The 72,089-nt window shown below is 40.1% G+C and overlaps 3 protein-coding genes and 5 pseudogenes across 5 annotated transcripts; 5 read left to right on the top strand and 3 right to left on the bottom strand.

Annotated features, from left to right (window-relative positions):
• The first annotated feature begins 7,145 nt into the window (after positions 1–7,145).
• On the top strand, positions 7,146–12,496 carry LOC121803150 (E3 ubiquitin-protein ligase ORTHRUS 2-like). Its single transcript, XM_042202849.1, has 9 exons — positions 7,146–7,690; positions 9,195–9,730; positions 9,939–10,064; positions 10,250–10,349; positions 10,430–10,491; positions 10,582–10,684; positions 10,836–10,971; positions 11,135–11,349; positions 11,670–12,496. Exons 1-9 carry the CDS (start codon positions 7,247–7,249, stop codon positions 12,219–12,221), a joined length of 2,274 nt encoding a protein of 757 aa, XP_042058783.1. The 5' UTR covers positions 7,146–7,246; the 3' UTR covers positions 12,222–12,496.
• Positions 12,497–23,149: 10,653 nt separating this feature from the next.
• LOC121802721 lies at positions 23,150–25,439 on the top strand (annotated as a pseudogene).
• A 1,408-nt stretch (positions 25,440–26,847) lies between these two features.
• On the top strand, positions 26,848–29,862 carry LOC121805304 (annotated as a pseudogene).
• Positions 29,863–30,855: 993 nt separating this feature from the next.
• Positions 30,856–42,063, top strand: LOC121801917 (peptidyl-prolyl cis-trans isomerase FKBP19, chloroplastic-like). Of its 3 annotated transcripts, XM_042201384.1 has the most exons (10): positions 30,856–31,013; positions 31,127–31,252; positions 31,915–32,000; positions 32,095–32,145; positions 32,353–32,433; positions 32,523–32,567; positions 33,489–33,544; positions 33,677–33,752; positions 33,834–33,849; positions 39,332–39,710. In XM_042201384.1, exons 1-10 carry the CDS (start codon positions 30,869–30,871, stop codon positions 39,415–39,417), a joined length of 768 nt encoding a protein of 255 aa, XP_042057318.1. In that variant the 5' UTR covers positions 30,856–30,868; the 3' UTR covers positions 39,418–39,710. The 3 variants fall into 3 exon arrangements, with proteins under 3 accessions (XP_042057318.1, XP_042057320.1, XP_042057319.1); XM_042201386.1 differs by lacking the exons at positions 33,834–33,849; positions 39,332–39,710 and adding an exon at positions 41,976–42,063; XM_042201385.1 differs by lacking the exon at positions 39,332–39,710 and having other exon boundaries at positions 33,834–33,973.
• Positions 42,064–42,066: 3 nt separating this feature from the next.
• On the top strand, positions 42,067–43,793 carry LOC121801919 (annotated as a pseudogene).
• A 200-nt stretch (positions 43,794–43,993) lies between these two features.
• Positions 43,994–45,760, bottom strand: LOC121801918 (annotated as a pseudogene).
• A 1,809-nt stretch (positions 45,761–47,569) lies between these two features.
• LOC121804315 lies at positions 47,570–53,504 on the bottom strand (annotated as a pseudogene).
• A 2,833-nt stretch (positions 53,505–56,337) lies between these two features.
• On the bottom strand, positions 56,338–59,008 carry LOC121803006 (cytochrome b-c1 complex subunit Rieske-4, mitochondrial-like). Its single transcript, XM_042202706.1, has 2 exons — positions 58,722–59,008; positions 56,338–57,268 (listed from the first exon to the last, which is right to left on the bottom strand). The coding sequence occupies exons 1-2, from the start codon at positions 58,885–58,887 to the stop codon at positions 56,625–56,627; spliced, it is 810 nt and encodes a 269-aa protein (XP_042058640.1). The 5' UTR covers positions 58,888–59,008; the 3' UTR covers positions 56,338–56,624.
• Between the last annotated feature and the right edge of the window lie 13,081 nt (positions 59,009–72,089).

The raw sequence follows: 72,089 nt of genomic DNA, 5'->3' as shown, positions 1-72,089 counted from the left end.
GGACAAATAGAGTACATCCTCGGAATCCTCTGTGCTCAGTTTAGGAGATGTATATGTATATGTTCTTAATCATCCATCACTCGCATTTGTCATAAACTAAAATGAAAACATCTGTCAGCATCGCAGATCATAAAAACGCATAACAAATGCTTTGAGATCGATTGGTGACCTCAAATCTGCCAAATCGGAAAGATTTAGCAAAATGCTGAAATTAAAAGAAAAAGTAAACAAGGCTTTTCAGTGCTCTCATTATGAGATGCATGGTCATGCTAGATTTAAGTATAATTGCCAGTATATCATGCTTTTTCTATGCAACACTGACAAATAGAACTGAGGCACAATTTTCTAGTTACGATAGAAAATTCAGGCTGATGAATTCCAAGTGTAAGATAAATCTTGGCTTGGATTGCTTTTATAGGAAAAATCAGCAAGAGATTACTAACCTTTCTTCCAGCATTCTTTCTTAGCCTTCTGTCCAGCGGATACAACAATCTCCAAAGACACCAGTATTCATGACACATGCATGTTTTGGATGAAAGAATGAAAATGCAACCACTTTATTTAAAAAAAAGATACATAATTATTTTTTTTAAAATACATAGTTAAAAAAAACCTCAAGTTTCGACAAATGCGGCCCCCGTCTCATTCCTCGTCGTCCCTGTCACCAGTCATGTCGTCCCTGTCGCCACTCCCGGGCAGGGGTGTCATCCCCAAATCGCGCCTCATAGTGTCGATGGCATCCTTCAACATCATCTTGTATAAGGGATCAGTCGCTGCATGCCACTTGTCCATGGTGTCGAGCATGCTCTGCGTTAGCTGCATGCGAGCAAGAGGGTTGAGCTCGGGAGTGACCAGGAAAGGAGCTTCCGATTGGACCTCGTGGGACCCGCTGGCGCTTCCCCTAGCCGTCCGCATCGCAGTCTTTTGCCCAACCGGGCGACGGCGGCGGGACGACGATTGAGGGGTCGGGAACTCTGCCTCGGCGTCGGGGAGTTCGTGGGAACCGGCACTGCTGCTGTACTCGCCGGAGGCGTTGATTTTCGTCTGCTTCGGCCAGCCCGCTTCAACACCCTCACTAAACTTGGCAGAAGTCTGCACCACATGATAGACCTCCCAATATTTAAATTCCCCAAAACCCAATTCACCGTCGGGGAACTGCTGGTAAGACAGAAGCTTCATATCATCGGCGAACATGCCGTTGGTTGCAGTGCGGAGGTTGTTTTGGTAGATGCTGGCATATCGGCTGAGCTGCCTCCTCAGCCGCTCCCACTGTTTCCGGCATTGTTCTCCATCGTGAAGCTTCCCACCTAGCGGTTTGAATTCGATGTAGCTTTGGCTAATGCGCCACCACATTCTGTCGATATGCTGGTTAGCCCTGACGTAGGGGTTCTCGACTACACTGATCCAGGCCTTCGCCAGCGCGACGCACTCCCCTATGCTCCAGATGGTCCTCTTTCTCCCGCCGACTTCCTCCCCCCCTCGTTCCCCGCACGCGAGGACGAGGTAGTGCCCTTGCCCTTCCCTCTCCCTTGCTTCCTCGTCATCCCTGCCACCGGTGGCATCTCAATGGGAGACTCCCTGACCGGAGATAGTCTCAACTCCTCAAAAGAGAAAGTCTCTATGCAGGTGAACTGAGTCTCCAGAAGAGTACTCTGGGGGAAATCACTAGACACTAAATCCATGTAGGGGCGATAGACATTGTCCCCAGGTGATTAGGAGACCCCTGCCTGCTCCGCCCCCCGGCAGCGGCAGGCATGCCTTGCATCATCCCACTCATCCCTGCACACCAAGGGGGTACATATTGTAGTACCCAAGCATCATCCCCGCCATTTGGGGTTGGGGCATCATCGGTGCCATTCTGAGCATCATCCCGGACATAGGTGCACTTTCGCCGGCCTTTCCCCCAACTCTAACAGGAAAAGTCGGCGTTTGTGACTCGCTCGTGGCGGGGGAATCACTGTCGTGGTGCTCCATTTATTTTCAAAAGAAATGAAAGCAGAGATAGAGAAACTCGTTAAAACAAGTAGTGCGAATGAAATGAAGTTCAACGAGCCGTATATATAGAGTTTTTAAAAAAAAAAACAAAAAAAAAAATAAAATCAGGACGTCCGTCATGGCACCGCAATGGCGGACGTCGTCAGAAAGCCGCAGAACTCTGGTGTCCGCAATCGACGTCCGCCGGGACGCCCGCCGCTGCGAATGCTCTAAGCATAAAACCTTAGAAAAGAGTTGAAAACATATATCTCAATTACCAAATTGAGAATGCTAGCTAAACCTTTTAAGAACAACTTCTTCCTGCAAATGTAAAATTTAGAAAAGATCTGCAGTTCTCATAGCCACCAACCATTTCATGTTGGATCAGAACCATTCGCCAAGAGCTTTAACTTCAGACTCATAGTGTATTATAAGTAGTTAGAAATTAGTAAAAAATATCAATTGATCACATCATATATTATATATAACTCGATCTCTAAAAATTTATCACTTATTTTCATTTCCGTTTGTCCTTAAAAATTTATCACCTAATACTATTTTTTACAGTGAAACTCATATTCCATTAACTTATTCTCACTCATATTTTATTATAAAATTATACTCCATAAAAATAAGATTCATATGTCACTAATTTTTTCAACCTAATTTCTACTACATTTTTTAAAATTCGTGTCATTTTTTAAAACCCGTATCGGACCAAGTAGTGACAAATTATAAGGCCATCCGCAATGGCGCCTAGCGCACCGCCTAGCCGAGCGCCGGCGCTAGGCGGTCCATTGCAACCGCCCAGCGGATTTCGGAATTAAAAACCGCCGAGCGCTCGGCGGTTTCGCGGCGCTAGGGGGTGCGCTGGACGATCCGCTCGGCGCTATTGCAGCGCCCGGATCGCCTAGCGCACCGCCGAGCAGATTTTTTTATTTTTATTTTTATTTATCGAAACACTATATATACGCGGTTTGCACGTCATTTTCATTCGCACAACTTGTTTTAACGAGTACTCTCTCTATCTTAATTTCTGTACAAGATCAACACCGAGAAATGGAGAACACCAACGAATGTACTCCAGTGACGAGCGGGTCTCAAACTCCCCCGGTACCTGTGGGAGGTGGATGGGGTCCGATGCCAGGGTACTACAACATGTACCCGTGGGCCGTGGCAGGGGATGATGCTCGGGATGGCAGCCGGGGGGAATATGCTCGGGATGGCAGCTGGGGGGAGTATGCCGGCGTGGCAGGGGGTACCGGGGATGCAACCCGGTATGCAGATGATGCCGGGGTGGGCGCCCGGGATACAGATGATAACGCGGGGGTGCCCAGGATGCAGATGATGCCGCGGGGGTGGGACGGCGATGCAGCCCCCGACATGGGGGTACCGGCGACGCAGGGGACGCTGGGGGAGGGGGACGTCTATCGCCCCAGTTTTGATTTTTTGACTGCTTCTTCGCACACATCGACCCCAACGGATGCGCAGTTCACGCAATTTGATGTTTTTTCTTAGAGGAGTTGGGGTTTGATATTCTCGGAGTTTTGGATACTCCCGTTCAAACGGGGGGAGCAGTGCAGGGTCGTGGCGCCCCAAAGAAGAAGGGTAAAGGGAAGAAGGCCGGGGAGTCATCGCAGCCGGGTGAGGACGACGGCTCGGTACGGAGAAGGTGGACGGATGCGGAGAACGTCGCGCTGTCCAAGGCGTGGGTGAGTGTTTGCAACGATTCTCTCGTTTCTAACAACCAGAGGATCGTCAACTTGTGGGGCAAGATAGCAGTAGTCTACCAGAGATTTTGCCCGGAGGGGAGGCGACACAACTGGGAGGATTGTCGGAAGGGGTGGGACCGAATCACGGTTGTCGTCTCCCGATTTTCTGGTTTGTAGGCCAACGCCCTCCGCATGCAGAGCAGTGCCCAAACGAAGGAAGACTGCAGGAGGATAGCGGAGAAAGCCTTCCCCTAGCCCGGGTTGTATAAGGACTTCACCTACTGGAACTGCTATCTTGTGCTGAACTACTCCGAGAAGTTCCGAGTAGGTGTCGACGCAGGCTGACCGAAGAAGCAACGACTGAACTATACCGGTGATTTCAGCGGCAGCAACGATGGTTCCCACGACCTCCCCCGAGACGGCCCAGGAGGTCCCGACCCCTCGTTCGTTCGCTTGCCGAACTCGCCCGGTTGGGCACAAGCGGGCTCAAGGGAGGTGAGGGGGGTAGCCGGGGGTTCACAGGAGGTCCAGTCGGCATCCTCCCTTGACCAATCCACAGCGGATCTCAAATTCTTCGCGCGTCAACAAACGCGCAATCAGATGGTCAAGACGATGGCCGAATGGCGGGCGGCGGTGGACCCCGTGGAGAAGAGTTTACTTCAAACATTGCTCCCGAGCATGCAGGAGGATTTGGAGGCGGCACGGAGGGAGACCGACGGGTGTAGAGGCGGTGGCGACGGTGGCGACGGAGGCAGAGGCGATGGTGGCGTCGGAGGCGGAGGCGATGGTGGCGACAGCGACGGAAGAGACGACGACAGAGACGAGGAGTGAATTATTGTACTTTTTTTTAATTATTGTAGTTTTTTCAAATTATTGTACTTTTTAAAAATTATCGTACTTATTAAAATTTTAATAGTATTATTAATGTTTCCCGTATATGTCTCGTAAATTAAATTTCGTATATTGTGTGATTGTTAATTATTTCATTTTTATATAATTGTTATTAGTGATGTGGCTAGTGATGTGGCTAGGCTATGTCTGGGCTATTTGCTTGTTTTGATGATGTGACAGGTGGATTTTTAGTGTTGATGATGTGGCAGGAGGAGTTTGTGGCTAGGCTACGACTGGGCTATTGCTGAGCTATTCCTATTGTGGATGGCCTAGGGGACAAAGGGAGAGAGTATATATTATATATACTAGTTAGGGATGTCAACCGGGTCGGCCCAGCGGGTTAATCGAGTGCGAACTAATTGAGTTGTATTTTTCGGGATATAAAAGTTCAACCCTAACCTTAAAAGTTCGGGTTTCGGGCTAGCCTAACGGGTTATCGAGTTGCTACAGATAAAATTAACTTGCGATCAATCTAATATATAATGATAAAAAATAGTTATATTTATAAAATATAAAACATTTAATTATGATAAATTTGATATATTTGCTTAAACTCATGATCAAATACTAATATTTGAGATTTGTGCAAAAATATAAACATATTTTGAGAAATTTTAAAGCATATTTGAGAAATTTTTTTTAGTGATTTGAAGTTTCTAATCTATTTATTTATTATTATATTAATAAAATTTTAATATATAATTTTTATATTTAATATAAAATTGAAAGATAATTTTTAGTTATCTACATTATAAAAATATTCAATGAAATGTCGTATTAGGAGTCAAACAAATAAAACAATGTAGTAATTTTATTGGATTTTCGGGCCAGCCTTATATGGCGGGCTACTTGGATCAGCCTACATGTTATTGGCTGTATTGACATCTGTGGGATGTATGACACTTATATCATATAAGAAACAGCAATTAATGAAATTTTCCATCGACACTAATGAGAACATGTATTATGAGTTAGTAGTATTTTTTATTAATTACAAAAAATTATTGAATCGCCATTACTACATACCATTATATATTGATTCAAACTTCCTCTTCAGTTTATATATCCTACACCTACATGACATTTTGTGAATTTTGCTGTATCGAAAATAATCATACCGAATTTTGCGGTATACCGCAATGAGGTATACCGAAAAATTCGGTAAGGTATAGGTATGATATTTTCTCATACCGCAATTTGCGGTACGGTATGCGGTGTGACATTTTGAGTGTGGTATACCGTACCGTGCCACCCCTAGGAAGAATGACAGCGACACTTGACTAGACGACCCATATATATCAACATGTCTATTAAAGAGTGGATAAACATATACTTCAATATGCGCACTAACTAATGGACAAACGACAACCAAATGCAATACAAACGAGAATATATCAACCACAAGTGGTGTGACAATCGAGATCTCACGATATGGCGATGACACTTGACTAGATGCCTCACGTAAAAATTGTTTAACAGTTATTGATTGTGAAATTAAGCGCCATAAAGAGCATTGTCTTGACATAGACATGATCTCAGAACGTCATACATTTTACTTGATCATATGACGCGTGTAACAATATTTTTTAAGAGCTATTGATTGCGAAATAGAGCGCCATAAATAACGTCGGTCTCGACGTAAATATGGTATCATATTGTCTTGAGTTATAATCTATCAAATAATTCAACACGTGTATCATTATATCAACACATCTATTAAATAATGGATAATCATACACGTGTATTAACTAATGAATAAAAGCTGGTTAATCGCAAGACGAATGAGAATATGCCAACCCTAAGCAAAGTGTAATACATGGGATCTCAGGGGAATAACACCGACCTTCAACTAGATGACACATACATCAACACCTCTATTAAATAACAAATAATCATAGTGTAATTCAACACATATAATAATTAACGAATAAAAGACAACTGCACAGAGATAAAAGGGAATACGTCAACCTCAAGCAACACGACAAAATGGGATCTCATGACAACGATATTTGACTAGACAACACGTAAAACCCGATATCAAAATATCATAAGTCATACTCGATCACGACGCGTGTCTAGTATCATAACAGAATCGATCAAAACAAATCATGAACTAACAAGAGTAAATGCCACTCGCATATTAATTGCGAATCCGAGCTCCGTACAGAGCATTTGTCATGTTAACGCAAAACACTATACTTGCATAACTCTCACAAGTTTTACTCGATCACACAACTTGTGTACATGACTAATGGGAACTAACAACTATAAATGCCACTCCAATAGAAGATAGAAATAATTAGGTCAAAATTAAATTTTAATTTCGTACAAAGATTTATAAAAATCTTAGTCATTTTTGCTTTTTTAGGGTAGAATTCACTATTCAATGGATGTAGATGTAGTTGAAGCAAAGAGGGAAACTGACAGAAATCGAAAAAATTCAAAAACTTTCCTTAAAAATTAATCCCGATTTCAAGTCCGCGCCAAACCCCGAAATTCCTCTTCTATATTTGAGGCAAAGCGCAGAATCCAAAAATCAAACCCACTCTCTCTCTCTCTCTCTCTCTCTCTCTCTCTCTCTCTCTCTCTCTCTCTCTCTACTTTGCTTTTCTCATTCACATCTGTATTCATTAATCAATCGTCATCACCAACAGCAACCCTCAAACCAAATGGCGCAAGTTAGCGAGCTCCCCTGCGACGGCGAGGGCGTGTGCATGGTCTGCAAGCAGAAGCCGGCGGAGGCGGAGGTCCTCGCGTGCAAGACGTGCGTCACGCCGTGGCACGTCGCGTGCCTCACCTCCGCGCGGCCGCAAACCCTAGCGGACACGGCGCACTGGGAGTGCCCCGACTGCTCCGATCTCTCCTGCGCCGCGCCGGCCGTCTCCGGGGGCGGGCTGGTGGAGAAGATCCGCGCGATCGAGGCCGATGCGTCGCTCACGGACCTGGAGAAGGCGAGGAGGCGGCAGGAGCTGCTCGGGGGGGCGAAGGAGGGCGAGGAGGCGGAGGGGAAGGGGAAGGAGACGGACGGGGACGGCGCTGGCAGTGTTTTGGGGATTTTGGGGGACCAGTTCAACTGCTCCATTTGCATGCAGCTTCTAGATCGACCTGTTTCGGTACGGTTGTGCTCATTTCTTCGTCTCTTCAGTTTATGCGTTTTTGGAATTTTGGTTTATGTGGCCGATTTTTGTAGGGATTTGACTTTTTTGATGGCTGAAAATGATTAATAATTTGAATGGGGTCTGTTTTTGGTAGTTTAACTGGACCGGCTACGTTTTTGCTTGTGTGTGAATTGGTGTTTTGTTTTTTCTCTTTCTTTTTCTGTGTGCTTATGCTTATTCAAATGAGTTTTTTGTTGCTAGCTGTGTTGAATTTTCGTTGTAGGTTTTGATCTATTGTTTTGCGTGGACTGTTCTTAAGATTTCCGAGTTTTATTTGAATCGGAGGCAAAATCTTACAAACTATACTTAGTATAGATTGGTTTCTGGAATTTTGATTTATGTGGCTGATTTTGGGTTTTGTTGAGGGATTTGAGTTTTTCGATGGCTGAAAATGATTAATAATTGAATGGGGTCCGTTTTTGATAGTTTCAATTGGACTGCTTTGTTTTTGCTTGTATGTGGATTGGTGTGTTGGTTTTTCTCTCTTTTTTTTTTATGCTTATGCTTATTCAAATGGTTTTTTTTTGTTGCTAGCTGTGGTGAAAATTCGCTGTTGTTTTTTATTTATTGTTTTGCATGGACTGTTCTTAAGATTTCTGATTTTTGATGAAGCATGTATTGCTTTTGATCTGCTTGAATATATTGAATGTGTGAAAATTCTCGTTTTGGGTGATATTTGAAGAAAGGTTCACTGAATGAGAACCTTTTTTGTATTGTACGAAAGGGTAACACGCCAATGCTAACAACATGTTAAACACGCCAATCCTATTGCTGTGTGTTTAGAGAGACGGTGAAGGCTTACACGTTGTTAGAATTGGCTTGTTCAACTTTTAAATGAAGCACTGGTGTGTTTCCCTTTCATAGGATACAACAAAAGGTTCCATTTAGAGGACATTTAATCACCCGAATTTTGCTGATGAATGTGTGACTTTGTGTGTATGTTTTTGTTGCATATTCAATGCGGTTGGTGTGCTGTAAATGGCTTCGTTTGTGTTCATATGGATTAGAAGAACATTTAGGGATTGGATACAAATGCTCTTTGATGAATTCCTATGTTTCAATTCAACTTATGTACTTGGGCCTGTGGAATTGGAGTCTTCAATTCCAATTCCAATGTTTGGTATCACAAAATATTTGGATTTGGATTTGAAGTACAATTTCAATTACTCCCAATTTCACAATTTAAATTCCATATTAAAAGTAGATAATTGGAATTCCAAATAATCATAAAATTGGACAAATTCACACACTTCACACAGAAATACAAACACACTGCACACACACTGCAAGCACTATATATCAATTACTTACATCAGTTTTACCCAACAAAAGGATTTGGAATTGAATCCTTGAAATTCGATCTGTAGAATTCTAATTCCAGTTCCGTGTACTGAACGGACCCTTTAGTTATAAAACAAAGCTTCTAAACTCATCCTTGTTCTCTTGATTCTGTTTTCAGACACCATGCGGTCACAACTTCTGCTTGAAATGCTTTCAAAAATGGACTGGGCAACAACGCATGAAGACTTGTGCTATTTGTCGGAAGATGATTCCTGTCAAGATGGCAAAGGAGCCTCGAATCAACTCTGCCATTGTTATGGCAATCAGAATGGCTAAAGCTTCCCAGTCTAACATCTCTGTAGGCCCTGCAAAGATATCCCATTTTATCCACAACCAGGATCGCCCCGACAAAGCATTTACCACAGAGCGAGCGAAAAAAACCGGAAAGGCTAATGCATGCAGTGGGAAGATTTTTGTCACAATCCCTTCAGATTTTCTTGGTCCAATTACACCAGAGTATGACCCGACAAGGGGCTTAGGTGTTATGGTTGGAGAAACATGGGAAGATAGGATGGAATGCAGGCAGTGGGGCGCTCACTTCCCCCATGTTGCAGGTATTGGGGGCCAGTCTAATCATGGGGCCCAGTCGGTTGCACTCTCGGGTGGCTATGAAGATGATGAGGATCATGGAGAATGGTTTCTCTACACGGGGAGGTATTAAATGCTGCCTCTGTTTGGCTCTATTACTTAAGATTAAGATGATATTATTCTCTTGCCTTTCTTGTTAGCAATGAAATCTGTCTGAAATTATTGTGAAACTGGGTGTACGTAGTCTGCCAATTCTTAATTACTTTATAAGGGTCTATTAATAACTTTCCTTGTGAAAGTGCCCATTAATTCTCTATTTTATTGCTGGGTACAGTGGTGGACGTGATCTTACTGGGAATAAACGGACGAATAAGAAGCAGTCGTTTGACCAGAGCTTTAAAAGCTCCAACGAAGCTTTAAGAGTCAGTTGCCGTGAGGGCTATCCCGTACGAGTTGTGAGGTAAGCTAAAATTTCTCATGTAATGCTTAAGTTCGTTGTTAGTATTATTTGTAACCCTGTGCAAAATAGTTCAATCTCTTTTGTTGTGCATTCTTTGTGCTGTTTATTACTTGAATTAGATGACAGTACTATACTTCATTTTATTCTTTTGGCTTCTAATACATCTTGCTCTTATTTTGTTGCAGGTCCCATAAAGAAAAGCGGTCTTCTTATGCACCAGAGGGGGGTGTACGCTATGATGGGGTTTACAGGATTGAGAAGTGCTGGCGCAAGGCTGGCCAACAAGTAAAAATTTGTCAAATAAAGACATTCACCTGTGATTTTTATTTATATCCTCTTATGACATTCTTTTTGAATTATTACAGGGATTTGTGGTCTGCCGATATCTGTTTGTTCGTTGTGATAATGATCCAGCACCGTGGACCATGTGAGTTATCGTATATTTGCCTTGTGTGCCCATTCTACTATCTGTATTTTGTGATGTACTCTTAAACTCTCTATATACTTTTGGCTGTAGTGACACCCACGGAGATCGTCCAAGACCCTTACCTTCAATTCCTGAGTTGAAGCAAGCTAAGGATATTACTGAAAGGAAAAAGAGTCCTGCCTGGGATTTTGATGTAAGCAACTTAGACTGACTAGGTCATTTCATTAATCTTGTGTTTTATTGGTGATTGTTTCTCGAGGTTTGCATGGGTCTAGGACTTTACGTCTAACATTCTTAGGATAAAATTACCTAGAGACTCATCCGTCTAAAATTTTCTGAAATAGGAGCAAAAGGGTGTCTGGACTTGGACAAGACCTCAACCGCCCAGTCAAAAAACACTTGTTGACGGTGATAAAGTAAAGATCACCAAGAGAAAAAACCGAAGTGGGACTGGGTCTGTTAAGGAAAAGCTTTTGAAAGGTAATTTTCCCTTTCCTATTCAAACACTGCTGTGATTATTTGTCTTTTCTGAAAATTGTGGACATTCTTATAAAGCATCATTTTTTGTTTCAATTCTTGATTTGTTTTGTATTTTAATGCTTTTGATTGCTTGTTTGACCTTGACATGGTTAATGTAATGCAGAATTTAGTTGCCTCATCTGTCGGAAAGTGATGGTTCAGCCACTCACCACTCCCTGTGCTCATAACTTCTGTAAGGTGTGCTTAGAGGGTGCCTTTGCTGGCCAATCTCACGTCAAAGAGAGAAAAAATGGAGGGAGGACACTTCGTGCACAAAAAAATGTCATGAAATGCCCATCTTGCCCACAAGATATTTCCGAGTTCCTCCAAAATCCTCAGGTACATGCATTATACTCCCTCCGTCCCGCACTATTTGCACTTATTTCCTTGTTAGGCGTCCCAAGTTACTTGCACTCTTTCCATTTTTAGTAAAAAATTTCACCTATAGCCGTCATTTTTGACTTTCCTATACACTCATTCCTTAATCTCCGAGCCGAAAAGGAAATGAGCGAGTAGCCCGGGACGGAGGGAGTATTTGTTATATTTCTGTTTGGATTTTCATCTGGCCGAATATAGCTCGCGAGGCTTATTCTTGGATGCTAGATGTAACATAAAATGGTTGTGCTAATGATTCAGCTTGACTATTATTATGTGCACAGGTCAACAGGGAGTTGATGAACGTTGTTGAAACGCTACAGAACCAGTTGGAGGAGGAGAACTCGAAGGCTAAGGAGACCGAGGATGCCCAAAGCTTGAGTTCAAGTGAGAATGCTGATGGAGAGGGCTCGGAAGTGGAAATGCGAGAAGATGCTGACAGCATCGATGAAGATGCTATTAGTGTTTCTAAGCGAAGGAAGCTTAGCAATGATGGTGCTGAAGCGGGAGAAGCAGATGGGGCGAAAGATGATGAGGCGGGAAAACCAGGTATGCTTGCTGATGGAGAAGAGAGCACAGAAGTGAATGTGCAAGAAAGTGCAGACAGCATGGACGAAACACCAGACTTTGTTGCTGAAAACAAAGAGAACTGCGATGTGAATGCTGAAAGCATGAAAGGGGACAAGGCTGAGAAGCCTTCAAATGACTCAATAGCTGTTCCTGCTTCTCCGCAAAAGAAACCTGATGCAGGAGTCCCAGAACCCTGTGAGCCAGCAAAGCGTGGGCGTGGTAGGCCTAAGAAAGCCTCCATGCAGAACAATTCCGGAGCGAATTAGTCTAGGAGCAGGCAAGGAGCATAGAGAGGTTTCAGATGATGCTGGTACCTCTGCCGTCTCTTCTCCTTATATTTTGCCATAGGCGCCCCAATGTGGGAAACTCTGGGCCTATTTTTGATATACTATTATTTACTAGAGGTGTGGTATAAACAACATTTTTTGTGATTTCATGGGTAGAGTTTTTCTCTTGGTATAATTTCAAGAGAGGTTTTGTAACTGTGGATGTGATGGTGTTTACCATCTATATTCCATGTTAAGCTTTTAACCCTTTCAAATGTGGAAAGTTTAATGCCTGAGCAGCTAGAAGCGCGCTGTGCTCGTGCTCGTGCTGTGCAAGCGTTGTGTTCTTAGGCCGTGCTTGGTAGTGATGAGGAATACAAAAAGGAATGAAATTGTGTCTGAACATGAATTAGACACAATTTCATTCCTTTTTGTATTCACGGTGGTCACTGTGTCACATGAATTAAACAAGAAGTCTAACACGGAGCAAATTAAAACTGTGTCACACTTCACGGTGGTCACTTGTCACCAATATACATTATCAGTTACGACTTTAAATTTTAGTTTTAATTGCATCAAAACGCAACATTGTTACTTACACATGCAGAATCGGTGAAAGTATTTTGTTTGTTAAATTTATCAACTATTTAGAAATTTATTGGTTAGAGAAGAAAAATCCAAACTAAAGGGACACATCGATGAGATAAAATTGGAATGATAAAAATTTCAACATATTAAGAAAGATTTATTGAAACATATCCATCTTAAGCCTTTAGCGTTTACCATCTCTAATCCATCTTAAGCCTTCACCCTTTTTAAATTAATTGAAACTAATCATGTACTTATCTAAAATTCTTATTGATCAGTTCTTTTTGAGGCTTTGCTTGTGTAAAGTTTTGTGTATGCACTGCCACGAACGTTGTGCGTGTGCGCTGTGCTTGTCTGTGCATGTGTTGTGCTCGTTTGTGTGCGCGCTATGCTTGTGCTCGTTTGTGCACGTGCTGTGCTCGTTTGTGTAGGCGTTGTGCTTGTCTGTGCGTGTGCTGTGCTTTATAGAGGAAAATGGTGCAAAAGCCCTAAGTTTTGAGTTCTTGTAAAATTAAACTAACTACTACTACTTCAAGTTTTTATTCCCAACTATAAATGTGATGAAAAAACATAAATTTGTACTCCATCCATCCTTAATGACATGAGTTTTAATGTTCAATTGGTAAAGAGAGTGTGAGGGAAAAAATAGTTGAAGTAGTATTAGTGGATTCAGGGTTCACATTATTAATGGTGTGTGATTGGTTAAAAACTTTCTATACTTAAACTTGGTCTAATTTTGGGGGCGACCAAAAATGGTAAAACTAATTTTTTTTACGTCAGAGGGAGAATTATGTAGCTAATTTCCAATAAAATTAAAATTTGCACAAACTGGATCCAAGTGGCATGTCGAATGGTCTTAAATGATGTCATTTTGATGTTAAGATGACATGTCAAAATATCTAATAGACACCAAAACGACATTGTACATCATAACATATCTAAAATATTCAAATTAAATATAAAAAATACACTGATTTAATCATTAAAACAACATCATTAATGTGTTCGCTTGCTAATTTAACACTAATTTTAAGTCATCCAAATCATTTAAATTACACATCACATATGATTTAGTTTTGGCTAGAATATTTGAATCGTGAAAAATTTGCTACACAATAGTAAAAGTTCATATATTCGAATCAACACGCACTTTGCATTTTCCGGCTTATATCAATAAAATAAAATAAAATAAAATAAAATAAAATAAAATAAAATTGGGAGTTAGTTATATTCCCGCCATTAATGATTTCCCATGTATAAATATCATCACCTCGCACTCGTCTCTAAGCTCACACATCTCACTTTACCAGAAATCAAATTTCAGTTCATTCCTATCAACACCAGAACTCACTCCCCAAATCAATCTCTCTCAATTCAATCCGATCAGAAATGGAAGCAACAATCAGTCAGAGAAGGCTGACAAGAAGCCCCAATCAAGATCCATCTCTTCCCCCAAAATCAATCACCAATCTGTTCGACGCCCCCAATTTACCCCCTCAAAACCCTAACCACGGAGCAGGAATTCAATTCCCATACCGGTCGCCGCGTTTTATCTTCTCGAAGGAGCTGACATGGACGGATTTCGGGGTAAATCGGGTGCTCATCACCGGAAGGGGCAGACAGAGGCTGATGGGGTCGTTGACGCCAGGAGAGCAGCGCAGGGTGGAAACGGATTATCTCAGGGTTATGGCGACGGTGGATGCAGATCAAGGTGATGACGCTGAGTATGAATTGCGATTGAAGAGGTACAACTCCGGTCATATGTTTCTCCGGAACCAATGGCGAAATCTGGTGGACAGAAACGGATTGATCCCAGGGGATTCAGTGATGGGATACGGCTACCGCAACGACAATGGTCAGTTTCGTTTGGTTATCCAGGTTGTCAGACGGAATTAAATCTTCATTTTCTCTGTAATTATTCATTACTTTGCCATTAATCAGAACTTTCTTTGGATCAATCTTCTTTTCCCTCGCCATTTTGAATGTTAATTTCACAAGAATTTTAATTTACTGGAATAGATTTTGGGTTCTATTTTTGATAATTTTTTAGTAACAGATTTATTCTGCCATCTTCGTACTTTATATTTTTTATAATTCTTCCCTTTTCTTGATTAATTGTGTTTTCCCCGATTTTTTAATATTTTTTTTCACAAGAATTTGGAATATTAATGAAAAAATATTTGATAGTAGTATAAGTTTTGAATGAATTGAAACAGAAATTGGATTTTATACGTATTTTTCTATTTATAAAAAAATTACAGTATGTTTCAAGAATTTTACTTTTGTTTCTCGAGTAATGGATTTATTCTGGCATCTTCACACTTTATATTTTTTATAATTCTTCTTTTTTCTTGATTAATTGCGTTTTCTGAATTTTCTACGGAGTACTAATATTTTTCCACAAGAATTTGGAATACTATTGAAAAAAATATTTGATAGTAGTGTAAGTTTTGATTGGAATAGAAATTGGATTTTTATACAACTTATTCTATTTTATTCAAGAATTTTACTTTTTTTGTTCCTTGAATCATAAATTTGTTTTGGCATCTTCATCATGTTTAATGTTAAAATCTTAGTTGTAGCTAATCTATAGTTTGAATTCACTGAATTATTCCCCTATATATATATATAAATTCCCCTCGCGCTCTTCTCTTCTCTACTCTTCACTCAAATCTCACTTAACCAGAAATTTGATTTCAATTCATTCCTATCAACACCAGAATTCACTCCCCAAATCAATCTCACTTCACTCCGATCAAATTGTAATGCTATCAGATACGCGACTCAATCTTGTTATCACAACGAGATCGATTCCGGAACGAGAAGAACGAATACTTGATATGAAAATGAATAAGCAAAAAAACAATTCTTGGAGAGTCAATGGAAATCTTGTGTTTTATTTGTGTGGAAGATTACAAAACTCTTGGATGAAAAAATTCTCTTTTCATTTTCCACAGCTCGGCTCTATTTAACTAACACTTATCTAACAACTAGTTCAACCTAACGGCTTTCATTTAAAGCTAACTAACTAGTCGCATCCGACGACGTGCATCAGTTAATAACAACTGTCAACTCCGAACTCGTTTAAGTTCGGCCAACACCGAGCACCAACACCGAGCACTGAGCACCGAGCTCAACACCGAACATTGAGCTCGGTTAATCCCTGAGCACGACTACAAACTCGACCAATCACCGAGCATGATTGCAGTTCGTCAGATCACTGAACAGCATATCGGTCCCTAATCGCCGAACAGTATATTGGTAACCGAACTGAACTGATTGTGCAGTTTTGCCCCAATCCTCATAACAAATCTCCACCTTGGGACATAACTGGACAATCCATAGATTTCATCCATCTTCCACAATCACTCCAGCTGAATCAGATTCACCAAATCCATGCAATACTTCAACTTAAGTCCGGGCAACACCTTTGTTAGCATATCAGCTGCATTGTGCTCAGTAGCTACCTTTTCAATCTTCACTGAGCCCATTTCAACTTCATCCCTCACAAAATGAAGCTTAACATCCACATGCTTGCTCCTCTCATGGAATGTCTGATGTTTTGACAAACATATGGCACTATTTGAATCACATAATACAGTCACAGCTCCTTGATCAACTCCAAAATCCGAGCAGATTCCTTTCAGCCACATGCTCTCCTTTACGGCCTCAGCCATGGAAATATATTCTGCCTCAGTTGTTGAGAGTGCCACCACAGATTGCAAACTCGACTTCCAACTTACAGCAGCTCCATACATGCAGAAAACATAGCCGGATTGGGACTTCCTTGTGTCAATGTTAGTAGCAAAATCAGAATCACAATATCCCAATAGAGGCTGTGCATCAAAATTCTTACTTCCATCAAACAGTATGCCATAATCCTGAGTACCATTCAGATACCTTAGTATCCATTTTAAAGCATGCCAATGCTCCATACCTGGATCTGCCATGTATCTGCTCACAACACTTATGGCTTGGCTGATGTCTGGCCTTGTACACACCATGGTGTACATGATGCTTCCCACTATGTTTGCATATGGGATTTTATCCATCTCTCTTCTCTGACTATCATCTTTAGGGCACTGATTTACACTGAGCTTAAACTGCTGGCTCAGGGGCACACTCACTGGTTTGCTTTTATCCATCTGAAATTTCTTGATCACATTCCTGATGTAATCTTTCTGAGTTAGCCATATCCTTTTCTTGTCTCTATCCCTTATGATCTCCATTCCAAGGATCTTCTTTGCATCTCCAAGATCCTTCATATCAAATTCAGATTTCAGATCACCTTTCACTAACTCCACCTCTTCCTTATGCTCTGCAGAGATCAGCATATCATCTACATACAATAGTAGATATGCCACAGCAACTCCACCTCTTCTCTTGATGAAGACACAATGATCATACAAAGACTTCTCAAAACCGATCTTATGCATGAACTCATTGAACCTGAGATACCACTGTCTTGAACTTTGTTTTAGACCATACAAGCTTCTTTTCAGCAAACACACCTTTCCTTCATTTCCTGGTTGGACAAAACCAGGAGGCTGCTCCATGTAAATTTTCTCTTCGAGCTCTCCATGAAGAAAGGCTGTTTTGACATCGAGTTGCTGCAATTCCCAATTTCTCTGAGCAACAATGGCAAGTAGAATCCTGATGGAGCTATGCTTTACCACAGGGGAGAATATTTCATTATAATCTACTCCCTCCTTTTGTGTAAAGCCTTTGGCCACCAACCTGGCTTTAAATCTGATTTGATTGTTGTTGAAGGCCTCAATTTTCTTCTTAAAAATCCATTTACAACCAACTGTTTTCTGATCAGTTGGCCTCAACACCAAAATCCATGTGTGATTTTTGTACAAGCTATCAATCTCCTCCTGCATGGCTAATAGCCACTGATCCTTCTCCGGACTCCTTATTGCTTCCTTGTAATTTGAAGGCTCATGATAGTCCATCTCCTCAGCTATGGCCAGTGCATAGTGCATCATATCAAAATCCTGAAATCTGGAAGGGAGCTTGATCCTTCTTCTGGTTCTGTCTCTTGCAACCAGTCTCTGTGGAGTCTTGATGTTACTTTCATGTTCAGAGGATCCACCAACACTGGTTTCTTGTGAATTTCTCACAGTATCTGGTGGACTTCTTACAGCATCAGATGAGGATTCCCTCTGACCCTCCACCTCAAACTCAACAGTCTGAACTTGCTTCATGAAGAAAGGCATTTCAGATTCCCTGAAAATAACATCCCTACTGATGACAACCTTCTTATTCCCTTCCTCACAGCACCATAATCTGTAACCTTTAACTCCAACCTGATAGCCTATCATCACACATCTGAGAGCCCTTGGTTCCAGCTTTCCTTGTTTGATGTGAGCATATGCTCTACACCCAAATGGTCTTAATTTTGAATAGTCTCCATAAGATCCATACCATCTACTATCCGGAGTCTGATTTTCAATGGCAGCAGAGGGGCATTTGTTGATTAAAACAACAGCTGTGGAGGCTGCTTCTGCCCAAAATGGTTTTGACATTCCAGATGCTATCAACATGCATCTTACCCTTTCAAGAATGGTTCTATTTATTCTCTCGGCGACCCCCATTTTGTTGTGGGTTGTGAGGCACCGTTCTATGCCTTTTAATTCCTTTTCTCTTGCAAAACTCATCAAACTCATGGGACAAAAATTCCAGCCCATTGTCAGTTCTTAGGCATCTCAAAGGCTTCCCCTTTTCTAGCTCAACTGCAGTACACCACTCCTGAAATTTCTTGAAGGTCTCTAACTTTTCTTTCATGATCATTATCCAAACCTTTCTTGAAAAATCATCAACAAATGATAAGAAATACCTGCCTCCTCCAATGCTATTTACTGGTGCAGGGCCCCATATGTCACTGTGAACATATTGGAGAGGTTGTGTTGAGTTATGTTTGCCCACTCCATATGGCAGCTTCTTGTTTTTGCCAAGAATGCATTCTTCACACGATCCAATGGCTCTTTGTATCTCTGAATCAGCCATCTGAATAATGCCTTGCTTTACCAGCTGCATCAGCCCAGTGTCCCCCACATGGCCCAGCCTAGCATGCCAATTGATGGTCTTTTGTGTGTTGTTAGCTGTTCCAGCAACTGCCTCAGCTTTCAGATAATAGAGCACATTGTTTCTGACAGCCTTCATGATCATTTGGCCATCCTTTTTGACAAGCATCTCTCCACCAAAGAGAGTCAATTCGTAGCCATTCTTCTCAAGAAGACCCAAGGATATAAGATTCCTTTTAATGGATGGGATGTATCTCACATCAGTGAGAGTTCTGAAAATTCCATTGTCCATCCTCAAACATATGCTCCCAACACCCCTTACATCACACACATGGTCATCTCCCAGCAACACCGAGCCTTCAGATTCCTTTAAATCTTGGAACCAGTCGAGATTGGAGGACATATGGAAACTGCAGCCTGAGTCCATGATCCATAGCCTTGATAATGGGCTATCCTCCACCACATTGAGAGCTCTTGCCTCTTCAATTTCCTCAGTGATAGCTGCTGTACCATCTCCTTTGTGATTTTCAGATTGCTTTTTCTTCCAAGCAAAACAATTTTGCTTGATGTGTCCTGGTTTCTTACACCAGAAGCAGCTTCTAGATTCCTTTTGATCTCCTTCCTTAGATGATCTTGGCTTCCACTTGTCAGATGGGGGTTTCTTGAATTGAATTGTTTCTTTGAAGTTGCCTTCACATTGAGGCTTTCAGCAGCTTGATCGATTGGCTTGCTGACACATTTCTGCATTGCCTTCAGCTTTAATGCAGAAAATACCTCCTCCAAAGTCACTTTCGAATCCCTTCCAAGAAGTATTGAGTCTTTGAATTGCTCAAAACTCTGAGGCAGAGCATTCAATAACATCAAAGCTTTATCCTCATCTTTCATGGGATCATCCACACCCTCAAGATCATCTATATACTTTCGAAAATCTTCCAGCTGATCCGCCAGATTCTTGGAGTCAGAAAATCTAAAGTTGAACAATCTTTGCTTGAGATGCAACCTATTGGAGATTGACTTCTCCATATATATTTTCTCCAATTTCTCCCACACTTCTGCGGCATCATCCTCTTTCTGAACCTCCCTCAAGACTCTATCGCTGAGGCACAAGACAATCGAGCTATACGCCTTGTATTCCAGTTCTTGACATTTCGCCGCATCCATCCCTTGAATCTCTTTCTTGTCCGTCTTGGATTTCACATAATCCCAGACGCCTTGCTGCATCAGAACAGCTCTCATCTTCAATCTCCACAGGCCGAAATCATTTTCGCCGGTGAATTTCTCAACGTCGAACTTTGCGGTAGACATGTTGAATTCGTCGTCCTTCTTCGATTCCCACAGACGGCGCCAATTTGTAATGCTATCAGATACGCGACTCAATCTTGTTATCACAACGAGATCGATTCCGGAACGAGAAGAACGAATACTTGATATGAAAATGAATAAGCAAAAAAACAATTCTTGGAGAGTCAATGGAAATCTTGTGTTTTATTTGTGTGGAAGATTACAAAACTCTTGGATGAAAAAATTCTCTTTTCTTTTTCCACAGCTCGGCTCTATTTAACTAACACTTATCTAACAACTAGTTCAACCTAAGGGCTTTCATTTAAAGCTAACTAACTAGTCGCATCCGACGACGTGCATCAGTTAATAACAACTGTCAACTCCGAACTCGTTTAAGTTCGGCCAACACCGAGCACCAACACCGAGCACTGAGCACCGAGCTCAACACCGAACATTGAGCTCGGTTAATCCCTGAGCACGACTACAAACTCGACCAATCACCGAGCATGATTGCAGTTCGTCAGATCACTGAACAGCATATCGGTCCCTAATCGCCGAACAGTATATTGGTAACCGAACTGAACTGATTGTGCAGTTTTGCCCCAATCCTCATAACACAAATCAAAACCAGAAATGGAAGCAACAAGAAGCCCCCAATTTCTTCCCCCCCAAATCAATCATCACTCAATTCGACGCCCCCAATTCCCCCCCTCAAAACCCTATCCACCAACTCGGATTCCCAATTCCAGCTCCACCACTGCGACTTCTGTTCTGGAAGAGCCTGACGCGGACGGATGCGACGAACCATCTGTACATCAACGACAGGTTCAGGCCGGGGGCTGATGGCGGGCGCTGACGGCGGCAGAGCGACGCAGAGTGGAGACGGATTTTCTCGAGGTTCCGGCGACGATGGATGAACGGATCGGCGATAACGCCACGTATAAATTGCGACTGAAGAGGACACCACTCCGGGGTGAGATGTTGCTCCAGAGAGAGTGGAAAGATCTGGCGATGAGAAACGGATTGGTCGACGGGGATGGAGTGGCGGGGTACGGCTACCGCAACCACCTTGGTCAGTTTTGTTTGATTTTCAGCGTTGTTAAAGGAGAATGATTCATCTTCTCTGTAATTATTCATTACTTTTGCCAGTAATCAAATCATTCTTTGGATAAATCTTCCTCAATTTGAATGTTAATTCAGCAAGATTTTGGAAATAATTTGGGTTCTATTTTTGATCATTTTTTCGTAGTAGATTTATTCTGCCATCTTCGTATTTTATATTTTTGATAATTCTTCCTTTTCTTGATTAATTGTGTTTTCCGGATTTTTTATTTTTTTTCACAAGAATTTGGAATATTAATGAAAAAATATTTGATCGTAGTATAAGTTTTGAATGAATTGAAACAGAAATTGGATTTTATACGAAATTTTCTATTTTATAAAAAAATTACAGTATGTTTCAAGAATTTTACTATTGTTTCTTGAGTAATGGATTTTGTTAGAAATGATAGAGAAACACAATCGAAGAATGCAGAGCTTGAGACGAAGGGAATTATTATTGCTAACTCAAGAAATCAGAGTATCAAAGATGATTACAATCGCTCAATGATTCTCTAGCTAAGTAGAAGAAAACCGAAAGCAAAAACAAAGCTCAACAACTAACTACTTCCAGCTACAACTAACTAAAGCATTCAATTCGAATACAACGGCTAGTTGAATCGGATGGCTGAGATTCAATCTCAGGTGACGCGCGCAATCTGACGGCTCCTGAAGCTTTGGAGCTGCAAGACTGTTACTTTCTTTTCTTCCTTCATTCTTTCGACTTCTCAGCAATTACACCACAACTACAAATCTCCACCTTGGATACCAAATGCTGAGCCTTCATTCCTTTTTACACATCCCAACCAACTTCATACACAATTCAAACTTCTCCCTCGGTAAAGTTTTTGTGAGCATGTCGGCTGGGTTTTCTAAAGTATCCACTTTGAACACTTTCACCCTCCCTTTCTCTATCTCTTCCCGGATGAAGTGTAAATGCACATCTATGTGCTTGCTCCTCTCATGGAACACATTGTTCTTAGCCAAGCTGATGGCACTTTGATTATCACAACCAATAGACACAGCATGTTGAACAACACCAAAATCTGCAGCTATACCCTTCAACCAAAATGTCTCTTTAACTGCAGCTGTCAAGGCCATATATTCGGCCTCTGTTGTGGATAGAGCAACCACACTTTGCAAGCTCGATTTCCAGCTCACTGCACCTCCATACAATGTGAAAATATAGCCAGATTGAGACTTCCTATTATCAATGTTACCCGCATAGTCACTGTCACAATATCCCACCAAAGCATCCCCCTTCACCTCACCACTTCCCCTGAACAGAATTCCAATGTTTCCAGCTCCATTTAGATATTTCAAAATCCATTTCAGAGCTAGCCAATGCTCCTTACCGTGATCACTCATGTATCTGCTTGTGACACTAATGGCTTGAGCCACATCTGGCCTTGAGCTAATCATGGCATACATTATACTCCCCACAATATTGGCATAGGGAATCTTCTCCATTTCAACTCTTTCCTGCTCATTCTTTGGTTTCTGTTCCACACTTAATCTGATATGCTGGGCCAGAGGGGTTGATGTGTTGAAGTGAAAGTGTAGTGTTTTAGACACGACGACAGATACAGCAGCAACAGGGCGTCTGGTCAGGCTTACACGCACACACTCTCTCTCTCTCTCTCTCTCTGCTTAACTAGCAAATGCAGCTATCAATCGCCATTGAAGCACAGCAAGCAACAATCCGAATCAGATTACAAAAATGGACAGTATTTGCATAAAAACTCGGAGTATTTTTTTCCTCCTTGGTGCTGTCTAAATGGCAAGAAAAGCAAAGATACCGAAGAAGGTAATTCTTCACCTACATTCTAGCACTTCTCACTGCATAAAATGCCTGCTCCCTTGATAACACTATATTAATCTCTTTTTCACCTGAAGATGTGAGCTGACCCAGATATGGATTTTCCACGTGGGGTTTGCTGCTTCTCGCCCTGTTCACGGCCACTGCCGGCGTCGAGGGGATTGACCGCCGCGAACTCGTACGGAGAGAATTTCAGGTAATGCTGAGCTTGTATAAGTTTGGTGATGCGCGATCATTTTCAAAAGCCAAATGCTAATGTTTGTTGTGTGATGTGGTGATTTTTGTGAGTTAATCGGAAGAAATGTATTGTTTCTATATACAATGAGGTAATTTGGGGGGAAATTAGGGTTTGGGTAAATCACAAAATGCTACTGTTTGCTGCGTAAGGAAATATATGTAATTCTCTATACAATCAGTAATTTTGGGGGGGGGGATTTAGGGTTTCGGGAAATATCAAAGGCTTTAAAACTATGTATGCTATTTTATCATTTTAATTCATTTTCTAGTATTATTCAATTGATATAATCAAGTGTTCACTCCCCAATCCATAAAATTACTTTTACAATGTGGATGAAATGTTACTGTTTGTTGTGAGATTGTGTGTGAGTTGATCCAAAAAAGTAACTTCTCTATACAATCAGGTAATTCGGGGGGGGGGGGGGGGGAAAATTAAGTTTCTGGAAAATATCGAAGGAAATTATCTTTAAACTTATAATTCATGTTTGGTGATCTTGTCATTATGTGTGTGTATATATGTAGGAAGTGCTGGTGATGTTCTTGATGATAATCCTGTGGGAAAATTGAAAGTTTATGTATACAAGCAAATACAACAAGAAGATCCTGCAGAAAGATCCGCGTTGTCTTGCACACATGTTTGCTGCTGAGATATATATGCACCAGTTTCTTTTAACCAGCGCTGTTCGAACTCTGAATCCCGATGAAGCAGATTGGTACTACACGCCTGTTTACGCGACTTGTGACCTCGCGCCTGATGGATTGCCTCTGCCTTACAAAGCTCCAAGAATGACGAGGAGCGCGGTACAGTACATCTCCGCTAGATGGCCTTACTGGAATAGAACGGAAGGAGCTGACCATTTCTTTCTCGTTCCCCATGATTTTGGCGCCTGCTTTCATTATCAAGTAAGCTCTTCATTTCTAGTATTGGACTCTTGACTGAGAACCAGCTAAAAATTTCATTTTGCATTAGTTGATTATATCCAATAAATGTTTTACATTTTTTCGGAAAGGCTATTTAGTGAGTGAACACATAAAAGTAGACAGTACATGTGCAGTCTTTACAACATTACAATTTTGAATCTTCGATAGATCCTTGCTTACTGAAGGCACTACATGATGATATTCCAATGGTTTGTCTAATTGTAGGAAGAGAGGTCTATAAAAAGAGGGATCCTTCCGTTGTTTCAACGTTCTACCTTGGTTCAAACTTTTGGACAGAGAAACCATGTCTGCTTAAATGATGGTTCAATAACAATACCTCCATATGCGCCTCCAGAGAAAATTATGTCCCACTTGATTCCCCCAGACACACCAAGATCCATCTTCGTCTACTTCCGTGGTCTGTTCTATGATGTAGATAACGACCCTGAAGGTGGTTACTACGCGAGGTATGCTTCAACATAGTGTTTGAGTATCTTCAACACACTGTTTCAGAATCCGCAATGGCATTCATTGTAACACATTAAAAGCTGATGTCATATGTTCTTGATCTACGAACAGAGGTGCCCGGGCCTCCATATGTGAGAACTTCAAGAACAACCCACTGTTCGACATCTCCACGGATCACCCAACCACATACTATGAAGACATGCAGTGTGGCATATTCTGTTTATGCCCTCTGGGTTGGGCTGGAGCCCCAGACTTGTGGAAGCTGTGATCTTTGGTTGCATTCCGGTGATCATAGCAGACAACATTGTGCTGCCGTTTGCAGATGCTATTCCATGGGAGGAAATAGGTGTATTCGTGGCAGAGTAGGACGTTCCCTACTTAGACACAATCCTCACATCCATCCCGGCTGATGTGATTCTAAGGAAGCAGAGGCTACTCACCAATCCTTCTATGAAGCGGGCGATGTTGTTCCCCAGCCAGCACAATCAGGAGATGCTTTCCATCAAATTTTTAACGGGCTGGCTCGTAAACTGCCTCATGACAAGAGAATATACTTGAAACCCGGGGAGAAGGTTTTGAACTGGACTGCAGGAGCTGTTGGCGACCTCAAGCCTTGGTGAAGACGCGATCGACTATAGTTTCTTGCTCGCCCAGAAAGTAATGGTGAAACTTGAATATTGTAGAAGCTGTCAAGTTCCTATTTTTTGTTTCTGGTGCAAGATTGCTGTAGAAATTGCTAATTTTTGTGTATGAGTTGAGGTATGAAAAGCTTGAAGAGGATGATGGTAGTGATTCGATGCTGATATTGCCACTTTAGAGAATATGGTAAGATTCTTGAATGAAGCCCGCCTTTCCACTTTTCATGCACTATCTTTGCATGAAGCCGTGTTTCAAGATTACGGTAAAAATAAATATCTCCCGTCCACAAAAATATTCACATTTTTCATTTTGGGCTGTCTATCATAATGAATTAGTCTCATTTCTATAGTTTTATTCTTTCTCTAACCTATTTGTTCACTTTTTCTCTCATACTTTATCGATTCCGCATTAAATTAAAATCCTTGTCGTCAACAAATAAGAATTATTTTTGGATGAAGAGAATATTTCTTTATATTATTTCAAAAGTAAACTCAATTTTTTTAATTGAAAAGAAAACGGTACTTTGTTTACTATATTTTGCCCTAGACAAGTATATACTACTACTAGACATAATAATTATTGAGGCTAGATTTATACATCCAGTTTCCAATCTGATTATATTATAGATTATCAATAAGTTTACTAATGTCATATGATCTGGAAAATTTATATTGCAGTGTGTGTACAAACATGATTCACGCAATAAAGTTTCCTTCATGAGTCACTCAAGTATATTTAGGCATGGGATATATTGTCCTGGTCAATCTTCATATCTAAAACATTTAATTCAAACACCATGTCACATGATCACATGACATCTATTCAATTTTTTATATAACCTGCATTAAAAAATAGCTCTTTGCTGAATTTACACTACAGCCGCCAATATTGGATAGCGACGTGATCTCATCAATATTCCTGAAATTCTAACACATGCTCTGCTAAAATCTTCGAAGTCAATCTCAATCCCTACACACCAATAACGACTAGTATTTTTACAACATCATCTCATCTTTATCTTATTTTCTAATTCATACTCGACATGTCTTTAACACGCATATGTGACGACACAAAAAATCTAATACTACTAATAAACATTGTCTTGAATTATATTTCACTACTTCAATTATTCGAGACATATGTCATTATATGTCTCATTTCATCCTTATAGTGTACTCGCATCCCCTAACATGTTTTATTCAAATTTTATTATAAAATCAATATATAAACATTTTATTAATTATTCCACTCACATTCCTTTAGTATTTTTAAAAATTCTAATCAATCCAAGATGGGGCAATTATGGTCGATAATATTGAAAGGCAGATATGATGCAACGACTATTGCTTGCTGTAATTAAAAAACGGACGAAAAACAAAAGTAAAGCCGACCCCTAAATAACTAAGATAGAGTCGATGCCACGTAAGGTCGACGTTTGCTCCAAAGACTGAATTTAACAATTGAATTAGATAGCAAAGTCCTATAAACGACCTACCACCACTCTCACCAAACAATCATGGTGACCTACCAAATTTGCCCTTCACTTACTGGCTTTTACATAGCTTGTAAAGACAGGTCAGCACAAAATTGATCCCTTTTAATTAATTTAAGCCCTAATCCCCAAAATTAGACGACTCTTCTCTTCCACCTTCATTTCCAATCTGCCATGGCTTCCATTTCCAAGCTCTCCGCCTCAGCTGCTTTTGCCAGTTCTGCAACTAGCTTCACCAGATCATCGCAGCAGCAGCAGAATCAGCCTATGTGCTTTGCTTATCCTCGTAAAAGGATCGCCATTTTCGAGAAATCCATTTCATCATCCAAGCTCAGTGTTCGTGCTGGCCAAAGAATCGCCGGTTCATTGATGTTAGCATTCTATTCATCTTCAGATTTTCCCCTCCCCCTCTCGTGTTGGTGTTGAGTGGGAATTTTTTCTTTTTTCTTTTTTTTTTGTTTTGTCTTCGTAATGATCTGCCTTTTTTGATATTTGTTTCGATGAGATGAAAGAACTGAGCTGATTCCCGTTGTTGATTTTGTGGATTTCGTATTATATAAGTGATATTTCGGTAAATTTATCTAACATGATGCCTTGGAGGGATTAATTCGTTTATAGCTCTTTAATTCGTTTTTAGAAATTTAGGGATGATGGGACTCGAAGCTACGACTCGATTGATCTATAATTTATGACTTTGGTTGATTTTTTTAATTGGGTAGTGTGAGATGCTCTAAAGTTGATGGAAATGGGAGTAGTGTGAAGAGAACCACGCTCCATGATCTTTACGAGAAGGAAGGGCAGAGCCCGTGGTACGATAATCTATGCCGTCCGGTTACTGATCTTATCCCGTTGATCGAGAGTGGAGTTTGAGGTGTAACCAGCAATCCAGCGGTAAGGGATATGAATTTGTTAAATTCTCTTATGATATGATCTATACATATGTGTATACTATGTTATGTTACTATTACAAACAATCCCTTTTTCCTTTTGTCTTCTATTAATCATCTAGTGCGGCTAATTGCAGATATTTCAGAAAGCAATTTCGACATCAAGTGCATACAATGATCAGTTCAAGTAAGATATTATTGGATTTGGTTACAAATATTGATCTTGTGAATATTGAATATTGATCAAGTGCATAACAAATATTGATCTTGTGAATATTGAATATTGATCAAGTGCATAACAAATATTGATCTTGTGAATGTTCTAGAGTTTCTTCGAATGTCTTGATTCTATTGTTGTAGCTGATCCTCGAATAATCTTATTTCTTCTCTACTTGATATTAATGGCCAAGATACGAATTGAGGAAATTGAGTTTATCTGAGTTTTATATGATCAAGTTTAAGATCAGATTCTATTTTAGGTTGCTGAAGGGAGTATCTGAATTAAATGATTATTTAGGTAGTGACATTACCTGTGACAGTTGGTTATGGTGTATCCTTGTTATGCTCTGCCCCTTCACCTAATCCTGTAATTTTTATTTTAATTCAAAAAATATTCGTTCTTTGTTGTTTGGCCCTTTAAAGTTTTCATCTTGATTCCCTGGCAATTTTAGTTAATATTCCATTATAACTACAGGCAACTAGTACAATCTGGAGTAGACATTAAAATGTCTTACTGGGAGCTTGTCGTAAAAGATATCCAAGATGCATGCAAGCTTTTTGAGTCGATCTATGATGATTCAGATGGTGGAGATGGATATGTCTCTGTTGAAGTTTCACCCCTACTTGCCGATGATACTGAAACTACAATACAGGCTGCAAAACTGCTTCATAAGAAGGTTAACCGTCGGAATGTCTACATAAAGATTCCTGCTACAGCTCCATGCATTCCTTCAATTAAGGAAGTTATTGCAAATGGAATAAGCGTTAATGTTACGGTGAGTTAATTATTATTACACACTTTCAAGGGACTAATGATACTGAATTGGTAATATTTTGGGCGTAATTGTGCAGTCATGTATTCGATTTCACTTAATTACGTAATACACCTTATTAACAATGACATGTATTTTGCTAGTAATATGTGATCAACTCAATATCTTGCCATGTCTAGCAAGATATTTCAGGAATCTTTTCAAAGTAAACTTCCAATTTCATATTTGAACTGTCGATACTGATAATGATCTTTTGGATATGTGCAGCTTATTTTCTCTCTTGCTAGATATGAAGCAGTTATTGATGCTTACCTCGATGGCCTTGAAGCGAGTGGGCTCAACGACCTCTCTCGAGTCACAAGTGTCGCTTCTTTCTTTGTTAGTCGAGTGGACTCCCTTGTTGACAAGTTGCTTGAGAAGATTGGGACACCGGAAGCACTTGATCTCCGGGGGAAGGTAGTTCAGATATATAGACGAGAAATTCAGGCTAGAATTAGTCTTGATCGTAATCTTATTTTCCTCAACAGGCTGCAAATGCTCAGGCAGCTCTGGCTTTCCAGCTGTACCAGAAGAAATTCTCAGGGCCTAGATGGGAGGCGCTGGTGAAGAAAGGAGCCAAGAAGCAAAGACTTCTATGGGCCTCAACGAGCGTGAAGAATCCAGCTTATCCAGACACTCTATATGTGGCTCCTCTTGTCGGACCCGATACAGTAAGCCATCTTATCCTCTATTTAGTGGTCCCGGGCAATTGCTTTATCTTCTTCTTGACCTTGACTTTTTCCCTTTGTATCTCTAGGTTTCGACCATGCCTGATCAAGCGCTCCTAGCATTCATCGATCATGGGACTGTTGCAAGGACTATAGACGCAAATGTGTCTGAAGCGGAAGGCATTTACAACGCTCTTGAGAAGCTGGGAATAGACTGGGGTTATGTCGGGTCACAACTGGAGCTGGAAGGAGTCGACTCGTTCAAGAAGAGCTTCAATAGCTTGCTCGACAGCATGCAAGAGAAGGCAAATTCGATGAAGCTAGTCAACATGTAAGCTCGTTTGATTGCTTGAATAAAGAGAGCCATTGGGTGAGAGTATATGTAAAGACAATAAGCATATTTTGGTGTATTGTGTCATAAAGCAGAGTATTGTGTCATAAAGCAGACAAGCTATGTTAATTCTGAAATCTTGATTGGTTGCAAAATCTGATTAACTTAGTAAGTAGTAGTAGTTCAATAATTTATACTACTATTATGTACTCCCTTCGTCTCGAGGCGTTTCATTTTCAACACTCGTTTGAAAAAATGATAATAAATAATTAAAATAGAGAAAATGTAGAATAAGAGAAAGAATAATATAGTGGAGACTCTTAACTATATTATTCTCTTTTTTACTTTACTTTCTCTTCACTTTAACTATTTATTATAATTTTTTCAAAACGAGTGCTCAAAATGAAATGTCTCTACTACAGAAGGACGGAAGGAGTAAGTTTTAAAGCTTATAAACAATATCATAATTTAACAAAAGTTAAAGAATTTCCAAACAAATATCGCTAAAGAATTTCCAAACAAATAAAATTAGCATTCATATTTCCTAGTAGTATATAGAATTGTAGACATAGGTTTTGAATTAAGTTGTGAGATTATTTTAGTTGAAGGTGGTTGATTATGACTTATTATCATAATTGTGATTAAGTTGTGAGATTTAATCTCATGAAACCAACATAAGTATATGCTATTTAATTATGAAATACTATAATCTTTCAAATTAAACTTGCTCTATGGTAATAAAAATACCCTATTCGAATATTCAATTTGAAAATTTAAAATTTGTTATGAATTGGCTTATGTTTTAAAATTTTTTGATTTTCGAATTGGTCCTACTCAATAAAAACATACCATGAAACATATGGTTTCGGATTATGTTATTTATGAATTGTAAAGAAACATGATTTTTGGAAAGAAGTTAGTAGAGTATATTTTTATACTGAAATGACTCAATTAGATATCGGATTAGTAAAATAAAAATGTTCAAACGAACAAAATGACAAAATAAGACATGATTGGAGACATAATAAATAATAGGTGGGCATGAGCCAACTATTTCAAAAGAAAGGGCAAAATAGGCATTTGAGTAATTAATCGGTGATTATAAAATATGAGGCCGTTATCTTCCCGCGAAGCATTCCCAACTCCACTAGAAATTTCTCTATGAAAATGGTGACCTCGATTTCAGCCGTCGGAGCTCTCCCTCGGCTTTTTCCGGCTAAATATTCCGCCGCAACTCCGCGGCCACAGCCACTCTCGAGCCTGCGCATTATTTGTCGGAGTCTCTCTGACTCCTCATGCTCTTTCGGTTAGTCCAAGCACCATTCATTTTTTCTTCTAATATGAGCATCAGTTTATCCTCATATATTTTATTCCAATTTGTGACAATTTGTCCTTTGTTTTGTGTGCAAATCCTTGAAGACGAGAGTGGAAGCTCGGATCTGATTGATCGGAGGCAGCTTATGATGTCTTCGATTGGATTATTGGCTGCGTCGGCTTTCGGTTCTCACAGTGATGAAGCTTCCATCGCATCTGAATTCGCTGACAGTAAAATTCGTTGCTTCATCTCCGTTTAGAATTCACTATGTTCTACTTTTTGCCCTAATTTCCCCCCAATACCAGTCATCTGTTTTTATTTATTTGTTTATTTATGTATTTTCGTAGTGGTTTTGTGATGAAGTTCAATGAGGAAGTAACTTATGCGATGAAATTTCGAGAAACCAATACACATTAGATTAGTTGGATGAGCTATATTTCTATATAAAGAGGTGGAATGTTATTAATCAGAGGGAATAATGTCTATTGTCAAGTGAAATAAATATGATCATTTGCAAATATAAATTCAATGTGTAGAGATCTAAGAAGAAACAGACTAATTGTCTCTGTTGCATACCTTATTCATCGATCATAGTGTACAATGACTGTAGCTTTATTTGATGATTTCTATTGGAGTTTTGGAAAAATTTAGTACTCCTACCCTCTTTTCAGAATGTATATGCATGACAGCATGAGGACATTGGAGTAGAGCTTTTATAGCTTTAGACTTGATGAAAATTAATGTAGATGATAAGATGGCATTAGCTAGTGAATCACCATATCTCAAGTGCTTTAGCGCATGAGTTTTTCAGTTCTTTGAATAATTATCTTATTATTATTTGCAGCCTAGTAGCTTTGAAGACTAATTGTAGGCTCACTGTTTGAGCATACAGTGCCAGCGTTGCGTGGAAAGGATTATGGCAAGACAAAGATGAGGTATCCTGACTACGAAGAAACAAACTCGGGTCTCCAGTATAAGGTCACTTTTCTGGAATCGTGCAACTGTTTAGAGTTTGTTTATATTCATTTGTTACATTTCCTAATTTTTACTCCAAACATGTATAATTTTGCAGGACTTGAGAAAAGGTACTGGGCCCACTCCAAAGATAGGAGAAATCGTCGTGGTAAGCCCATCATTTTCTGTCTGTTTTTCACAGTAACTATTTCAAGGAACTATCATGAAAAATGTTTGATATGTAGAAGTATATACTCAACCCTCTAAATGTTTTTTACTTCAAAAAAATTAACTTGTTATAAGATCTCTGTATTTCAATTCACCTACATAACAGAACAAAAAAAAATGAAATGAAGCTCACAGTTAATGCATGTAGGTTGATTGGGATGGTTTCACCATTGGATACTATGGCCGGATATTTGAAGCTCGCAACAAGACAAAGGGTGGCTCGTTCGTTGTATTTCCCTCATGCTACCTTATATTATTGCTTGTTGGATTCTTTGCCCTTCTTTTCTTCTTGTGCTTTATTCTTTTTTTCTCATGCAGGGCGATGACAAAGAGTTCTACAAGTTCAGATTAGGATCACAAGAGGTAGGATATATCTCTTCTAAGTGTTGTCCTGCATTATTAAAAATCATTTCCACAGGTTGATATTTACATTTATACTCCAAGCTAAAAAGTTACCGAGACATATTTGTCTCATGTAAAAAGTTATAGAGCTGCCAATGAAGTGAGAGTATAATATCCGGTCTTGCTGACTAATGGGACATCTTCTACAATCCCATATCCTTGATTAGTGAAGCTCATATATGATTTAATGCATCAATCTGAAAGCAAAAACGAAAACTAGCTTACCATACTCTTAGAGCCTCATGTATGATTTAATGCATCAATCTGAGAGCGGAAACGAAAACTAGCTAACCATACTCTTAGAGCTCGATTAGTAGACTATTTATATCAGCTACATAGAATAATGACCATGATATGTGTCATGGTTTGTGCTAGTTATGTATCTAGTTGATGTATTTAGTAGCTTAGTTAAAATAACACTTTACCTTTAACTCATGTTTGTTGCAAATAAGAAAGAATACCAAGTTAAATTGTGTGGACTAGAATACCCACAACAATATGTCTACGCAAATTGAGAGTGAGAAAGATAGGAGGGCAGCTTAGTGTTTTCATGTCCAACTTCGGAAGCTGTTAGTGCAACCCACCAAACTGGTAAGTTAATTTTTTAGGCTGAAGCATAGGTTTCATCGCATGCTTCCCCAGAAATAACACATATCGTTCACTAAGTCTAACATGTTCACCAAATGCATGGTTAAGACCAAGTAAGAGTTATTAACTTGCTATAGCATAGTTATCAAACGCCAACTTTAGTTGGTGTAGCTATTTTACAAGTACAAGGTTGTCATTTTCCCCGTTTATTGCCTTTTGGTGTATCATTCACTATGTAAAGAAGTGGGTGTGCCTCCCCCATGCTTATGCCGGTCTGTGAATATATATCTTCAGGTCATCCCGGCGTTTGAGGAAGCTGTATCAGGCATGGCTCTAGGGGGCATACGAAGGTGATGAACCTCTCTCCAATCCGCTGCCTTCCAATATCGTAGTAACAGTAGTCGGTATCAATAGCAGCACAAGATGCGGTTAAGCTGAGTTTTCTGCTCTTGTATCTCACAGTATTTGGAAAATTGTTACAGGATCGTTGTCCCCCCTGAACTAGGATACCCTGAGAATGACTTCAACAAGAAAGGTCAGAGGCCAACGACATTCTCGGTACTACTCTTTATTCGTAACATACAGGTGCTTCATTGCATCTCTTGTTGAATGCTTTAATTTTACTACTCCTGATCGAAGGGTCAAAGGGCGCTGGATTTTGATAGAGTAAAGGCTGGTGCCAGTAAGGAGCACGAGGAGTGCTCGACAAAATGCCCCAAAGGATAACTCACAATGTGTTTGACAAAATAATCAAATGAAACAATAATTAATTCTGGAAACAACTCTCGGCTTTATTGAATAACATGAATGGAAAGGAAATGAGTAACAAGACTAATCCTCACAAAGGAGGCCTGCGATCAATCGCCCTCTAAACTGATCTTCCTCGATGCCCCAACCATTAAGAGGACTCTCTAATTTATAGGTGATTAGCTTAACAAGAAGTTACTATAATAAAGGAAACTAAATAACAAAAGTGGACTAATGACCGCCGAGATTTTCAAGCTGCTATAACAACTTCATTCCACCAAATCCTCCATTTCGGTTGGCCCAGCTTCTCCCTCCATATCCTCCTTTTCGGTTGGCCAAACAACCTCTCGATTTCCCCGCGTGTACACCCTCCATTCCCTGTCCGTAACAACTGCCCCGTCCGCCAAAACAGCCTTGTCCTCAAGGCGGAAATAGGGGAATTGGCCGCACACGTCAGCTACATTCATCCACGTGGCTTCGTCCTCCGGCAGCCCCGCCCACTTAATTAGGACTTGTTCTTCTGCCAGTCCATCCCCTGAGGTGGAACGTCGATCAAGGACCCTTTCCGGCAAGAATGGTGGGTCAGCATCCATGAGGCCTTCCGGAAGAGTCTGCTCCGGAACCGCATCGCCAATGGCTCTCTTCAAGAGGGAAACATGAAACACCGGGTGTATGCGGGAGTCGGTGGGAAGTTTTAAACGGTAGGCTGCTTTTCCAATCCGCGCCTCCACCTGGAAAGGACCAAAATAACGGGGAGCTAACTTCCGATTAGTGGACGTGAACAGCGTTGACTGTCTGTAGGGCCTGAATTTCAAGTAAACCCAGTCACCAACATTATATTCGACATCCCTCCTATGTTTGTTAGCGGCGACGGCCATGCGCTGCTGGGCACGAAGTAAATGGTGCCTCAAGTGGGCTAGTGCGTCGTCCCTTGAACGCAAAGTGTCAACAACGGCCTGTGAACGGATCTCGCCGGGTAAGTAGTTGTGGAGAGTCGGCGGTGGTCGGCCATAGACGACCTCGAAAGGAGTTGTGCCTAATGCGGAGTGCATACTTGTATTATAACAAAATTCTGCCCAAGCAAGCCAACGGTTCCAGTTCTTCGGTCGGTCCGATGAGAAGCAACGCAGGTATGTTTGCAGACAACGATTTAGCACCTCAGTCTGGCCGTCCGTTTCGGGATGATATGCCGAGCTCATCTTTAGTTTAGTTCCCGTTGCACGAAACAACTCCCGCCAGAAGGAGCTAAGGAAAACCGGGTCTCGATCCGAGACTATGGACCTCGGGATACCGTGGAGGCGGACCACCTCTTTGGTGAACAGGGCGGCGACCTGTTTTGCAGAAAATGGGTGGCGGAGAGCGATAAAATGGCCGTATTTGGACAAACGGTCCACCACCACGAAAATGCAGTCCATTCCGCCGGCCTTGGGGAGTCCGGAGAGAAAATCCATACTGACGTCTTCCCAAATCCGCTCTGGAACCGGGAGGGGTACAAGAAGTCCGGCCGGCGATTTCGTGTCAGATTTATGGCGTTGGCACGTTGAGCAAGCTGCCACAAAATTCATGACGTGTTTCATCATCCCAGGCCAATATACGTTGGAAGCTAGGCGTCTGTAGGTGCGATATGCTCCGGCATGACCGCCGCTCGGCGTTAGGTGGAATTCTGCCAGCAGCTTAGGGATCCACGACGACTGGGATGGTACCACAATGCGGCCTTTATAAAATAGAACTCCATGGATCAGTTCGTAGTGCGGTGCCGCCGGCCGTCCTGCTTTCAGCTCGGTCTTGATCTTGGACAGCAGTGGGTCAGCCGATAGCGTGGACTGGACATCAGACCAGGCCGGCCAAGTCGGTCGTGATAGCGCTGAGAGCTCGAGACAATCCTCATCCCTCCGAGATAATGCGTCTGCGGCGCGATTATGTTTCCCCTCCTTGTATAAAATAGAGAACTCGTACCCGAGCAGTTTGGCCGCCCAATTCTGTTGTGCTGGCGTGGATAACGGGTGTGCTAATAATTGCTTCAAGCTTCGTTGGTCGGTGTGGACCACAAAACGGCGTCCCAACAAGTATGGTCGCCAGTGATGAATGGCTAGGACCAGAGCCATTAATTCTTTTTCGTAGGCAGACTTGGCAAGCCAACGGTTAGATAAAGTCTTGCTAAAGTAAGCTACCGGCTGTCGATCTTGCATGAGGACCGCCCCTAGGCCACGGCCGGATGCATCGCACTCGATGACAAATTCTTTGGAGAAATCAGGCATACGGAGTAGGGGCGCAGAGGTCAAGGCCGCCTTCAAGTCAGAGAACGCCTTGTCTGCCTCAGCTGGCCACGCCCATGTCCTCTTCTGGGAGCTTACCACGGCCTTCTTCAATAAAGAAGTCAGGGGTGCTGCAATTTTACCATAATCCCGGATAAAACGTCGGTAGTAGCCGGTAAGGCCGAGGAATCCACGTACCCCCTTCAGTGAAGTTGGGGTTGGCCACCGTAGGACAGCCGAGATTTTAGATGGATCCATTCGAACACCATCGAAGGATACTATATGGCCAAGGTACTCCACGCTGTCGCGGCCCATTAAACACTTCTTTGGGTTGACCACCAGCGAGTGCTCCTGCAGGAGTTGAAAAACCCGGCGAAGATGATCCAAGTGGTCCGACCAAGAAGTGCTATAGACGAGTATATCGTCGAAGAAAACCAAAACGAACTTCCGCAAAAATGGGCGAAAAATGTCGTTCATTAACCCTTGGAAAGTGGCAGGTGCGTTGGTGAGACCGAAAGGCATCACGAGGAACTCATAGTGACCGGAATGTGTGCGGAAAGCAGTTTTGTGCACGTCGGGGGCAGCCACGCGGATTTGGTGATATCCCGCCTTTAGATCAAGCTTACTGAACCATCTGGAACCATGCAACTCATCCAATAGTTCCTGAATCACCGGAATAGGGTACTTGTCAGGAACTGTTCGCTTATTCAGTTCGCGATAATCCACGCAGAAACGCCACGACCCGTCCTTCTTGCGAACGAGGAGAACCGGGCTTGAATAGGGGCTCGTGCTTGGTTGAATGACCCCCGAAGCTAACATTTCAGCGACAAGTTTTTCCATTTCATCCTTCTGCAGGTGGTTATACCGATAGGGCCGGACCGAGACTGGCTGGGACCCCGGTTGGAGAGGGATCCGGTGGTCCGCACGTCGCGCTGGTGGCAGCTTGGTTGTAGCCCGGCTGACCGTGGGAAAGGCGGCAATAATGTCTCGGATCTGCTCTTGGGCTGCAGCCGACAGATTGTCGTCAAGCCCAAACGCCAATGTTTCCTCGCTGCCTTCCAAAGAGCGTAAAACCCAGCAAGCGTCGCCCTCTTCGAGTGAATTGATGTCGTGGGAAGAACATGCCCGACGAGTGAGAGTGGGGTCGCCTTTAATAGTCAATAAACGGCCATTAATAGAGAACTTCATAAACATTCGATCCCAATTTGCCATTACATTGCCCAGTGAGGCCAGCCAAGTGACTCCTAAAATGACGTCGACGTTGCGCAGTGGAAATACGTAGCAAGATAACTGAAAAATCTCTGTGGCTAGCCGAAGTGGTACGGCGTGACAAATGCCTGCGGCCCGAACCCTTGAACCATCTCCCAACATAACGGAATAAGGAGAAGTCGGAGTGATCTGTAGCTGTAGGAGTTGGGCAACCTGTTCCGAGATAAAACAATGGCTCGCACCACTGTCAACCATCACCTTCACGTTGTGCGAGTCAATGTCGCCGAATAGCTTCAAGGTATAAGACGTGTCGAGACCATTTGATGAAAGTTCTGACAGCTGCAGCTCGACACCCACATCTTGATCGTCTGGATCGTCTATTATTGGAACATCAAAGACAGGTTCCTCATCATCAGCCACCAAAACATTCAAAGTTTTAGGGGGACATCTATGCGTGGGGCTGAATTTTAGTCCACACTTGAAACACGTGCCGGCGGCGATGTGTTTCTTATACTCCTCCGATGACATGTTCCGAAACTTCCGTGGAGGGGGACGAGGAGAACTTGCTGACGAGAAGGATGAGGACGAAGAGGAAAACCCCTTCGGATTTGAACGCACCACAGAATGTGGCGAACTGCTGGAGAACGGTGCGGCTGCTGCCGTTTTCTGCGCTACTGCCGGGTTGTCCAGCCGTAAGGCTAACTGGACCGCATCTGAATAACTGGTGATATTTGATGCCTTCATATGCATCCGGATCTCTGGGCGTAAAGCTGCCAAGAAGAACCCGAGATATTGGTGGTCGGAGAGATCAGTCTGGGCGAGGCGGGCTTCGAAAGCTGCCACGTAGTCGGTGAGAGACCCGTCATGGCGAATAGCCGCGAAAGCTTCATACTCATCGAGCGCCATATTATCCCCAAAACGCTTCATCATTTCCTGTGTAAAACGATCCCAGGACAGAGTGGGAATCCGTCGTGTTAAAAGGTGAATCCATGGCAGGGCCTGGCCTGCCAAGGCTGCCCTGGCAACCTTCAAACGGTTTTCTGGTGGGGTGTTGGACACCAGAAAGTACTGCTCCGCCCGCGCGAGCCAAGCGATTGCATCGGATCCATCAAACGTCGGCATAAGTATGGGCGACGTGCCCACAGAACCGGCTATGTTTGATTCATGGCCTGCAGATGACTCTGTGTCGTGTCCCTTGCCGGAAGCCATAACCTTCCGGACTTCCTCCATGAATGTTTCGAGCTTAGACCCCAACGCCGAAACCCGCTCATCGTTTTTTTGGAACTGAATACTCATCCGCTCGTCCGTTTTCTGGAACTGCATATTCATCTCGTTGACCGCATTGGCCAATGACTCATGACTCTTCTCCAGATCTCCCGCAGCCTTCTCTAATCCTCCCAATCGGGCCTCCGTACTACGCGTACTAGCCATCGATCACCGCACCAAATTGATAGAGTAAAGGCTGGTGCCAGTAAGGAGCACGAGGAGTGCTCGACAAAATGCCCCAAAGGATAACTCACAATGTGTTTGACAAAATAATCAAATGAAACAATAATTAATTCTGGAAACAACTCTCGGCTTTATTGAATAACATGAATGGAAAGGAAATGAGTAACAAGACTAATCCTCACAAAGGAGGCCTGCGATCAATCGCCCTCTAAACTGATCTTCCTCGATGCCCCAACCATTAAGAGGACTCTCTAATTTATAGGTGATTAGCTTAACAAGAAGTTACTATAATAAAGGAAACTAAATAACAAAAGTGGACTAATGACCGCCGAGATTTTCAAGCTGCTATACAACTTCATTCCACCAAATCCTCCATTTCGGTTGGCCCAGCTTCTCCCTCCATATCCTCCTTTTCGGTTGGCCAAACAACCTCTCGATTTCCCCGCGTGTACACCCTCCATTCCCTGTCCGTAACAGATTTTGTGCTGAGGAACCAAGGATTGATCGATAAAACTCTCCTCTTTGATATCGAACTCCTCAAAATCATCCCCAATAGAAGCTAAGATCTGGTTTCCTCTCATGTCTAAGGATCAAGCTTGAAGTTGACGAGAGGAGAGGTACACATTTTTATCCCATTTTGGAGTTTGAAACCATCTGATTACCTACTGTTGTGCAATTGTATTTGATATTTTAATTACACTTACACTGTCAAGTTCAACAATTTTGGTAGAAGCTTTTGATAACGGAAAGAATGTAATAATCCATCAAATTAGAGCAACAAAACAAGTGGAAACACCTTGAATTTTAGGATTATAAATATAATAAGACAAACATATACTCCTCGGTTTCTTAAAAATAGGAATTGCATAAGTTTGAATGCAAAATTGGTAAAGTAAAAAGTGAAAGAGAAAAAATGGGTAGGTAAGAGAGATGGAGAGAAAAATAGTAGAATTAATGTGTATCTATATACAAGGATGATGTCAATATAAAGATTTCACTATATAGTCTTTGTATACAATTTGCAAAGAGAGAACAAAAGTAGTAACAAACCGTAATAATAGATATAATAGGAACTAGGTTGAGCCTAAATACATAGGGTACAAAAGCCCAAACAGTCATTTGGTAGCTCCATCGCCGTCGTAGAGTCCCGGGGGCTTCTTTGATGCGCCTATAAAGTACAATAATACTAAATTCATCCCGCATCCGTTGTCTCACTTCCTTTTCAGCGTATTCCAACAAAAATGCACTTTCATTTAAAAAACAAACTCCATCTCCTTCGCGTCACTAGAGTCGCATTCCTTTTTGATACGTTTCTATGTAATAGTCACTTCTAGTTTTGGCAAAAAATAATACATATTCTCTCATATTTTATTTTCTCTTAATATCTCTTACTTTATTCTTTCTCTTATTTAATTCTCTCTACTTCACATATTAAACATTTATTATCTAATCTTCGTGCCAATAAAGATACGCCTCTATTAACAAGAATCAAATGGAGTATTCATTTTCGACTATATTTTCTTTCTTAATTAATACTACAACATTCAATTACATTTTTCTCTCTATTTAAGCATATGCTCCCTTCGCCCTGTTATAAGCGAGACGTTTCTTTTGGGCATTGAAAAATGATGTTTAGAGAGTTTATAGAGGAAAAGTTTAATAGGACAGCTGGACAAACAATAAAGAAGAGAGAGTAATAGTGTTACATTTTGCCAAAAAGAAAATGACTCATTTTTTAGTGGGATGCATACACATTGCTTATGATAGTAGTACTCCCTCCGTCCCACAAAGTTTGTCTCAGTTTGATCCGGCGTGAATTTTAAGAAATTGTTTGACTTTGTATTTAATGAAGGTGTAGAGTAGAATAAGGACCCAACATTGATGAGATCGAGGAGTGTATTTATGTCTATTTTTTTGGTAAGATTCCAAGTGAGACAAATTTTATGGGACAGAAGAAAATGTTAAAATGGACAAACTTTGTGGGACGGAGGGAGTAGTTCCTAAAAATCATGATACCCAACAAGTTTGACATCTTAATCGGGACATAGGAGTATCTAGTTCGACTTTTATGAAATAATTACACATGCACAAGCAACGGGACTAAAGCTTCAAAATCGCCAATATATCAATTATTTGGGCTCGTCATGGCTTAGCCCATGACATTGGGCCCAATAGATTTGGGTATAGTTTCCCAAGAAATATATTGCAGCAACTCGACATGTACCAAGCATTCTAAACTTCCAAATTGAGCCTAAGATGAGTTTTGATAATGGCCGAATCAATGTCACCTGGTATTTTTCAAGTAACTAATTCTACAGACAGAAAAAAAATGGGAAAAAGAACTCAAAAATAAATTTTGTTTTCATCGACCTAAATCAGAAAACCATTGGTCTAACAATCCAAATAATACCAACTCCGGCCGCAAAGAATAATCTAGTATGTGGACGGCACACGTTTTAATGAAAAATTGATAAAGTAAGAAATTGATAGAGAGAAAAATTAGTTAGAATATTGTTATTGAAAAAATGAGACATGGAGTACCTAATAGAGAGAGAAACTTAACATAAATCTAATTTTCTAATTTTGATGGACAGACAAAAATGAAAAAAAAAATGACTTTTTTGGAGGTAGCATATCACATTTATCATAAAGAAAAAAGTGATAAATTTGGATAGTGGAATGTAGATGATCTAATTAATGGATTTTGTGTTTGGAGTCGAAAACCAGTGAGATAGATGCGCTGAGGCCAACCAACCACTTCCCCTCATCTGCTTCAATTAATGCTGCAGATTTTACTTCATTTTTTCTACGTCTATTTATTAGGGTCCTCATAGTAGTTGGATCACTCTTTTCTCTTCAAATGAAATGATATTCCTAGTACTCTCAAGATCTATGATAACCTATGAAATTTATGTTTGAAGTCAATTCAAATAATTATCATGAAAAATACTTATCTACACTTTTATTTTGAATACATGCATACCTGTAATGATTGGGGAAGAGGATGGCTAGTCCAAATTGCAGGTGTTTGGTGGGAGAGTAGATTCTGATTGTGTTTCCAACCATTATTGCAGCTGCATTAATGATATATGTTAGCAACTGATTCTTTTCACCCCAACAGTCTTCACACCAAATAAATGAAGGAAAAATGTGACCGAATTTAGTGGCCGCATTGCATATAAGTAGCAGCATTAAGGCTCGGACATAGGCATATGGCTGCTCGGGAGATCAAGTCGCCATCCGTTGCTCCGGTCGAGGCGCCTCACCGGAGGAAGCGGCTGGGGATGTACTTTCTTGAATCCGACGACAGGCGGACGGCTCTGGGGGGCGGCTACACCAGCGGAGCAACGCCGGTACACATCCTCGGAAAGCCACTTACCGAGGCGAGCGTGCTCAGGACCGGAGGCTGGCTTGCTGCTTTCTTCATTTTTGGTAATAACAGGGGAAATGTGTGGTTGGTGTTTTTTTCTTGAGAGAGATTGGAAAATACTTGATTATATACAAACGTTTGCAGGGAATGAAATGGCGGAGAGAATGGCTTACTTTGGTCTGTCTGTGAACATGGTGGCATTCATGTTCTACGTGATGCATCGACCTTTCGATGACTCAGCTAACGCGGTCAACAACTTCTTAGGGATATCGCAGGCCTCGTCTGTGCTCGGTGGTTTCCTCGCCGATGCCTTTCTCGGGAGATACTGGACCATAGCCATCTTCACCACCATTTATCTTGCAGTCAGCCTAATTTTTCAGATTTCATTATCATTTCTTCATATATTGATAGATCGATAGATCAAACTCAATGTTTTTTTGTTATTTCTTGAAGGGTTTAACAGGAATTACCTTGTGTGCAACCATGACTAGTCTGATGCCAAATCAAGACAAATGTGATCAGATTGCTCTTCTCACGGGCAACTGTGAGCCTGCAGAGCCATGGCAGATGCTTTACCTATACACGGTCCTCTACGTTACTGCATTTGGGGCCGCGGGTATTAGGCCGTGCGTCTCTTCCTTTGGCGCTGACCAGTTTGATGAAAGAAGCAAAGATTACAAGGAGCATCTGGACAGATTCTTCAATTTCTTCTACCTCTCAGTCACTGTTGGAGCAATCGTGGCATTCACAGCAGTAGTGTACATTCAGATCAAACACGGATGGGTCATCTTAAGCTGCCCGTAACGTGCATGCCGGTCTTCCCTGGACTCCGCATATTCCTACTGCTCTCACTGTATTACTCAGTTTTTGTTCCCTTATCCCGGAAAATCACAGGGCATCCTCACGGTGCCTCTCAGCTGCAACGGGTGGGCATCGGCCTGGCTTTCTCCACTGTGTCCGTGGCCTGGGCTGGAATCTTCGAGAGGTACAGAAGACATTATGCCATACAACACGGCTACGAGGCCAGTTTCCTGATCCCCATGCCAGACCTGAGTGCATACTGGCTGCTCATACAGTATTGCTTGATCGGCATTGCTGAAGTGTTCTGCATTGTTGGATTACTGGAGTTTCTCTATGAAGAGGCGCCGGATGCCATGAGAAGCATAGGCTCTGCATATGCTGCCGTTGCAGGTGGTTTGGGTTGCTTTGCAGCCACCGTACTCAACATCATCGTCAAGTCTATCACGGGCAATGAAGAGAAAAGAAGACCCACTTGGCTGTCTCAGAATATAAACACTGGCCGGTTCGATAATTTCTACTGGCTGCTTACAGTTATGAGCGTGATCAATTTCTGCGCGTTTTTGTTCGCAGCACATAGGTATCAGTATAGAGCAAAACAGGCGACAGAGACAAGAGAACTAGCAAATGTGCAACTTAGCACTAGGGATCACACAGTACCTTAGTATTTGTTTCTGTAGACTGATGTTATATTTCCTGCTTCCATTTTCGTGTACATCGTAACTGCAGCCGGTGTCTTCAATCAAGTAACGGCATCTCTTTAATAGCTCATCGGCATGTCAAATGTTTCATTACAGAAACAAATGCCCACTGTTCTGAGATGTTGAGAAACAAATTTTCTCTACTCTTTAAACATTTTAGAGAAAACAACTTCATTATACATATCATAACAAATACTTAGACACTGTACATGAATCAAATACAAAGTAAGAACAATCTAAACAGTCAGAGGTAAGTTGCATAAAATGGAATTTAGAACAATTCAAGTAAACTAGATGAAATATAACTCAATATTTCTTCACAGTCATGAAAAATGGAGAATGCACAAGGGTGGTAGGCACCACAACTCGCTAGTTATTCACAGTATATCAGACTATCAGAAAAGAGGACAAAGTAGATAGTGAAGTAATATGAGCAAGATTACATCTAGAGCTGCATTGACCCTCCTAGAATCCCTTTAAGTTGCGGTTCAAAGTAACCAACATTGAGTTTGTACTCAGATCTACGATCAGTTTGAGTTTCTTTCTTCTCGAAACAATATACAGGGCCTGCCACTTCTCGTCTTCAAGAACAGCTCCCACGTCAAAAGTCATTACATGGATTGATCTTCCTGCAGTTATTGGGATAAACAAAAGAAATGAACTGCATGTCGCATCAGACAGAATTCCATAATCGAACAAGAGCAGTGACATGGTCCTCCTCCAGTCCAAAATTAACACCCTTCAGTCTCAGAGCAGAAAAAATCGCGCAAAAACTGTAGAGATATCATTTGCTATGTACTTAACTAACCCTATATTCTAAATTAAAACTAAAGGTTACTTCTAAAGCATACTATAAGAGAAAATCACTTGAAAGGCGACAATAAACATTGATTTTGGCTTCATAATGTCCAGTAAGAAAGACGGGCAACTTCCACCTCTCGCATTCGGTGATTCAATGGAAATGCTACAGTAAGGAAATCTACTTAGTAATCTTGTGCATGAGTCATATTTAATCCTACGTCAAATTCTGGTTTGTCATGCTACTCTATAAATCAGTCAAAAAAATCATGAAGTTTAGATTTAATTGCAATTATCCAATGGCCAAAAATAGATCGTCTACAAGTAATATAAAGTAATGTATTGTTGACGATTTTCTATTAAACACCGTCGTTTTCTCTACAAATAGACGACATCGTTAACTGACCAACGATGACATCCACAGAGGATTTTCCAGCTGCCATTCAAATACAATTTCACCACAATAAATTCGCATTTCAGTGGTACACATCAGAATTTGACCAACCTTCCCCGTTTTCCTGGCAATTAGCCCCAATTATATTATACTACTACTAGTATTCGCCAAAAACACAATTGAATCAAACCTACCCTGCGTTTGCACAACACAAATACCAGAATAACTCTAATGCTAAAAGCTGTGTTCTGAATTCATACTCCAACAATCCACAAAACCCTCGCAAATCAAATCCATTAATTCAACCAACAAAGACTAAACTCCGATAACAAATCAAACAACAATCATAAGAAAGCAAAATAAGACGATTTACCAGTGTAGAACTCCCAATGAACAGGGCGCTTGGTGACGACGTCCTCGTAATACCAAATGAAACGAAGCTTCTGCCAAACGTTGCAGAGAAATCCGTCGACGCTCTCCTGACCTAGGTATTCGGCGCCGTCGAGCCAATCGGGGCGGAGAATACCGACATCGAGCTGCGCGGAGCTGCACGTTTTGGCGGAATCGAGAGAGTAGAAGAAGGAGGTGCCGTTGTTCCACTCGAGATCGTACGAAATCGAGCCGAGCTGGTCTTGTATGATGTTGAAGTTGCGGCCGTTGGGCCAGTCGTACCAGAGGTTGATCAGGCTGAGAGATCCGCTGTAGTTGACGTATAGGATGGAGTGGAATTGGAGCGGCCACGTCGCAGGTGTCGGAGATTCCGCCGCTGCGGAGGCGGCGAAGAGGAGGAGGAGGAGGAGAGCGTATGTGGCGGAGGAAGCCATTGATTGTGGACTGTTTCTGCTAATTTTTGTGGAGAGAGTGATAAATTCCACTCTTTCTGGATAAGGAGAGTAATTATTTTATTTTGTGATTCATCAAATATTACTACTCCTAAATCACAAAAAGAAATTAGGAGTACTACAAATTTATGAAAGCTGTTGTGAGCATCAACGATGAGTTTTTGCTCAGTATAATGAAGCATTTAACACTCGTAAATGTCACTGGAAACCTACATTAATAAATCGCCGACCTATGTCAGCTTTGCTCGTTCCTCAAATGCAACATATCATTCCATCGTTTCTTACTCCATCTCTCCCAATAAATATAAAATATTTAGTTTTTCCACCCGAGATTTTATGTGTACTATTTTGTGAGTTAATGGAACGGAGCGCAATGAATATTAGAGTTATTTAGAGTGGAGAGAAAATGCTTTTGGGTTGAAAAGAAATACTACTACGTACTACTACTAATTATTAAGGTCACCGTATAATGCAATGTTTTAAAAACCGGACCGGACCGGCCGGTTCACCGGTCAGACCGCGAACCGGTAGGTAGTCCGGTCCGGTTCACCCCTTTAAACCGCCACTGCATTGAACCGCCGTGAACCGGTGGAACCGGCCGATCAGACCAGGTTGAACTCATGACCTCTCTTCTAGTTAAGAAGACTTCTACCACTCCACCACATGAGCTCATTGAACAATTTGAACATTAAATATTTTTATACATTAACCATTAATTTTATCTACAAAAACTAATAATTCATTTTAATTTTATTATTCTTTAATATAATTGTTAATTATAATATATATAATTATCATCCTTTATATTTTAATGATGCTCTACTCACCACCTATATTATTATTAGTACCATATAAGATTCATTATTTACTGTAAATAAATTTTTTATATTACATACTTAATTTATATACCCTAGCTATTGACATTAATGAATAATCTTATCTAAACTAATTAATAAGTACTTAATTCATATTTAATTATATATTATTTTACGAAATAAATTTTCTTAAATTAATATAAACATTATCTGTTTTAATACATGAAATATTAAATTTTTTATCTAGACTAACTAATATTAAATATATATATCTGAATATATTTACTAAATTTAATATTATTTATATTTATACATCACTAATTATCTATAAGGTTTAATGTTTTGTGATATATTATTAATTGTAAATCATTTACTAAATTTAATATATTTTTATATATATTTGCAACAGTAAAACGGTTAGACCGGTGGTTCGACCGGTTGAACCGTGAACCAGTAACATCGCCGGTTCGTTTGCCGGTTCGGTTTTTAAAACATTGATATAATGTCTCCGTTGACGTGGTGAAGATTAAAAAAATGTGATGGAATATGAATGAGTGACAAAATATGTGACCAGTTTTTATAAAGTACATTCATATTATGATGGATGTGAGTATAACTAGTAAGTGGGAAAAAAATTATCTTTGAATTATAGACAAATCGAAAAGAAAAGAAAAGATATTATCTCGCAAAATGAATAGATGGCAAACTGTTTGGATCTTAAAAGAAATGAAGTATATAATCCATCTTACGTTCCTTCATACATCTTAGCGTATTTCAATTTCATCTCCATCATCGTCTATTCCCAAATGATGCAAGCAGCCTCAGTTTGCAAATTAATCAATTACTTACTACACAATTCGCAATTATCCGCATGACTAATTTTCAAGTATTTTTCAATTGAAAAGAAAGCGAAAGAGATACTCATACCATATCTGCACACTGCTCTCTCCGCTCCTTTTTTTTGTAAAAGAAATCAATAAAAGATCTCCATTCACTCTTCCTATTACCCCACTCTTTTACGTTATATTCATTACGTTTTTTCACAATCTCCCACACAAGAAAGCGCAACCAAAAAGCAAAGGGAAAGGGAAGGGAGAGTTCGAGGAAGCAATCGCCACAGTCGATTGCACTACACAGAACCTGCAATTCTCTTCATTGTATAAATTGAATTTAACCCTGTCTGTTTCCTCATTGTACACATTACAAGCAAGAAGCACGTAATTTTCGCGTATAATCTTCGATGCAATTGCTTCCAGCACTCAACCCAACCCTGCCCATGCCTTTTTCCAAAATCTCCTGTGCCATTTAAGCAACAAAAAGGGTAAATTAGCAATAACACATTCAACACATCTTGTCTAAATATACTTCAACCCGGACAGATATTGCTGTCTCGAAATCAGATACTGAGCTAAGGAGTATATAACTCCAAGAAGCCCCAATATCTTGATCTTGATAATGTCTGTCATTATGACTGGTGGTAGATTCAGCGGTATGGTAAGCAAGGGCCATGAATCAGCCTGTTTCGTGTAGCTCCAAACAAAACGGTTGAAAAGGATATGGCTTGGGAAGGTCAGTACAAGGAGGGCCAGATTCTTGACAGCAAATATCCAGTCAGGTCCCCCGATATCAACGCCCCATCCTGTGTTGCCATGCCACACATCTTCCCATATACTGTACACGGAAGTCGACACCAAGTAGATGGAGATAGCGACAGAAACAGGGAAGTACCTCTGCTTATCACCAAAACCAGCAAAGAAATCTGAATCCTGGTTAAGCAGCAGCAGGACAGGTGCCAAGAAAAATATAGCGCGGTTTGATCCTCCGGTGAGATGCACATTCAAGATCAAACATATTGCAAAACACATTACAGTGGCAACATTACCAACTGCAGGCATCCAGGCTCCTTCTGCAGCCATCCGCTTTATAGTGAATGTTGGCATAGTAGAGGCCCTGCGTTGCTTCATAAATCTCAATCTTGGAGGCACCATAGCTGAACTGCTTTCACCCGACTGACTGTGTCGAAGTCCACCTCTTTCCGCAAACTTCTCGCGAATAAGTGAAGCTAACTCAAACTTTATCTCAAGCGCTATAAGCATAAAGATAGCAGCATATAAACCAAGGAGAGATGTCCTTGCACCCTCAACAGCAAGTAATGTCGCAATCTTATTGTCCTCCTCAGCCACGATCTCTCCAAGCCAAGCCTTGTTAATTCTCACCTGGCCCTCCAGTAAATATGTTACCGGAAATAGGGCCACGATCAGAGCAAACATCCAAGGCAAGAACTTGGTGCTAGAAGTGGAAGGTAGATGAGTGAAAATCACAAACACAGACGTGCACACCATGGTGACAATGATGAGAGCATGTAGAATTGCTGCCTGAAGAAAATACTCTGCAGATATGTAAATGCCAAGAGCAATTCCCACAGCAATGGCATAAAATGTTCTCAACTCAACAATGTAAGATATCGGAATAACGGAGGTGACACCAGCCAGAGTGAGAAGGATTGCTGCAATAAGCAACCATGATGGCCACGTTGGCTTTGAAGCCATGAAGCCATATATGGAAATATCATCAGCAGATTGACGTGCCGATTTGATTAGGTCAGAGTGATAAGTCCATGCCAGTGGAATTGGAGGCTGCATCACGATGAATAGCAGACCAGTTGCTATGACCAACACCAAGTATCTCTTTGCAGCCTGCAAATGAAGATCAAAAAATCTTAACAGTTAATCCTAAATTCCTAATAAAAACATATTTGCTAAGCATACATGCTAACCAACAATGCCTTTTAGAAGTGATAGAAAATGCAAAAGAAGATATTAATCTTCCAAGTATCATATACTGGATGGACTAATACTTGAGAATGCTGTATAAAGAATCTTTTGGCGCTATATGATTATGAGCATCAAGGAATTATCTAAATAATCGAGGTAAACATATGACATGCCATGTAAACATTTGGTCCTATCCATAAGTGAAGCTAGATAGAAATAAAAACAATAATAATAAAGAACTGTACCATGACATGTGAGAAGTGCAAAGCGACAATCGGTATACAAGCTAAGCCTGTCAAGAGAATGCAAGAACCCAAGAGTAAGCCATCAGATGGAGGTCTTCCATACCACCACTGAAGGGCTTCAAATATTGTTTCGCGACAAAACCAGACTGACAGGGCAACCACACCAGCATGTGCATACCCTTGAAAAGGTTTCATCTTTGAGGCTGATGATTTAGATTTATCCCTGCAAGGTAACCAGACCCATTAAGTTTATGAGGAAAAGTGCAACATTAACAATGGGAAAAAAGGTTTTGCTAGTACTTATAAAGCAGCAAAGGAGGCGATACTGCTAGCAATAGAACAGCCGAAACCCACAACACAGCCTTTGAAGCCATAAAAGCATGGACAACTTTGCTGAATAAAGACAAATCAGAACCCAAACTGCTTTTGATCCAATTCTCCGGTCTACAGAAAGTCTCCTTACAATGGCCAGACCCGCAAAAGTAGTCATGACAACCATATAACTCGGGTACATCACATCCTCATCCATCCCATAGTAATACACATTTGAATAGTTGAAAAAATTGTTCTCAATATAGCACAACAAGAAGGCATGGCCGATCAATCCAGCTTCAGTGAGGAAAGAAAATTGTGGAGGAAGAACAGCTAAACCAGGAACTGCCATTGCCAGAAGCACACTGCCAACTATAAGCTTACAAAAAGATTTCAATGACATGCCTGCTATCCAAATATTAAGATCCCAGTAGTTATGCATCATGAACCAAGCAACCATCAAGCTCCCCAACACAACAAATGCAGAGTATGATGACAAGCTCTTCTTCGTGAAGAAACGAGCCAAACAATATCCAGCTACTGAAGGGAGTGGAAGGAACTGTAAAGGAAAAGGAGTCATTCGGAGGTATGCTTTACACTCATAAATCATTAAGAGAAGTTTGGGTCACAATATACATTAGTTTTCCCACTTTCCAGTGAATAATTGTTTTCTAAAATTGTTTTCTGTTCATAGAAAACTGCAAAAACATAAAATGGGGATAAAGTATCAACCTAATGGATCAATTTTTCAGAATATATACTAAAAAGATGGAAAAGATAGATGGAAAATGGGTCAACCATTTTAGTTCAGTATATACAGTCTTGGCAATCAAATCACATCCTTTACTCAGAAACCAAACTCTTTTTAGACCTAAATACCTATGCTAGCCAGACACTATTGACTATGTACTTTTCACAATCATGGAATTAGAGGATCGGGATATCCAGTCAGACATCGACGTGTGTATAATGCATGATTATTTACAGAGTTATGAATGAATTTTGAACTTAGGCAGAAACTAAATCTAAACGGACGGATTTGACTACATCTCATAGGAGTAAAAAATAGATCAGTAGGAAATTGTTATCCATGTTTCTCTTTATACGTCCAAGTAGAGGTTCAAAGGTTAAATATTAAAGCAGCACCGATAGAAGCTTTCTTGCTGAATTTTTATAGATTCATCATGGAATGGCTGACAAAGTCTTAAAAATCATTGATTTAAACAAAACATCACTCAGTGGGCATAGCTTAAGAGTTAAGACCTAGCATAAATGAGATTTCTAATCTAATCTTAATAGAGCATAGTTGGTGCAACAGTTGATGGCCATTAGAGCAGAAAGAAAAATGCACGCAGCCTGTTGTAACTCGTTACTCTCTAAATAAATTTAAACCTTGGAGTTATATAATGAGGTGAAAACATGCTGAGAAAGTGTGGTTTGTATGATACGTTCTATGAGTATTTTCTAGATAACCTTATCATGATACTCAGCATCCCATTCCTTTGCAGTAGTAAATCTAACACTCATTAAACTAAGAATAATAAATAGTTAATGAGGACTCATCTAACTTTGATTTTCTATAGCAACAAGTCAGAGAGATAGCACCATTCACAGAATATGGTCAATTATGCATTCTGTTTAGAGAAGATATTCCTTTCAGCATTAGACAAAGTTAAGCAAATTCCATAAAAGTTCTCAAAACAATATCAGAGAACGGCAACAATAACAGTCCGAAGCTACCAGAACGTGCCAATACAAGAAAGAAAAAGGCACACCTTAAGTAAGAGTAAATTCACAAAACCAATCCTCAAATAAGGAGTTACAAAAGGAAAATCACATTATCAGATGACCAAAGTCGTAAATGAACAAGAAAACTACGTACCAGGTAGGAAATCCGACTACAATAGCTCCAGCAGCACTGACAGTGACAGCCAATGCAGTGAATACGAGTGAGCTGAATGCGTCGGAAACCATACCAGAGCATAAGAACCTGCAGCAGCAGGCTCCTCCAAGCATTTGATGGTGACAAGCAGATAATTCAGAGGCGGCTGGAACATGAATGTACCGCCCAAATGAATGAAAAAACAACACGAATCTCCAGGCATACAACAACAACAACTAAAGCCACAGCACCATTGACAAATCGAATGCTCTGCAACTGGGTACTCGTTCTTAGTAACCCACCACAATGCCCCTCTTGTGGATGCATACAATTGAAGCAGAAAGGGAATGAAGAAAAGCAGAAACAAATCGGAGATGCAGCACTGGATGAGAACATAACCCAATAATGGGAGGCAATGTGGAACGATACAGGACGAACAAAAGACTCAGCGTATGCACACAGCTTTCAAGCTGCCCAAGAATGAAACTATCTTCGGGACCTCACCTCCATGGAAATTCACTTCTTGCTTCAATTTTGAACGAGGACACACGGGGAACTGATACAGCCAGTAGAAAACGCAATTAAAAACCTGAGATAGTAAGCAGCATTCCACATACCCACTGCAGAAACAGTCGCCCAGGTAAAAAGTGTGGAAGCTATGAGCGGAACACAAGCGAACAAGAGGCGTTCGAGAGCGAGCACGATGGTAGGGTGCTCGATTTGTATCCACTTGAACTGCAGCGATACCCAAACTCCGATTAGGAAATTCGCCATTGCACAAGTTAGGGCAGCGAGAAGAGCAATTGAAACATAATTGAAGGTGTAGTAGAGCGATGAGCTGAAGAAGAAGTAAATCTGCGCGGCGATGAGGGTGAACCAGACGGCGAAGAAGGAACCGGATTTGAAATTGAGCGAATCGAGGATATACGCAACCATGAGCCCGACGACAATGGTGGCGACGACCGGAGCACCGCCGAGGTCGAGGAGGAAGGCAGCGGACGGGACGAGCGCGACGGCGATTCTGGCATTGTGGACGAAGAGGAGGGGGAGAATCGAGAGTTCTTCTTAGAGGAGCTGGAGCGGCGGCCGATTCCGGCTGCTCCGCCGTGATATAAGATATCGGAGGTTAGGGTTAGGGTTTTGGTTCTCCGTTATAGGAGGAGGAGGTGGCGAAGGAGGGGGCGCTGGTGGATGGGATATGTGGGGCGGAAAGCCCGGGCTGGAGCTCCGGCGCAGCATATTGCCGCGGCGGGGAACGGTTTCGTGATCGATCGGAGTGAGTGAAAAATATATGGAGCAAAGACTGAGCTCTGAATAGACCTTTTTGATGGCGTTAATCCATAACGGAGACAGGGGACGATGGTCATTTCAGCATCCGTGACGTGTTTCAGAGCCACGCTGGCCGTACGATTGGTTTCAAGTGGTCCACTGGAAGATTGAGGTTTATATAATTCATCACTGAATTTTAAGAAAATTTGTAACTTGAAAGTGCTAATCTTCATAATCAAGATTAAAAACAATGATTTTTCAAAATATAAATGAAGCATTATAAATTTTTTATATTAATAATAGATTTTTGAATTTTCTCTTTTTTTTCTTTTTTAAATTATTTCCTCACTAAGTATAGTGAATTAACAAAATTATTCAATGATAGTTAAATAATTAATGCATAATTAGAGTGACTACATATTTAAGCCATATTACTTGCACTGACAACATTTGTTCCTNNNTTTTTGTAGGAGCAACTGGGAGTTAGGATTGGAGCTTAGGAGGAAGCACACCTGCAAAGGATTTTTACACCCACCCTCCCACCCGAATGCACTATGGACGTCATGCCAAGTTTGGGGGAGTTTCCTTTCCCTTTACTTTATTTGTCTTCTTTGCATGCATTGAGGACAATGATGCATTCAAGTTTGGGGGGGTTATGAATGATTTGTGATGTATGTTTTTTGGGTGTTTTGCGTGATAAAGATGTTTTGAATCTATGTAGTTGACGGGTGCATGCTTTATCTTCGGCTTTCTGGTTAGGAAATCTTACTTGATCTTTGAAGCTTAGGATGAATGGAATGGGTGCATGAATTTATTTGAAAGAGCATGTTGTGATTACATCCGATTTCTTAAGTTGAGGAGAGTATGAAAATCGCATGACTTGTGGAAATTATTTTGGATTGATTTGCTTTATCGAGTGAAGTGCTTGCGTTCGTTTGTGTTAACGATTTGGGAGGACAAGGCACTAGGATGAACTCCATGGCCAAATGATCACATGCCTAGTCCATCAAATGATCCCCTAGAAGCCACCTTGAGCTTAATTTCTTATTCTTTGTGTAAACACTTAGCCAAACACTTAGCCACTAAAATAAGCCTAATTTAGCCTCATCGATAGACCTTGCTACTATTTGGGTGCTAAATACAAGTTGAGCTTTGTGGTTTGAGTTTGAGTGTGGGTGGTGAATTGTAAAGAGTAGACATTTCTAGACTTGATAGAAGGTGAAAAGAATGAAGTTCTAAGAAAAAAAAATAAGAAAAAGAAAAGACGACCTCCAAATTCACAAAAGTCGAGGTCTTTACAAAAACAAAAAAAAAAAAAATAAGTTGATGAAATAAAGATAGAGCTTCTATGTTTGTTTGTGTAATCTCGTCTGGAATAGATCTCAAGTTTGGGGGAGTGTGGGTTTGGTTGTAATTTTTCGTTGGTTAATCTTTGGAAGGAAGTTGTAGGAGGGAAGATTTTGGCACTCAAATGGGTAGCCTTTGAGCTCACTATCCATACTTATCCTACCTCGTCCCTAGCCCCATTACAACCTTGAAATAAGACCTTGGACCTTATCGTTGATGCTTGTGGATGTTGTGTAAAGAACTTGGTAGAGTTAAAGAGGTTCGATTTGAAATCTGTGAGTCTATGTGGTTAGTATTGCTTAATGAGTCAATGATGATGGTTTGAGTTGTTTGATCGCATGCTTGGACTTATTTTGAAGTGCACCTTAACTTGACGTTCTAGGGGGATGAGTGATTGTTCTTGAGAGTGGGAAATCTCGATTGGAAATGTTGGGGGTTTAGATTTTGTCACTCACGTCCCTACATGATTCTTTGTGATGAAAATTTCTCTGCGGGGTAGACTTGCGTTGAGTTTTTGTGCTGCTAAAAAATGTACCTTGCTCGGGGCGAGCAAGAGCTTAAGTTTGGGGGTATTTGATGCGAAGCTTATTTCCTATTCTTTACCCCGGATTTCATGTTAATTATAACTCACCAAGTCGTGCTTTGAGTGTAGTTTTCGGGTGTTAGAAGCTGGAAGTTCGTCGGAAATGCATAGCTGAGATTCCAGAGAGTTCGCCCGGTCGGGCGTTTTGATGTCGCTAAACGCGGTCGGGCGTTTCCATATTGTGCATGCGGAGTCCAGAAAGTTCGCCGGTCGGGCGTTCTGATTTCAACTAAACGCCCGGTCGGGCGTTTCCCGCGAGGCCATGCAGTAGCCTTTCGCCCGGTCGGGCGATTACCTCCTTTGAATTCGCCCGGTCGGGCGTTTTAGTCGCGTAACTGCGATTTTGCAGTTGACCCAGCGGTTGAAGGATTAAAAAGGCTGGGAAAATGAATTGGAAGGGGGGAACGAGACAGCGAAAAAAGACAGAGGGAGAGAAAGGAGGAGAGGAAGAAGAGAAGGAAGGCATTCCGGCCATTATTCCGACCATCCATTCCCGAATACCGACTCCACTCGACGAGAGCATCACACCTATGGTTTTATTTCTACATTCTACCATGTGTATAGGCTAGGCTCTCTTTGTTGCTCCGAGTTGTAATCTAGGCTTGTGTATTTGTTTTAACACCTTGAATCGTATGTTTGATACCAACAATGTGTTTGATAATTAAAATGCTACGTTTTTGGCTAATGATGTAGTGTTGTTAAATCTTAACTATTGTCTCTTTAACATAGCTTAGGATTGATCGTTTGTTGGTATGCTTTCGATTTAGAACTGTTCAGGGGATAAATTGATAGTGGATTAGGTAAGTGATTATAGTAGACGACATTTATTCCCGCGCATCCACAGGAATTAAATGTCGTTGAAAGTTGGTTCATGGAACAAGTGTTCAGCTGACTGTGAACTATACGTCGTAGACATGTTCAGTGCACGCGATTAGGTTGATAATTATAATCCCGTCGTATGTTTCGTTGTAAATGGTGTAAAACAACGCAAGCTTAGTGAGCAACTTGGAGTGACCTGTCTTTCTCGTGTCAAAAATCTCATTTTAGTAGCTTAAATTAGTTAACCTTCTCAAAATCAAAACAAAATCTTTTGATACTTTGTGTAGTCATATTAAGTGTAAGCAATCTCGCCTCCCTGTGGATCGACACTTGAAATACTACTACGATACTGTATTCTTGCAGTAGTGTAGTATTATTAGAGTTAAAATAATTGAACTTGATAATCTTTTTACATTGATTAAGAACTCTAAAATATCACATCATTATACCAAATCGAATTTATGGAAGCAATGATCAAATAATATAATACCAAAAAAACAAAATATGATCTTCTAATATCCTAACTCAAAGCAATTAATAAAAGTTGGAAATCAGCATAATAAAAACTCCCAATATCAAAATGTTTACTCGAAACAAATATGCATCTCAATACAAAATCTTTTCAAGGGGAATAGAAAGATAAGTAGGCAGCATTATTCAAAACAGCAGTGCACGTTCAAGACTGCAGAGGCCTATCAAAATCAAGTCAAATGAATATTTAAACAATCCTTGAAATACCAAAACTAACTAATACAAATCAGTATAAAATTATTCGTCACCATAATGGATTTACCATATCAAGCTCAAGAGCAACTTCTCTCTCACCCAACCATCAACTTGTTCTCATCTAAAAAGGTGTAAGTGGGAACCTCGAGGTTGAACGGCGCAGGCCCTTTGCGAATCCGACCAGAGATGTCGTAATGGGATCCGTGGCACGGGCAAAACCAACCCCCGTAATCACCAGCATTCGGCAAGGGGATGCACCCCAGATGGGTGCAAACCCCAATAACCACGAGCCATTCGGGATTCTTGACCCTCACAGCATCCTCCTGTGGGTCACGGAGGGAGGCAACGTCGACACTGTTTGCCAGCTTGATGTCTTCTTCGGTTCGGCGCCTGATGAAGACTGGCTTCCCGCGCCACTTCACTGTGACGGTTGTCCCAGGTTCGATGCTAGACAGATCCACCTCGAGGGAAGCGAGAGCAAGGACATCTTTACTGGCAGACATGCTCAGAACGAATTTGAGCACAAGGAGACGGGCTAGTGATGCGTATACAAACCTGCCTCCAGTCAAAACAAAGTATGCGAACGCACGTTTGCTAGGATCACCTGGCGGGTATCGCTCGTGGTTGTGCTCATCGTAGACAATCTTTGAGCTGGGATTCTTGATGGCCGCCACGGTAGCAGGGACTTCTGGAACCAGGCCTGAGTCTTGCCCTGCTGCAAGGGCACCAGAAGAGAACCCTACGAGACGCACAGAGGTTAGGAAACATTATTTCAATTTCCGTGGCTATCTAATTTATACATGTGGCACAGCTGAAAACAACAAGAGTGGGGGGCTGGAAGCAGAGTATCTCTTGGAAAATTTGCAAGATTAATGATGTATAAATATATTACAGATTTGGAAATTTTGAGAGGTTTGATCTCAGAAAATAGTATAACCACTAAGTGTAGATTATAGATAAACACCTAAGGTCCTAAACCAAAGCATGGAATGTTAAATGGTTTGCGATAAGGGGGTGAAGAAAATGAGATAGCAAGATAAACCAACTGCAATGCAAGATTTAATCATAGATAGAGAGAGAAAGGTAGAGTCAAGAGGAAACAACAGAAAACATTTCGCTTAAAAAAATCCAAGTGTGCAAAGAGAAATTCTAGTAAGAAGCAAATGCGATGACAAAAGTTTCAGCATACCGTGAGATCATTAATAAACAACAAGCCAATAACACAGTTGTATACATATAATCACAAGGAATCTGGTTGGTTAGAGCCTTTACAACATACCTAGTGTTCTAATAAAAAACACTGACATGTGGAAACAACCCAACTATTGAACACCTGAACACATATGATCACAAAGAATCTATTTGGTAAGTTGCTCCCTCAGAGAACCTTTACGACACACCTAGTGTTTTGATAAAACAACCACCAAAGTCAGTTCGCCGACTAAGAGCAACAGAGCACTATTACACATGATACTCAGAATAAACTGAATTAAAAAAACGCTACTTTAGGTCAAAGAAGAGCACATATATCCTGAACCAAAACAACACTATCATAATTATTACTTGAAGAATCTCAATACTGCATAACTAATCACGGTTGGTAGGTTTCTCTACGTAAGGTATACAAACGAAGCAAAAAAATCATAGCTAAAGTATGTTTATACTAGAATCAAGACACGCAAGCTGTTAGTTTGCATGTTGGATAACATTTCAAAGCATCAAAAACATTGGTCTGTGAGCAAAAAAACTTGTGCAAGCAAATGCAGGCATTAAATAAGCTACTTATGAGCATTATGATCAGAAATGTATTGATTGGGTCTAATTATCTATCATCAGTAATGAACGCACCTTAATTCCATAACCAATTTATATGCTAAGCTAACAAAATGATAGAATATAGCGCCAAATAAACCATTAATCTACAAAACATCAGGGGATACTAATCCAACAGCTCCATGCCTCCATGAAGCGCTCCTTTCGAACTTATCATCTCAATGGAAACATAATACACTATTTTTTGGATGAACGGTTCAATCACAAAGCAATCCATAACAAACAGGAATCAATTAAGTCAATAGCGACAACTCACGCACAAACTCGCAAATATCATACTCCACATTTTCTTAACCGACTGGATCTTCGCAGCAATAACACCAATAAATAAAATAATCGACTCAAAAAAAGCAAGGAACCTCTGATCTGATCGAAAACAGAAATTGATCGAACGGGTGAAGAAGTGCGTTCATCAGACGATGAATCGCCGCCGACGAACGGGTTTCTGGAGGTAAATGCGGCGGAAGGAGCCTGAGCCGACCGCCATGAGAGAGAAGAAAGCCTCCGCCCCGCTACCCTCAGCATCTTCGATAAATGGAGATTTTTCACCTATCGATTGGATTGTCACGACTTATTCTCGAGCCCTAGCGCAGGATCTATCTCTCTCTCTCTCTCTCTGAAGAAAGGAAAATGGAAAAGGCAAATTGAAAAGGAAAATTACAGATTTGATTTGGCGAACGGAACGACACCGTTCCGCAAGCTTTGACTATTTCACGGCCTACGATGTCCGGTCCACATAGTCATGGGCTCGGCCCATCAATAGCGGGCTTTGAAATTTCCCCTTTTTGAAACTGAGGATTTAATGGGCTTTGAATTTCACTATATTTGAATTTTATTAGAACTAGTAAAGACTAAATATGACGACTTCTCAAAGGAAAGTAAAGACTACAACATTAGTGAAAATATGAAATTAAAAATATAATTTAATTAAGCCTTATTTTATAATTAATATTGTTCATCTTACCCGTTCAGTTATATAACATAAACTTCAATTCCATTTAATCATGGTACACTACATATTAGAGAGTCAAGGACACTACATATTCCTTAATGAGTATTACGCAGTATTTTAATTTCACTCCATCCCTGCATATATTATTCATTATTTATAATCATAAAAAAATGGAGATATTACAACCATTAGTAAAATACGTTTATTTAGTGTTTTGTTATCTATATATCTATGTATCTATACAATGTGAGTTTTGGAAAAATTTAAAATAATGTCATTTTGATTAAAAGTTTATCTAACAATTAAAATTATGTTTATCGTTTAAAAGGTCAAATAATTATAACTCATTTATACAAATGTTTAAACTAAAATACTCCATCAAACTGATTTTCATCAAATGAAAAAGGAATCCCAAATTGAAAATTTGAAATATAATGCGTGAGTAATGGAATGTGATCATTCGAGCTTTTGGCTTTTCACTTCTTACACCTGTACTATGCACGGACCAAGATATTTTCAAAAGATGAATCATCCACAATGAGCTATAAATATAATAGGGAAAATATTGTGCTTACACATAAATATAATATACTCCATATATTGAATTTTAAAATAATACGATTGTAGCTAATTTTGCATGCATATGCACTGGCAATCCTTGCAAATATTACACATGCTGAGGCCTAGAATCTTAATACTAATACATATACATGTAACGATATACATATACGAATGCATACCCTACGTCACCTCCTCTTCCTACATATTATTTCTACATCATATTACTCTCACCTTGTTTCCAAGGGCTCTCTCCACCATCAACCAGTACATCCGCTGGCGGCGGCTCTCCCTCATCTCACTTTCTTCGCAGGCATGGCCACACCCCGAACACATCTCACGGATCCCAATAATGTACCGCCACTGTTTTCTTCAAAAAAGAATAACTTGTTAGAAGAAACACTATCTGAAAATAATGGAGGATAAAATACCTTTAAAATAAATATATATAGGTGAAGAGACTGATGAATGCATGAGCGAAACATTGGCCTTTTTTAGTTTAAAATACTATGATACAAAGATACACTAACCGGACGTAATACAACCCAATGAAGAATGAAGAAATTAAACAGAAGTAAACTGAATTGAAAATACAATTATCAAAAACTATAAACCGTAGATGTAATTTGTAAGCCGAGTCGAGGAGTCCTCTTTCCGCAGGACAAGATACCCCCGGTAGTGCTCTCGGATTGGCGTGTCGTCCCCAAAGATAAAACGACTTTGTCTTGTTCGTTGCAGCACCGCAAACAGAACAAACTCCGGCGAACTGGATGATGGCGAGGGTAGAGATTTAAATGAAGACTATGCAGAGAGAGGGAGAGAGCTTGCAATGCTATGCTTGGTGTAGAGTGTGGTCTGCATTGCATGGAGTGACTGCCTATTTATAGGCCAAGTCCACTAATTGGGCATTGATGGAGTCAACGGCCATTATGTGTGCCATGATGGCTTGACTGTAACCGCCGGGGGTTACAAGCCGTTAAGGGAGCTGGAGAGACATGATGCATCTGGACACGCTACGCGACGGGATTCATCGTGGACCTTTTGGCACACGATGCGTTGGGGTCCATCGAGGACCTTTTGTCACCCGCTATGTGTCGGGGTCCATCGTTGACCGTTTGGGACCCGCTATATGTCGGGGTCCGTCGTGGACCTTTTGGCACCCGCTATGCGTCGGGTCCATCGTGCACCTTTTGACACATGGCACCCGACAGACGGGGCACGGGTCACGGGACATGGTGTACTGAGCACAGGTCACAAGACATGGTGCACGGAGCGTGCCTCACGGCTCACGGCTCATCTTAGTCCATAATAATTATTACAAGTAATAATTCATCTTATTAAATACATATTTAATAAGGTTCTATTCTCCAATGTGGGATAATTAACACTTTTAATTAGTCCATTCGTTTTATCTCATTGCTCCTTTATAGCTCACAACTGTGACAAACTTTAATTCATAATTTCTTACTCATCGGGAATCGGTTTAGAGAAAATGAATATATCACAGTCATCTACTCCAAAAGTAGATCGTCGCTATTGCATTTAATTTTACAAAATTAAATGTCTCGTCACATTTATTATTGGTCAAAGTCTTGACCAAACACGATTCCAACAATCCCCCACATTAGTGAAAATTGCCAAATGCATATGTATGCAGACACAAGCTCATCCCTCAAGAGGTATATAAGCATAAGGATAGGTAGTTGTTGGGTTTGAACCATCCATAGTCAACACAATCGGATACACAGACAGCCTAGTAGCGCGGTGCTTTGAACTATTCCTCCACGGCGTGATGTCAACACTTAAACACCCCAACCTCATCCGTTCTCACATTTTGTGTCCATTACGGCCTTGGACACCACTTTGGATTCATAAGTGTGTTATATGAAGTGGTCACACTTCACACTTATATAGGTGATTTCTCGTCGAGTATCTTGCCATACTCGGTCTCATTTGAGAACTCAATCTCCTCGAGATCCTTTAGGAATCATTACAAGTCATTGACTTAACCTCACCACTAGACAAGTTTTTCAACACTCTAATGCTCTCTAGGGAATAGATGTGGATGAGTGATTCACACGAACTCTCATAGCTTAGTTTTCCCATTGAACCAAATTATTGGGATCTCCAGTCATCGTGGTTGGGTTGCCACTATGACAATTCTTTAGTTTGTGGATTTTAAACTCATTCCCTCTAGCAATTTATGTTAGAAAATAATGGGATAAAATTCTCAAGCCGTGTACAGGCGGTACTCTAACTATTATAATCGAAGGAAAATAACAACAAGTGGAATGGAAATTACAACGGAAATAAAATAAAACAACCCAACAATAAGTCGAGTCGAGGGTTACAACACTCAATGCTTTCTAAAGAATGGGTGAAGATTAAAAATCTTCCGAGTGTTACAACTAGAATCATATAGCTTCGTTTTTCCATTGAACCAAGCCCATGGGATCTCCAATCGTATGGTTGGGATACCACTACATTCATCTTTTAAGATGTGATTTTCAGTCACATTTCTTTTAGCAATTTATGCATTTGGTCATGGTTTAAACTTGTCGTTAACGGATCCGCTAAGTTATCCAATGACCTTACATAGTCAATTGCGATAACACTACTTGTGATCATTTGCCTTATGGTATTATGTCGTCGATGAATGTGTCGAGACTTACCATTGTACAAGCCACTATGTGCTCTCCCTATAGTTGCTTGGCTATCACAGTGTATCACTACTGTCGGCACTGGCTTCTTCCAACATGAAATATCTTCTAGAAAGTTTCTAAGCCATTCGGCTTCTTCCCCTGCTTTGTCTAAAGCGATAAACTCAGATTCCATGGTGGATCGAGCTATACACGTCTGTTTCGTTGACTTCCATGAAAAAGCTCCACCCCCACAGTGAACACATAACCACTCGTTGAAAACGAGTCTTTTGAATCAGAGATCCAATTTGCATCACAGTACCCTTCAAGTACTTAGGGATAGTTCGTGTACTGCAGCTCAAAGTTAAGAGTATACTCCAAGTATCTCAAAACCCTAAGCAGAGCTTTCCAATGTTCCTTGCTTGGGTTGCTCGTAAATCGGCTCAGCTTATTCACCGTACACGCAAGATCTGGTCGGGTGCAGTTTGTGATAAACATCAAACTCCCTGTGATCCTTGCATATTCTTCTTGAGCTACAGGCTCACATGTGTGCTACCTCAAATGCACGTTGGGTTCCAATAGAGTCTTAGCAGGCTCACAATCAAACGAGTGAAACTTCTTAAGCACTTTCTCACTGTAATGAGATTGTGTCAAAGCAATTCCCTCATGATTCCTTTTAATCTTGATTCCGAGAATCACATCAGCTAGACCCATATCTTTCATGTCAAAAATCTTCTTCAACATATTTTTGGTCTCGTTGATAATGTTGGCTATTGCTACCCATAATCAACATTTCATCTACATAAATTCTATCTTCGTTTATATCTCGTGTTTGTCGTTGCTACTTGATTATTGAATGAAGAAACTATTGTTTTGGGTGCATAAATTAAGATGGATATTGGTGGTAACAAATTATCAATTGAAACTGGTTAGAAGACAAATTTAATATTGGATGTTCATCTTAATTGCAATAATTCTTTGATTTTTTAGGATTATCTAAAATGGTTTAAAGAATAAGAGTTTATCTATTCTTTGCCTAGTTATTGTTTAGCATGTTTAGTGCTTGAACCTTGAATAATTTTAATTTGTCCCAATTGTACTTACTACTACTAATATGGAGTAGGAGTACTATTTATGAACATTTATTCATAATTTACACATGCAAAAAGAATATACTACTCCCTCCGTCCCGTGCTACTCGCACGTTTGCTTTTCGGCACGGAGATTAAGGAATGAGTGTATAGCAAAGTCAACAATTGCGGCTGTAGGTGATAATTTTTACTAAAAATGGAAAGAGTGCAAATAACTTGGGACACCCAGAAAGAAAATAAGTGCAAGTAACACGGGACGGAGTGAGTACTACAGAAGGACAAATAGAGTACATCCTCGGAATCCTCTGTGCTCAGTTTAGGAGATGTATATGTATATGTTCTTAATCATCCATCACTGGCATTTGTCATAAACTAAAATGAAAACATCTGTCAGCATCGCAGATCATAAAAACGCATAACAAATTCTTTGAGATCGATTGGTGACCTCAAATCTGCCAAATCGGAAAGATTTAGCAAAATGCTGAAATTAAAAGAAAAAGTAAACAAGGCTTTTCAGTGCAACACTGACAAATAGAACTGAGGCACAATTTTCTAGTTACGATAGAAAATTCAGGCTGATGAATTCCAAGTGTAAGATAAATCTTGGCTTGGATTGCTTTTATAAGAAAAATCAGCAAGAGATTACTAGCCTTTCTTCCAGCATTCTTTCTTAGCCTTCTGTCCAGCGGATACAACAATCTCCAAAGACACCAGTATTCATGACACATGCATGTTTTGGATGAAAGAATGAAAAGGAAACAATTAATAGTAATTAACTGTAAGTTTTTGGCTTATAATTTTCACACAAAGTGAGCTAGCTAAAGATTATCAGTAATGCGAGTAATGTCGAAACAAACAGTCTAGGTTCCAAATCCAGCTCAGCTATTTGTTGTGATAAGAGCATCCGCAGTGGGACGGATGTCCCGGCGGACATCACGACGAACTTCCCAGAAACACCTCATGCCACGTCATAAGGACATCCCACTGCACAATGGCGGACATCCCCAAGGACATCCACAATAATAAAAATTCACAACTTCACCAAATTAAACAATTTACGAAATTAAAATTTCAACACGAATACGGAGAAAATGCAACCACTTTATTTTAAAAAAAGATACATAATTATTTTTTTTAAAATACATAGTTAAAAAAAACCTCAAGTTTCGACAAATGCGGCCCCCGTCTCACTCCTCGTCGTCCCTGTCACCAGTCATGTCGTCCCCGTCGCCACTCCCGGGCAGGGGTGTCATCCCCAAATCGCGCCTAATAGTGTCGATGGAATCCTTCAACATCATCTTGTATAAGGGATCAGTCGCTGCATGCCACTTGTCCATGGTGTCGAGCATGCTCTGCGTTAGCTGCATGCGAGCAAGAGGGTTGAGCTCGGGAGTGACCAGGAAAGGAGCTTCCGATTGGACCTCGTGGGACCCGCTGGCGCTTCCCCTAGCCGTCCGCATCGCAGTCTTTTGCCCAACCGGGCGACGGCGGTGGGATGACGATTGAGGGGTCGGGAACTCTGCCTCGGCGTCGGGGAGTTCGTGGGAACCGGCACTGCTGCTGTACTCGCCGGATGCGTTGATTTTCGTCTGCTTCGACCAGCCCGCTTCAACACCCTCACTAAACTTGGCAGAAGTCTGCACCACCTGATAGACCTCCCAATATTTAAATTCCCCGAAACCCAATTCACCGTCGGGGAACTGCTGGTAAGACAGAAGCTTCACATCATCGGCGAACATGCCGTTGGTTGCAGTGCGGAGGTTGTTTTGGTAGATGCTGGCATATCGGCTGAGTTGCCTCCTCAGCCGCTCCCACTGTTTCCGGCATTGTTCTCCATTGTGAAGCTTCCCACCTAGCGGTTTGAATTCGATGTAGCTTTGGCTAATGCGCCACCACATTCTGTCGATATGCTGGTTAGCCCTGACGTAGGGGTTCTCGACTACACTGATCCAGGCCTTCGCCAGCGCGACGCACTCCCCTATGCTCCAGATGGTCCTCTTTCTCCCGCCGGCTTCCTCCCCCCCTCGTTCCCCGCACGCGAGGACGAGGTAGTGCCCTTGCCCTTCCCTCTCCCTTGCTTCCTCGTCTTCCCTGCCACCGGTGGCATCTCAATGGGAGACTCCCTGACCGGAGATAGTCTCAACTCCTCAAAAGAGAAAGTCTATGCCGGTGAACTGAGTCTCCAGAAGAGTACTCTGGGGGAAATCACTAGACACTAAATCCATGTAGGGGCGATAGACATTGTCCCCAGGTGATTAGGAGACCCCTGCCTGCTCCGCCCCCCGGCAGCGGCAGGCATGCCTTGCATCATCCCACTCATCCCTGCACACCAAGGGGGTACATATTGTAGTACCCAAGCATCATCCCCGCCATTTGGGGTTAGGGCATCATCGGTGCCATTCCGAGCATCATCCCGGACATCGGTGCACTTTCGCCGGCCTTTCCCCCAACTCTAACAGGAAAAGTCGGCGTTTGTGACTCGCTCGTGGCGGGGGAATCACTATCGTGGTGCTTCATTTATTTTCAAAAGAAATGAAAACAGAGAGAGAGAAACTCGTTAAAACAAGTAGTGCGAATGAAATGAAGTTCAACGAGCCGTATATATAGAGTTTTTTAAAAAAAAAAACAAAAAAATTAAAATTTAAAATCAGGACGTCCGTCATGGCACCGCAATGGCGGACGTCGTCGGAAAGCCGCAGAACTCTGGTGTCCGCAAGCGACGTCCGCCGGGACGCCTGCCGCTGTGAATGCTCTAAGCATAAAACCTTAGAAAAGAGTTGAAAACATATATCTCAATTACCAAATTGAGAATGCTAGCTAAACCTTTTAAGAACAACTTCTTCCTGCAAATGTAAAATTTAGAAAAGATCAGCAAATGCTAAATTTAGAAAAGATCTGCAGTTCTCATAGCCACCAACCATTTCATGTTGGATCAGAACCATTCGCCAAGAGCTTTAACTTCAGACTCAAGTTCCACGCAGTTGGTCAATCAGTGTTAATTAACGGGGGGCAGATAGTGTATTATAAGTAGTTAGAAATTAGTAAAAAATATCAATTGATCACATCATATATTATATATAACTCGATCTCTAAAAATTTATCACTTATTTTCATTTCTGTTTGTCCTTAAAAATTTATCACCTAATACTATTTTTTACAGTGAAACTCATATTCCACTAACTCATTCTCACTCATATTTTATTATAAAACTAGTATTAACACTCGTGCTATGCACGGAACATAAAAGTTTCAAATTATAAATACAAAATAAATGAATATATAAAACCATAAACCATGTATGACTATTCTTACACCCAACTATTACATTAGTACGCACGAAAATAAAATGCATATACAAAATGCACAAATACGCACAAAGTGACAAATGACAAAAAACACTACACAAACATCTAAATTTAATAGACGTTTTATGAGAGATAGATAACAAAGACACATTCAAAAAAACAACACACGTGTAAGATGGGGAGGATCCTTTGCTGTGTTATACTATAACATAGCGGGAGTTGCTATGGTTAAACGTAACCACTATCATATGAAAAGTAGTAGGATGGTAGAATTTTAAACACGTAGTACTCTAATTCTATTTATCTCATTATTTTTTTCCCTATTTCTTTCTTTAATTAAATATCCGGTGGGCAAATGCAACTTTTTTAAATGGAATAGTCTTACTACCAATAAACTTGTAGAGCTAATTAGAAATAAAAAAATGAAAACAAATTAGAGAAGGTATTGCTTCTTATTGAATGGTTGTAGAGTTTGATCTTTAAAAGAATTTAGAATCATAGTATAAAGTATCTAAATTGACCAAATGCACATAGTAATAGTTTTTTTTATTTAAACTGAAAATACTGAATGGCTTGGTTGATGGTATGAGATAGTAGTAGTTTTTTTCAAACTTTTTGAAAAAAGTTTCCAATATTGCAACGATGAGAATCGTGAGCAACATTGATAAGTTTAAGATTTTTTTTTATCAAACTTTAATACTCCATCCGTCCCATAAAAATATATTTACTTTCCATTTTCGTTCATCGCATAAAAATATGGTCATTTTCATTTATAGAAACTTATCCCAATTTATTACCCATATACACCAAGTTATTTATAACTTATACCACTATTAAAACATTACTTCAACTACTCTTCTCCTCCTCTCATACTTTACAAATTTTATATTAATTTCCATAGCATATTATATGCCTATATTTTTATTGAACGAAGAGAGTAATGTACATAAATATAATATTTTAAGAAGCATAAAAGAGAAATAGGAATCAAAGTTATAAAGAACAAAATCTTATCTCATAAAAGAAATCAAAATCAAATAAATTGTAGTTTTTCATACTACCTTTAGTGTCCACAATCTTATCTCATGACGCAAATTATTTTGTCACAATCTCATCCTATGAATATCATCAGCCAAACACTATCATTTTACTTAATTTAACACCCGTGCTATGCACGGTCAGGTGATTTTAATTAATGAATACAAATGTTAAATAATTCAACAGAAATAATAAGTAATATCGTTACACTTTTGCAAAAAAAATGCGTTTCTCTTATCCTACTCTAAGTGAAGTATTTCCTATTCGGCACATAATTTTATACTATATTTTTATTTTGTTAATAAGGGGAGAATAAATAAAATAAGTTAAAGGACAAAATGGAAATAATTATATTTTCATCTCATAAAATATTTTAATCAGAATAAACATATTAAAAAGATAAATGTGTGCTTATAGTGGGATAAAGGGAGTTTATAGTATTATTACACTTTATTACATATATATAGAAAATGTATTAAGAATTTAAGCATATACGCGGTAATGTTAACAAAATAATTCATACATTTTAGTCCGTCTCTGAAAAAGTGTGAACTTTCTAAATTCGGAAACTTTTTTTCTTAAAATTATGTACTCCCTCCGTCCCAAGATATTTGACTCGCTTCTTTTTCGTACTCGTTTTGAAAAAATAATATAAAATAGTTAGAGTGGAGAGAGAGTAAAGTAAGAGAGAGAATTATGTAGAGAAGAGTCTTCTCTACATAATTCTTTCTCTTATTTTACTTTTTCTCCACTTCAACTATTTTATATTATTTTTCCAAAACGAGTGCGAAAAAGAAGCGAGTCAAATATCTTGGGACGGAGGGAGTATTATTTTTACGTGAATACACAAATAAAAAATCGAGTATTATTTATTCATGACATAGGATCCAGACTAATCTATACATATATAAAAGTTGAGTTTTGGGACCTTTTGAATAAAAATTTTGTGGAATGGAGGTAAATGCAATTAAGAAAAACTATTAAATCTTTCACTTGAACTCATTAAATTTCGGTAAGCACCAATTTTAAATTCATCCGGCAGTTTCTATCTTCAAATATAAATTATGAATTAATTGTCATAATTATCCACTCTCTTAGTTCATCTCCTATTAGGGCTCAGAGCCTCTATTATGTAATTAATTCACAACATGAATTTACTATAGTGAAATTTTTGGGTGAGATTTAAAACATTTAGTGTTTAGTGGACGTTTCTTATCAATTTGAGCAACTAATTTAAGCATTGTCTTAAATAACTTTGGAACTAATTTTTAAATCCGTAGCGGTTACATTATAATTTCATCCATTTATTACTATATAATTTCAAATTATTTGAATGAATGGTGGAACCAATGATATGCGTCCCATAATAAGCACGTTACATTTTCTTTAATGATAGGAGGAGTTTCATTCCCAATAATGGAATTTCTTCCAAATACATGAGTTACAAACCTAATTATTAGATATAACAATTAACAACGGTTACATTATATAATTAAATCCATTTATATGTTGGATGGTTACACCCAATTTTGTCTATAAATAGTAATAATTCGAACACATTAGCTCAGTCAAAAACAATGTACAAATTCCATTAGTAAAAAATAGTGAACAAATTCAGGCTTAACTTATGTGCATCGACGTACACAATGATGGAGAATGCTAGCGTGTTGCTCCATTAGTCTCTTATCCATCCTCCTTTCTTTATTGATGTTGTTTCTTACGTAGTTTTCGTGCAAAGAAAACACCAAAAGTCAATGAAATGGCAAAAGGAAGCAAAGAAGAAGAAGAGCATAAAAGACGACAAAGTACATGAAGTATCACATTTTTTAGCCCATATGTATAAATCATCAATTTAGGTGTTAAAAGAGGAAACTGTTAAAGTTGTTTACAAATAAGTTTTTTCATAATTTTTGAATTATTGATTCGTTGTTCTAATGTTAAGTTTTACTATTAATATTTATATATGTGTGTTGTTTATATGCTTTGTGGTCCATTATTTTGTCTTTTATCACAATATTATTGTCCTTATAATATTTTAAGTTGTATATTAAATATTTATATTGATTTCATATTAAATAGTGTTTTAGTATTGAAGTGTGTATGTTGTTAAGGGTGATATTTTTCTTTGTTGTAGAGATCTATGTAAATGTTCTAATTAACAAATGTTCCATGTTGATTTAGTTTTAAAATTATTTAACATGTTGTGTATAGTACATTTTATTTTATTTTTTAAATCTTATGTAACGATGTTGTTTCTTATTTTATTTAGTTTATTCACAATGTATTAATAAAATAAAAATATTTTAAGTCGCGCAAAGGGTTGTAAATGTAATTTTATGCCAGGGGTGTAAATGCAATTTTAAAAAATTATATCTTCCACTTTGAACTCATTAAATTTGGAAGCACAATTTGAAATTCACCCGGTAGTTTCTATCTTCAAATATAAAAATTGATTATGAATTAATTGACATAATTATCCACTATCTACGGCTGTAATGATCATTCATCTCCTATTAGGATTCAGAGCCTCCATTGTAAGCATTTTTTGACATAAATTATGTGATATAATTAGATGATGATTTCCATCGTGATTAAATATGAGTTAAATCAACTTCAATGTTATACCACTTCTAATATTTAACGTTTGATATTTCAATTGCCATTTATGTTATTTGATTTAAAAACCTTTTCATTTTAATCCTTGGATGAATGCAAGCAAGATTTTTTTTATTTACCGTTCACATAGGCCTATTGTAAAGCACTTTCTTGATATGATCATATAAACAGATTTACAGACAAGATTCAGATAAAAAACCTCCACTATAGTAAGAATTATCAAGTAGGCCAACCCAGTGTAAGATATCGAACACATATCTAAAACCCTCAAAATAGAATAAGCGATCAACAAATTAAAATTGAACTGTGACGGAGGGAGAATTTTATTGATATTTGGCTCATTGTTGGTCATGATGAGTATATTTAAAAGTTAAGGGTTTAGGATTTAGGTTTCGAGGTTTGGGGTTTTAGTGTATAGGATCACAATATTGCAATGAAATGAAGCTCGATAATTTATAACTTCTACTAAAGTTAAGGGTTTAGGATTTAGGTTTCGAGGTTTGGGTTTTTAGTGTATAGGATCACTATATTGCAATGAAATGAAACTCAATAATTTATAATTTCTATCTCTATTATGGATTAATTATGATAAATTATTTTTCATTTAATATTTCTGCCACATAATTATTTGGTATTATATATATTCTGGAAAAAAATATAATGGGCCGTGCATAGCACGGGAGAGATACTAGTTTATATAATGACGTAGATGAGGTGGAGTACTATTGATATATTGTTTAATAAATACTCTCAATGTTTAAAAACATTTTATTTTAAACACAATTACACCTATACATTTATAAAATCATCACCATGAACCAAAAAATAGTTACACATATGAACGTAAGTTGCGTAACATTTGTAAATAATATTAAAAAAACTACTAATACAAATTAATTTTGATACATTTATAAATTTAGGGTCCGTTAGCTTTAATGATTACTAGTGTTATCACCCGTGCTATGCACGGGACATAAGATTTCAAATATTAAAGAAAAATAATAAGGAAGTAGTTTAAGAAAAAAGTATAATAAGATATAATGATGTTTGGTTAAAAATATGTGTTAATTACAATAAGTATTCATAACACTACAAAACGCTTAAAAAATTATATATAATAACAAACAAAGAAATATACTCTTCCCAACCCACTATAAATGAAGCATTTCACGTTTCGGCAAATGATATTTTACAACTTTAATTTATGATCTGAGTGGAGTAGAATAAAATAAAATAAATGACAAAGAGGAAATGTGACTAAGACCATCCGCAATGGGCGGACGATGGCACGCCCGATGGCGCGCATCGTCCGCGCCATTCATCGTCTGCCCCCACGATAGTCGCGGCCTATGCTTCGGGCGCGACTTAAACCGCGGATGATGGCCATCGTCCGCGCCATCGTCCGCTCCATTGCGGACGTCGCGGACGATGGTCGCGGACGATGGCCGCGGATCGTCCGCCCCATTGTGAAGGCCGCAGACGATGGCACGCGGTTTCGTTTTTTTATAAATAGCGTTCATTTGTAATA

This window comes from Salvia splendens, chromosome 5 (assembly GCF_004379255.2).
Source record: "Salvia splendens isolate huo1 chromosome 5, SspV2, whole genome shotgun sequence".
Lineage (NCBI taxonomy): Eukaryota > Viridiplantae > Streptophyta > Magnoliopsida > Lamiales > Lamiaceae > Salvia > Salvia splendens.
Note: the sequence above shows the minus strand (reverse complement) of the source record. Positions and strands in the feature narration are given on the sequence as shown.

Excerpts from the sequence above, each read along its gene's own strand:
- LOC121803006 (XM_042202706.1), bottom strand. The coding sequence starts at position 58,887 with ATGCTGAGGGTAGCGGGGCGGAGGCTTTCTTCTCTCTCATGGCGGTCG. Across the intron at positions 57,269-58,721 it reads TGTTTTCGATCAGATCAGAG|GGTTCTCTTCTGGTGCCCTT; the intron begins GTTCCTTGCTTT and ends TGCGTCTCGTAG.
- LOC121801917 (XM_042201384.1), top strand. The coding sequence starts at position 30,869 with ATGAAAATGGTGACCTCGATTTCAGCCGTCGGAGCTCTCCCTCGGCTT. Across the intron at positions 32,568-33,488 it reads TCAGATTAGGATCACAAGAG|GTCATCCCGGCGTTTGAGGA; the intron begins GTAGGATATATC and ends ATATATCTTCAG. Across the intron at positions 33,545-33,676 it reads GCTCTAGGGGGCATACGAAG|GATCGTTGTCCCCCCTGAAC; the intron begins GTGATGAACCTC and ends AAATTGTTACAG.
- LOC121803150 (XM_042202849.1), top strand. The coding sequence starts at position 7,247 with ATGGCGCAAGTTAGCGAGCTCCCCTGCGACGGCGAGGGCGTGTGCATG. Across the intron at positions 9,731-9,938 it reads TGGTTTCTCTACACGGGGAG|TGGTGGACGTGATCTTACTG; the intron begins GTATTAAATGCT and ends TGCTGGGTACAG. Across the intron at positions 10,492-10,581 it reads GATCCAGCACCGTGGACCAT|TGACACCCACGGAGATCGTC; the intron begins GTGAGTTATCGT and ends TTTTGGCTGTAG.